The sequence below is a fragment of the Eulemur rufifrons genome, chromosome 28 (assembly GCF_041146395.1).
Source record: "Eulemur rufifrons isolate Redbay chromosome 28, OSU_ERuf_1, whole genome shotgun sequence".
Classification (NCBI taxonomy): domain Eukaryota; kingdom Metazoa; phylum Chordata; class Mammalia; order Primates; family Lemuridae; genus Eulemur; species Eulemur rufifrons.
In genome coordinates this window covers 62,456,738-62,528,826 of record NC_091010.1, presented here as the reverse complement: position 1 = coordinate 62,528,826, position 72,089 = coordinate 62,456,738, and positions in this window count along the sequence as shown.

Sequence of the window (72,089 nt, the reverse complement as noted above, 5' to 3'; positions counted from 1 at the left end):
CTTGAACAGTTTCATCGTCCAAAAGAAACCCTGTACTCAGTAGCAGTCACTCTCCATTTCCCCCTTCCACCAGCTCTTTGCAACCACTAATCTGCTTTCTGTCTCTCTGGACTTGCCTAATCTGGACATTCCATGTAGATAGAATCATACAGCATGTGGCCTTTTGTGTCTGGCTTCTCTGATTTAGCATAATGTCTTCAAGGTTCATCCATGTTGTAGCATGTATCATGACTGCATTCTTTGTTAGGACTGAATATTCCATTGTATGTTTATACCACATTTGTTTATCCATTGTCTCTTGATGTATACTTTGTTGTTTCCACCTCTTTTGGCTATTGATAATACTGCTGTGTATTCCTATACAAGTTTTTGTGTGAACACATGGTTTCATTTCTCCTGGGTACATACCTTAGAATAGCATTGCTGACTCATATGGTAACTTTGTGTTGAAACTTTTGAGGAACTGCTGTGTTTTCCAAAGTGACTGCACCATTTTACATGCCAACCAGCAGTGTATGAAGATTCCAATGTCTCCACATCCTCATCAACACTTGTTACTCTGTCTTTTTCATTATAGCCATTCTAGGGAGTGTGAAATGATATCACATTGTGGTTTTGATTTGCATTTCCCTAATGACAATAACATTGGGTATCTTTTCAAGTGTTTATTGGCTATTTGCATGTCTTCTTTGGGAAAATATCTCTTCAAATTCTCTGCCCATTTTAAATTGGGTTATTTTTGTCTCTTTATTGTTGAGTTGTAAGAGTTCATTATATATTCTGGATACTAGACCATTATGGAATATATGATTTGCAAAATTTCCTCCTGTCCTGTGATGTATTTTCACCTACTTGATAATATCTTTTGATACTCAAATGTTTTTAATTTTGACAACATCCAATTCATTTATTTTTCTTTGGTTGCTCATGCTTTAAGCATCATATCTTAAAGGATATATGCCTTAAGTGCTTAATCCATTGTCATGAAGATTTATACCCAAGTTTTCTTCTAAGAGTTTTATAGTTTTAGCTCTTACATTTGCATATTTATTTTGAATAAATTTTTACATATGGTGTAGGGATCCAAATTCATTCTTTTGCATGTGTACTTCCAGTTGTTCCAGCACCATTTGTTGAAAAGACCATGTTTTCCCCATTGAATTGTCTTGGCACTCTTGTCAAAAAAAAAAAAAAAATCAAATGACCATAAATGTGAGGCTGTCAATTTTATTCCATTGATGTATATGTCTGTCATATCCCTGTATAACACTGTCTTGATTATTGTAGCTTTTTACTAAGTTATCAAGTCAGGAGGGGCAAGCCTTCCAAATTTGTTCCTCTTTAAAGAGTGTTTTGACTATTTTGGGTCTCTTTAGGTTTCATATGAATTTTAAGATGAGCTTGTCAATTTCTGCAAACAAGCCAGCTTGGATTTTGATAAAGACTGCATTGAATCCATAGATCAAACTGGGGGTATTGCCATTTTAACAACGTTAAGTCTTTCAATCCATGAACATGGATGTCTTTCAATTCATTTAAGTCTTCTTTAATTTCTTTTAACAATGTTTTTGAGTTTCAATGTGCAAGTCTTTTTATTATAACTCTTTTAGTCTTCATTAAGTGTGATGTTAGCTGTGGGTTTTTGTAGATGCCCACCAGATCGAGGAAGTTCCCTTCTAATGTGAGTTTAGTGTTTTTTTTTTTATCAAGAAAGGGTGTTGGATTATGACAAATGCCTTTTCTGTATCTATTGAGATGGTCACATGTTTTTTTCCTTTATTTAATATAGAAGTTTATATAAAACTTGATTAATTTTCATATGTTTAACCAACAACAGGGGCTATTTTTCCTCCCTAAAGACATCTGACAATGTCTGGAGATAGTTTGGGTTGTCATAAATTGGGGGGGAAAAGGGGAGCTGCTACTGGCATCTAATGGGTGGAGGCCATGGCTGCAGCTAAACATCTTACAGGGCACAGGACAGCCCCCCATAATAAATAATTATCCAGCCCCAAATGTCAATAGTGCTGAGGTTGAGAACCCCTATATTACATAAACTACCACTTGGATTCTAAGTCAAAATAGAACAATCATACTATTTTGCCCTCTCTTGATGCAGTCTGGCATTTTCCAAGGAAGCAAAGTACCACCTTCATACTAGCCACCAGATGCTGAGTCTGAAATGAATGGTTTCTCAAGGGTCCCACTGGGTAGGGGGACCAGATATTTCATGCTACAAACCAAGCACTGTGAAAGAAGGCATTATTTGCAACTACTCCACGATGACAGGGATAAACCTGGAAGAACATCCTCCCCGCCCAACTTGAATTCACTGGTGAAAACATGGTAATAGCAAAGGTCTGTGCAGCAGAAAAGCTCAAATGCTGCAAAATATGTCTTGGTAATGTCTTCAAACCCTCCGAACTTAAAGGTGTGTTTTCCTCCAAGAGCTCAAGAACAGATTAGATTCCCAAAGGCTCTTCCAAGGTCCCTGTGCCCTCCACATGGATAACACTTAGCACCATCTGCTGGTAGCAGGCAGAGCTAAAAAGCTTTTGCTTTGCAGCCAGTATTGCTATTTTAGAAAATTCATCATTTGAACTTTGGCAAGTCAAAGATCTTCTATAGTTCATTTTGTCTTGGCAAACATGAGGGAAGTCATGTGTCATGATCATTTTTCAGAAGTGTAAGCTGAGACACAGACAGGCTGGGTTGGTGTCTCTGGCTAGCAAAGCAAGTGACTGGGTCTGGAATCTGGGTTTCCAGGGATACCAGCCCAGTTATTCCTTATGTCAAAAGAAAGGAACAAGTGGTGTCACATGCTAAATACACCTCAATGGGTATAACTAGATTTTCAAGGAAACCAGCAAAACATTTTTACTACAACCATATCTATCACCATAATTAGTGGTTGGGTGTGCTGTCTGTACTCCTACCCCCTTTTTCTTCCACTCAAGAGAGCATATCCAAATGTAAATGAGTAGAAGTAATTTCATTGTAAGGATAACCTTGCATACACTACACTGTATTAGAAAGAGATTTATTCACAGACTCTAACTAGTAATAGTAATTGCCTGTGATCCACCTCACAATCTATCACGACTCACCAGTGTCTTGGGCACCATGCTTGTGGGTGGCGTTCCCCTCCACAGAGCTCAGTCTCTGGGGAAATAAACACAAACAGTAAGCAATAAAATAAAATACTGCCTCCAGTGTAGGTCTTATAATTGTTTTTGTTGATTTTTCTTTTGAACTCGAAATCAAATCCTGTGGTTAAAGCTCATGGGTTTTAGGAAGATAACAGTAGATGCTTTGAGCAGTAGCGAGGTCTAAAGTGTGCAAACCAATCATGGAAAGATGGACTAGTGGACAAAATGTACACATGAAGGATACAGGGACTACAACTAGGGGTGAAGCCTTTTGAAAAGCAGTGAGCTCCTCCTCCCCCCAATCTAGAGGCTACTGATAAAGTGAAAAATTAGGCTGTGAGCTTGATGTGGGGCTTTATCACCCATCCCTCTAATTCTGCACTTAAAACTGGGAAATAGGTGCGCCGTATTTCTCCTTCCGTTGGTGGCAGCTGTAGGCAGAGTGGCTCCCTGACAACCAGAAGAGGAAGATGGATGATCCTGGCTCCTCGGAGAGTTCGTAATGGAGTTTTCCCCTCTACTGAGTTCCATTTTCCCTTGCCACCGATCTTGAGTTCTCCCTGGCACTGGCTGAAATATGCTGCCTTCTGTTTGCAGGAAAGTTTGACAGAGCAGTGAGCTGTGGGTTATAATCTGATCTGATAGGCACCCTGGGCTGTGAATCAAGGCCAAAAATGGCTGGGGCAGGACTGCAAGCCACGGAGAGTGTGCTGGGGGGCCCAGAGGATTCCGCAGAGCTGGTCTGTAAATCGGCTATCTTCTTCTTATCTCCCATTCCTTAGGGCTACTCTGTGTCCTTTTCATCCTTCCTCTCACCCCACCATGCAGAGCACTGCTGTGGCACTGCAGGAATCCCCTAAATAAAGTGTCTCTCTCCTTAGCAGCAATTGCTATGGAGAGAGTACCCTGGGAGAAGGAATGAGCCTAGGAACATCAGCCTGTTGGACCTCAGCTTGCAGAGCTGAAAGTACATCTTGTTTGACTCAGTGAATGTATAGTGGGTTTGAATATTATCCTACATCTCTGCACACAAGAAATGTCACAGTGTTTTTATTTTTCTAAATCAATTTTAATCTGCTCTGAGCTCCCACCAACTGGACTCGTGAGAAATTTAGTCTTGGTCACGGGATAGGAGTCCTCCTTCTCCTTCTCTGGGGTTGTGCGCAGGCCTAGATAATATGGCAGAGTCCAGGACATGCATTGAAGGCCTAAAGCTCATATTCCTTATTTAAGAAGTACCTCCCTGTGCCCGGAAGGCAGGTGGCTCCAGGGCTTCCTTGGAGGCTTTGTGGGAGGTCTTTGCCGGGGGCTGGGGGGCTCACTCCTGATTCACTTTGAAGTCCCTCAGAGTTCCCCCCAGAGCCCCAATCCCAGTGTGCTTCATGGGAAGAGGACATGGGTTCCTACTGTCCATGTGATCCTCAAAAACCCCAAAGTTCTCTTGAAGCCTGGAGAAGCTCTAAGTAACCTCACTTCCTCTCTGTGACTTCAGCATCACCTGACTCCTCAAATTCCATCCCATCCCCTCTCCTTTCTGTGACCCCAGATTTTTATTAAAGATCAAGGTGTCAGCAAAGCCAGTTCCTTCAGAGGGCTGTGAGGGAGAATCTGTTCCAGGCCCCTCCCCTGGTGCTTTGCCAGCAATCTTGGTGCTCCCCGGCTCCGGCTCCATCACCCTGATCTCTGCCTTCGTCTCAGCGTGACCTCCTCCCTGTGTGCTGTCTGTGTCCAAATCTCCCCTTTATATAAGGTCACCAGTCGTATTGGATTAGGGGCCCACAATACTCCTGCATGACCTCATCTTAAATTACATCTGCAATGACCCTCTTTCCAAATACAGTCACATTTCGAGGTACTGGGGGTCAGGGCTTCCACATATGAATTTTGGGGGGCACAATTGAACCCATAATGGTGACCAATTTTCCCTGTCCTGGTTGTAAAGGTGAAAGTCCCATGTCCCTAGAAACTTCCTCAGTCCCAAGCAGGTCATCCTAGTTGGGGATGATGCCAAAATAGTAACAAAAAATGTCAAATTCTTGGTTGTTTCTCAGGAACCTCAAAGGAAAGGCTGACTGGTGACAGATAAATTTGGGTGTTCCTGTGTTCCTTGGGTGAATGTCCCTTCTTTAACTCGTGACACATAGCAGATGTTCACTAAGCATTGATGGAAATGGAGAGGAGAGGCTGGAGGGGACAGAGTCCAGGGTTGGGCTACGGAACAAATGTGGGAGGAGGAAGAAGAGGACAGAGGTGGAATATGGAAAGGCTACTCTAGGGAAGGAAGACCAGAGGGAAGGGTAAGGTGTGGTGTCTGCCCTGAGATGTCAGGGTGCAGGGGGAGGGTCTGTGGGGCCTTACACCTGAGGCCCCCTTCTCCATGGGTGGGAAACCCTCACCTGTCGAGAGTCAGCTGCCATGCCTAGGAAGCCCAGCATCCCAAGGTTCTATCTCCCTGCCATGTTCTCTAGTTGCTACCACTTCAGAAGAGTGAAAAGTTGTTTCAACTCTTTAATCCTCCCATAAATTTGAAGATGATGAATATAGTGTGTTTAGAAAGTTATTTTTAAATGATGCTTAACACACTCATGTTTCGTGGTTTGGGTACAAGTCTCCAGGCAGGACTGATTGTATCAAGACAGAGGATTGAACTTCAAGCGGGAAAGCCATTTAGAAGAGCAGAGTCTCCTGATAAGAGAAGGTCCCCCTGCCCCACTGTGGTCAGCTGTTGCTGCTGTTTAGCAGTTCGGTTACAGGAAGCTGACACAGGCCCCTCCCAAACAATCCCTGTGTTGTTTGACATGATTTTGAAATAATCCCCGCAAAGCAAGTTTTCTGATTACTGATTCAGCTAATAGAGTAATCAAGATAAACTCTCTTTCACAAAAGCCACTACCATTTGTGAGCAGAGAAATGATTCCAGAAAAAGGTATGATTTTGACAAATTACAGCAGCTGCTCTTATTAAATAAACATTCCCCTTTCATAAGCTCAGAGATGTATCACAGCTCAGATGAGACACAATTGATTAAGGAAGCATATTTTCTTGTTTACATTCTGTTAACAATACTATTTTTCAAGCGACAATTAGGTATAAAGCAAGATTTATAGGCACTCCAAAGACTCTACCTAGAACAGGTTTTCCCTCCATTACCCAGAAATTGGTGCCCCTGTCCATACTACCAGCAGCCCAGTCCTAAAAGACAGTCTTCCTAGTTTAATTAATATCTCATTATAATTGGTCTATGGCAATCAAGATACCTATTTTACAGATGGAAAAAAATGAGGTACCTAGTGCCTTGTAGAAGTGTGATTAGGGAACCAGACAGAAGCAGAGTCATCTCTGAACTCGGCCTCAGTGTTCCGGGGACTCCAGCACGTCTGCCCATTGGTGTTTAAAGAGGTGTCTAATGTGACATTTTCTGTGGGCTCCAGACATTCACTCTTGCAGCCAAAGGCTTCCGTCTTCAGGAGTGTTGAACCTGTACCATCTGTTCCTTCTTGAAGAGTGATTATTAGTGAATATTCGGCTGTGCGTTAGTTTTCAAATCACTGCAGCATGCTTTCCTACTAATTAGCATCCACCACCTGCTGCTGGAAGCCAACCCAAAGGATCTGGCTGGCGTTCCCATCACCCAAACAGTGTACGTTGTATCCCACAGGTCATTTTTCATCCCTTACTTCCTCCCACCCTTCCCCCTTTTGAGTCTCCAATGCCCATTATACTATTGAGTGGTAGGACCTTGATCAAGCATTTGTGAGCTCATCCTGTGATGCCCTGTGGCACGTGCTAAATTGTGTGACAAATAATGAGATAATTGGAAAGCCACTCTTGGCAGGCTCTGTTCTCTCTGAATGGGCAGAAAAAGCAGAAACCCAATTTGGGGGCCCCTTCCTCATGATCACTATGTGCAAAAAGTTCTGCATAGTGAAGAATGTCATGTCATATATTCCAGATAACAAAAGGCACAGAACCAGTCTTATAAGGGAACAAAAGGCGCTGGAGCATGTACAAAGAATGCTCATTTTGGGTGTTCAGGCTGTGTGCAATTCTGCTTGAAAGGATTGTGGGCACATTAATTTTCAGTTCAGAAATTTTATCCTCATTTCTCACCCATCTTTAATGTGTGGTGGCTAATGATTTTAAATTCCTTGAACTTGTCAATGAAATAAGAATCTACCATTAAACATGTCCATGTTCTACTACCTGAAGAATTCTTTAGCAAAGTAAATCCTGATGCTCTAATTGATTGTATAAATTTTTGCTTTAATACGTAGAAACATTTAACTCAGCAAGGAAACAAAATGGATGGGTAATTTGATATCTTTTTCTTTTTTAATGTAAAAATATTATTTGAATGAAATGAGATTATAAGAGTTTGCTGCTAACTCTGAACAACTAGGAAATTTTGCAGTAAGCTATGAACAAATTTGAGCTTGTTTTTTATAAATGTCTATAAAATCTATAGTCACATCCCCTCTTTCAACCCTGATATTGGTAGTTTCTGCTTTCTGTTTTCTCAATCAGCGTGGATAGGTATCGTGCCAACCTGCTGAAGCAAATCGACATTTCTCAGAATCTCCTTCCCAGTTTGGTTGTGAGTCAGGGTGGATCTCAGGAGAAATTTACACAAGACTTGGAAGGCAGAATAAAGTGGCAGCTAGCGTAGGGCCGGGAGATCCTGCACATGGTTGGCTTTCTGCTGGCTCACCTTCCGTGTGGGGGCAGCAGCCAGACCTGCATCTCCTCTTCTCTTCCGCATCTCCTCCTTCAGCTCCTCCCAATCCTCGTCCTGGTGCACAGGCAGCGTCACAGCAAGTGCACCAGCAGGTCACTTGAGACACTGAAGTTGAGGAGCTAGTTAAAGACCCACGCAGGTTCCAGTCTGTGCCCCGGCATTCCAGCTGGTCTTCTAGGTTCCGGTTTGTCCTTGGTGTCTCCTGATTCACATCCACTTTTTGTTCCTGATGACAGACATTCAGGCTTTGGACATTCAGGCAATTGCTTCACACAGGCTGTTTAGCCAGTCTCCCCAGTTGCATAAAGGCAAATTCCTATAATAAATTCCATGTTCTATATCACACAGAGTGGCTCAGATTTTCTGATCAACCCGCAACTGATAAAATTAGTCCTGCCGGAGGGTTATCAACGTTACCATTTTATTCAAAGAACTATTGTCCTTATTAATTTACTTTATTATTTATCTATTTTCTATTTCTTTGAAATCTGCTCTTATCTTTGTATCTTTCCTCCCTTCCATGTATTTTGGGCTTAATTCACCCATATTTTCCTAGATTCATAATGTAGAAACTTATATTCAAAAAGAAGAAAGATTTCAAATCAATGATCTGAGATTTAAAGCTATAAATTTTTCTTAAATCAGTGTTTTAGCAGAATCTCTGAATTTCTGATGTGTTTTCAAATCATTTTTCAGTACAAAATATTTTCTTATTGCTTATGATTTCTCCCTTAACCTGAGCATTATTTAGCAGTGTGTTGTTTAATTTCTAAGCCTTTGGAGACTTTCTAGATATTTTATTGTTATTGATTTCTAGTTTAATTTTTTTGTGATTCAAAATATGCTTTTAAAAATTTCAATATTTTGAAATTTATTGAGACATTTTATGGCCTAGCATATGGTCTTTGTTGGTGAATGTTTCATGTGTTCTTGAAAAGTAAATGTATATTCTACTACTGTTTAGTAAATGCCAATTAGGTCAAGTTTGTTGATAGTCAAATCTTCTATATCATTACTCATCTTTTTTTCTTACTTTTTCTGCCAATTATTGAACAAGACAAGATCTCCAACTATGTTTATTTGTTTAATACTGTCATTTTTTACCTGTGGATTTTGAATTTCTATACACATTTTGTATTGATTTTTAAGGTCATGTACATTTTATATTCATTCATTCATTTAGTTAGTTTTCTGAGACATGGTCTCACTCCGTCACCCAGGCTGGAGTTCAGTGGCGTCATCATAGCTCACCGTAACCTTAAATTCCTGGGCTCAAGGGATCCTCCTGCCTCAGCCTCTCCAGTAGCTGGGACTACAGGCATGAGCCACTGTGCCTGGCCCATTTTGTATTGTGTATTCTGATGAATCAACTCTTTTACCATTATAAAATGTGCCTTATCTCTATTAATAGTCCTCGTCTTGAAATTTATTTTAACTGGTATTAATTTAGCCACATCATACCATCTTCCTTATCCTGGTACTTTGCAGTGTATGTCTTTTTCCATCCTTTCTCTTTTGGCCTATCTGGGTCTTTGTATTTAAAGTGCATCTTTTTTTAACATCTTTTTCTCTTTTTTGCCATAGTATAAGAAAAGCCATCAAAATTACTAGATGCCTTGTGATGAAAGAATAGTTTCTAAATGGTATCATGTCTGGGTAACTATAAACCATATATTAGCTTTCATGACTTTAGGCAAGTGATTGATTAAAACTAAAATTACCCTGTAATTTGTCAGTTGCTCAGCTCACACAGATCCTGTGATAGCTGTTTCTTAAATGAGAGAAATATGAGACTGTCAGAGAGAGTTTGGGCTGCTGGTGTTATATCCTGCAATAAAAATATCATTGGAATGAAATGAGATTATAAGAGTTTGCTGCTAACTCTGAACAAACACCATCATCTTGCAGCATCTAAGAGGATCTGCCAATGGCAGTTTGATGACTCTAACTGAAGCACTTATCATGGGAACTGAGGTGAAAAGAAAGAGAAAGAACAAAGCAATTTTTCCACTCTAAACAACAGGTGCCTTGAAATTAAACATCTTTAGCAATTAAATGACCTTATGTACCCGCTCTCTTTTCCTATCCATCACCAACTTGTATATTCCAATCTTTCAAATTGCTAGACTAAATTAAAAATGGTATTCGACACAGGGTCAGAAAAGTATGAAAATAATAGACATTATTATGATGATTATTACAATCTGTACTTAGTATTATCTTTACTTCTCCTTCTTTGCACCTAAGGTTTACACTTGTCTTGCACAGTGAATATTCAGGTCAATTTCAAGTCTAGAAATGTTTTTGAAAGACTTGTTTTTTTCCTTTTATAATCTGTGGATAGTTTTTACTAAAGTCCCATAAATAGTAGTTAAAAGCAGCGAGCAAATGTGCACTGCGAGACGAAGAGCACTTCTGTGATACCCTGCTGAAAAGGCAAATCCTGCTTCCGATCGTGAGGGAGTTCCAGACAAACCATACTGAAGAACATTCTACAAAAGGATTAGACTATCTTCCGCAAAAACGTCAAAGACAAGCAGCACATAAAGCTGAGGAATTCTGGCTACTATGTAGGGAAGAGTTATTATTGGCTGAGTTACAATTGAAGTTCTTCTGCAACAGACAAATGAAAGAATCTGGAGACGCCAGGAGAACAGGTCCCTCTTGTCCACCAGGGCTGGCCGCCCCTTGCCCCCATCTCAGCAGAGTCACTTGTCCTCAGTCTTGTAAAAATGAGCACTTACTTTCCTCTCCACATTGCAGAGGGAAACCTGGCATAAACTTCTAATCATTCTCTCAGTACCCAGTAGTATACATAAGTTACATTTCATAGCATTAACCTACTTTATAATGACTTCTTGGAAGCTGGGAATATACCCATAAGACTAATTCCATTCTAATAGATTTTTTAATACAACACCACTAAATAAAAGATGATCCTTCATAAGCAGCTTAAACAATCCAGAAAAAAAAAAAAAGAAAGAAAAAGAATAAAATGTCCTGCCAGTGAATGAGGGTGAGGATGGGAGAGAAATAAAGATTGGAAGTGCTTGCTGCCCTTAATCCCTGGTAATAAACAGCAGTTATTTTGCATTTTGACAGATCACTGACAAAACCATGTCATAAAACATACCCCAAAGCAAAACAGCCTGAAATCCTTGTGCATGATACAAAAACATTCAAAACAACACACCGATCCCAGGCCAACTGAAGTTTATCCACCACGGTACAGCAGGAGTGTACCTAGGTGAGAGGGAACTGATGTTCATTCATCCGCCTGCAATGTAATACTTCAAAGCTTGCTTATCCTCAAGAGTTTCTGGCTAAACTCTGTCTTTCAAGATATTCTCAGCCGCAGAAATTCCCCCTTCACAAGCGATGAAGCCTGCGCTCTGGATCGCAAAACACCATTAACCCCAAGCAAGAGTTTTGAACTCCTGCCCTGACATGCTTATAACCTTATAGTCAGGGCATAAACAGCACTGCTAAAGTGCGGCCAGACAGGCACCGCGGGTCTCAGTAACTCCGACACACAGAGAGAAGTCTCTGCAGAAGCCAACCAGAGGGTGCTGGGGCGGAACGATGGCCTTTGGGGCCAGAAGTCCAGCGACAGGCCAGTGTCAGCCCCGCTGAACAGTGTAACAGAAAGAGAGAGAACTCGAATTTCTTTCCAGTCCTCTCTTACTATTGCTACATAATAACTGTGCATATTTATGGGGTATATGTGACATTTTGATACATACATGCAATATGTAATGATCAAATCAGGGTAATTGGGGTATCCATCACCTCAAATATTTACCATTTCTTTGTGTTGAGAACATTCCAAATCTGCTCTTCTAGCTATTTTGAAATATACAATGAACGACTGATAACCACAGCCACTTTACTTAGTTGAACACTAGAACTTCTTCCTTCTATCTAACTGTATTTTTGTTCCCATTTCAGCATCTCATCCTTTAAGAGTTTCTGATTCAATCAGTCTGGGGTGGGGGGCGGTAAGCACTCTTAGTTTTAAAGAGTGCTTCTAAGTGATCCTGAATAGCTCTTTTCCATGGATTCCAGAGCATAAGTTTCTCAATGTAAAACCCCAGTTGGCTTGTGAGAGAAAACTAGTTTGTCTCTCTGACATGCAAGGTGGGTCTCTCCGTATAGAGCAAGTGTGACAGCAGCTTTGCCCATGAGGACGATCCACCAATTGAGCCCCCGGTCTGGGTTTAGAAGTCAGCTATTTACAAACTACTCAAACTCCTCCTCCTCACTGGGTAGGAGCCCCAGGTTCACCCAATCCTTGTCCAGGTAACCCCAGGTGAGCTCCTGTGGTCATACTCAGACAAAGCAGCTTGCTGCCCCACACTGACCTGTATGTAGCAACCTCTTTAAAATGAATGAACGCCACAGAAGGCAGCTCCTGGGCTACCTGCCACATCATAGCAACATCCATGCCTCGAATAACAGTTGGTGAAATACGACAAATGCACATGAGAATGTAGGATCAGACAGTTTATACCAAGTGCCAAATGAAGAGTTTCATCAATAAGCAACATAAGAGTGAAGAAACACAGCCAAGCCTTTGGGATAGGGTGGGCCCGGAAGGCTTCCTGGAGGAGGCAGATGAACCAGGGAGGATGGGCAGGATATGAAGAGTACAGAGAAGAGGGTAGGCCCTTCGCAGAAGAGAATGGACTCCACTATCATCACAGTCACTTGTTTGGAGGAGAAAAATAAGGATTATCACTTCATTTTCAGATGCTTGCATTTGAAGGCCACTGACCTTATCAGTGAATATAAAGCGTAAGCTCTTGAGATGAGCTTCCTGGTTATGTAACTATGGGAAAAATAGAATCCTTTTCTGTAAAACTGGATTAACAATAAGATCTGCCTAACATGTAACGATGATGATCATATAACGCACGTAGTGTGCAGTACAGAGCCTGGCACATCATAAGCTTCCAATAAATGCTGGTGATGATTATTGCTATCATCATTAATTGAAGGCTTGATCGATTATTATAATCACATGGGTCAGACATTAGCTCTCAAAATATTAAGGAAAGTTCTTGGTGAAAGAAGATGCATCTCCCTCACTGGGATGGAGGCAAAGCTGACATTAACCTTTAAGGCTCGCCATGTTTCGGGAATCATCAGCTTAACCCTAGATCTATCTGTGCCCAGTGGATAAATAAGCTGACGTCTTAGTTTGCTAGAACATCCATAAGGTGCCACAGACTGGGTGACTTAAACAACAAAAATTCATTTCCTTGTCATTCTGGAGGCCAAAAGTTCAAGATCAAGGTGTCATCAAGGTACCTCCTTGGCTGGCAGGTGGCTGCCTTCCTGCTGTGTCCTCGAATAGTTGCTGCTCTGTGAATGCACATCCCTGATGTCTCCTTTTGTGTCCAAATTTCCTGTTCTCATAAGGACGCCGGTCAGATTGGATCAGAGCCTATCCTAACAGCTTCATTTTAATTTAACCACCTTTTTAAAGACTTCTATCTACAAATATAGTTACCATCCAAAACACTGGGGGCTAGGACTTCAACGTAGGAATTTTGGGGGGAACACAGCTCAGCCCATAACAGCTGAGTTCTGCTTTCTACTCTTCTTCTGTTAATATAGAGGAGAGGGAGGTTTTGTGTAGGGAGAAAACCTGGAGTCCTTCAAGTGTGTGTGACACATGGTTTGTGTGCTAGCTCAGCCTGGCGAAGCTGTCTGCAGCAGTCATAGCACGTGCAAACCAACAACTTTCAGCATAAACAAAACAAATCACTTCCAAAGTGTTTCTGAGAAGTGAAAATGAGTTTTTAAATATGAATCATTTGTGGAACATAATCACTAATACATTCAGCCAATATTTCTCACTAATGGATGGGCTACAAAATGAATTTATAGCCAATATCACATAATGAAATATGTGCACTCTTTATAATTACTAATGATTTAGAGTAGATCATTGCCTTGCTTAGTAAATGGAGTTTTCATATCTTTTAAATTAAATTAAATAAAATGAAGTTATATTGATGGTATTCAGCCAAAAGGAAAGGCAAAAATAAGGTAGATTTTTCTTTATAAGGGTTTGAGTGCACATGTGTATTTTTAACATGCTTTCTCAACTTTTATATTGCTGATGACATAGAAAGTTAAATTATTGGCTTGTGGTGCTCAAATGCAGAAGGGATAGACATTCCTAGTCAAATTATTAAGTTACCAAGGTTTGGTCTAGTAAGCTCCTTTAAAGTTTTTTTGTTTTGTTTCATTTTTAAGTAAGTACTTAGATCTTCAGAGTGTTTAATTTGTATGGGTCTTTTCTTAGGCAGCATATAAAAGAAAATTAAATTCATTTTAAAATTCCTTCCACACTAATTGCCTGGGGTATCCGCTTGACCTTCACCAACACACACACACACACACACACACACACACTTCCTCTTAACAGTAGTTCAAGTCTAGAAAGTTAAGTTTGATTCCAGGGTTATTTTGCAAATTCTCTCATGCTCTTTTCCTAGCTTGTAAAGTCAGCCCCAACACAGACTAAAATAGTGCCTATTAGGCCTTTGGGTATCTTGTTTTGTTTTACTTATGAAAAGTATTCACAACTGATTTTTTTATTCTTGAATCTAATTTCCCTTTCCAGGAAGGTCTCTGACTTGGGTTTTAAGTGTCCCATTAACCAGAATCTAATTCTGTAATTTATGGCCAGCTATGAGGATTGGTACCAGGAAAAGATGTTTTGTGATATAGACCTAATTTACATGGCTTGACAGACTTACAAGATATAGAATTAGATCTTAAAGCATAATTCTCCCCAGTGATGGGATGACCAAAAAGAATTGCTGTGTTCAGAAGAATTGTAATATTCCCTTTCTTCTCACTTATATCATGTAAATCATTTTATGCTGTAACACTACTGAACACACACACACTCACACACATACCCATACACTAACTAAAATGTTTTTGGGATATTTAATTAGGAATGTCCCTGTTTTATTGGGCAAAAGTAATTCCAGCCTGCTTCATCTTAGAGAAAGAGGGAGGGCAGAGCTTGGCCCTGGGCCATCCACTGACAGGTGGATGCTCTGCTCTTACACCTCTGCTAGCAACCTTTGAGTAAGGCTTCCATGAACTTGCTGACTTTTAACAGGTCTGTAATTGCCCTCTCAAATCACCTGAAAAATACAGTCTATTAATCAGCACCTTCATAAAGGTAACTTGTCAAGGGAAAGACTACAGGATGCGTAGGACAGAGGTGGGACTTTCCAAGCGCAGTTCAGAAGCCGCAGTATAGCACCGTGGTCTCGAATTCAGGCCCTGGACTCGGATGAATCCACATTTGAGCCCTGGCTCTGTAAGTTACCAGCTTGAAGGAATTAAGTAACTTATCCAAAGCCACATAGATACTACGTACCTGCTGCATACGGTCGTGAGGACTAAATGACACCAAGCAGTAGCCTGGTGCCTGGCACATTCCAGATTGTTGGCTGCCACCATGCCTTTTACTGTGATGCTTACGTGGGCACAGCTCTGTGGAAACTTAGCCATGGTTTGATATAAGCAACGTCAATAGAAAATTTAGTGAAATCAACTGGTTTGTGATCAACTTGATCCTCTTTTTCCAAATTTCTACTTCATTCTGTGCTACATTGATATACTTTAGCACAAAGAATTGAAGAAACTGTAATTGATTAAGGACCTGCAAGCCATTCCAAGTTTTTCAACAAAACCTGTGAAAGCTTTTTGAATGGGTGACAGTCTATTGCATGGAAGTGAAATTTTCATATAGATATTTAAGTCTCTCTCAACATTTTATGGGGATCCAAGGGCAAATCTATTTTCATATTTCAAAATAATAGGGTTGTTCTAAGAAAGGCCCTCCAATAGCATCTATTTGAATCCCTTGCTTTGAAGATGAAGAAACTGAAGCAGTAAAAGATGAAATAATTGACATAAGGGCACATACAAGGCTACTGGTTAAATTGTCTTGAGTATTGTTATAACATGATTGTTATTTTTAAGGTATTTTAACAATATTATGGAACATTTTGAAACATAAGAAGAAGAAATTCACTTCTAATTCCTCCAGTCTTAACTAAGTATTTTACAATATTTTTCTTGCAATCATCTTGTTCTCTATTTCTATGGTCATATTTTCTAAGACCTCTAATTCCTATGATATATTATTATTTAGAATCCAAGATCATTAAATAAAATGAGCTCCTAAGCAGTTCTAGACAGGGAATGACATTGACTGGAATAGTATTGGACTTCCAAGGTTCTCAATCCGCTTGGCATAGACATTCTTTTAAAAATGCTTTCCCAACATCAGTGAAACATAGTTGGGTATTTGCACTTCACCAGAACTTACTTTAAAACCAAAATGCCATTAGATCACTTTTTTTATGTATGTTTCCAAACTAGGCCTCACTAAACTGACTGGGTTTGGGCAACATGTAGACTCAACCCAGGTCGCTGAGCCACGAGGCTATCCTCATTGTCATTGGAATCTGCCTTGTTCTTTCTGTACCACATCCACATCCATTGTGTTATTCGGTCCCCTCACTGACACTCTAGACAGGTACTGTAGTGACTCTTTTCCAGATGAAGGACCTGAGACTCAGGGAGCAAGAGTTCAACACTGTAAATGTCTGGAAGTCACACCTGCTGACTCCAAGGTGTGGGCTTTACAATCAGACTGGCCTAAATTGGACCTGAAGTGTACATTATTGGAATCCTTTAAATGGAGACTAGGCTAAGGAGTAGTAGAAAAAGTTTCCTCAATTAAATAGGAGGTTAGATTAGATTATCTCTAATGTGACTTCATCCCCTGAAAGCCTATAGTTCTATGTTCCTACCCCTTCAAATGAGTCCTGGTATTGGATGGTAGATGGGCACAGAGTTGCCAACAAGCAAAATATTCTGCTCAAAAAGCTAGGACCCAGTGGCCCAGTTTTAGAGGAGTATTGCATCTGAAGAATTGTAACCTATGTAAAAGAATTAATTTAAGTCTCTCTCAATATTTCACGGGGATCCAAGGGCAAAATCTACAACTCTTTATAACTTGTTTTCTCCTCTTCTCTGCCACCCTCAAATACTTGGAGCTTTCTCACTCTTCCATGCTACAAGCACCCTTTCCCTCATCCATACAGTCCTGTCCCTGCCACCTTAGTGTTTTCTTCCCCTATCACAACCCACTTGACCAATCACATCTTTCCCCTTCCATGAAGCTAACTGGGGAGTGTGTTCTGTCTGATCTCTTTTCTCATAAGACATCCCATAACTTTTGCCCTTTCTGCTCTCAGAGAGGATGAAGGACAAAGCAAAGTTGGCAATTCTGAAATTGTTATATGTAGGCAGAGGATAAAGTCTGAAAATTTCTGCGCATTAGAAATATCATGTCCTCTCACACAGAGGAAGTTACTTCCCTAATGTTCTTTGTCATGCATGAACTGGCTGGCATCCCTGAGTGCCCATGGTGCCCGAGAGCTACCAATCTGACATCATCCACACAGAGGGCGCCTTCCGAATGGGCCGTCTCTGCAGCGATATTACAAATGGAAGGCAATGAGGGAGACAGACCTACCTGGAGAAATGGAAGTTGTTTTGCACCCTTAGGCTGGCATATGCTGCCCAACTGAGGGCCAGCACTGTGAGACTTTCATGTGAGGAAGACTACCGTCTGCCACGAGGCTGCGTCTGTATCCACAGGGTGGAGGACAGAATCTCACCTCTCAGCTCGTGTAGCTGCATGAACGGGCTCTGAAATTTTTCATTAACTGATGCATTAAGATAATGGAAAAATAATGACACGCACAAGACAATTGCTTTCATTATAATGTAGGAATTTAAATCAGAACATCTTTTTTTACCCACTCCCCCCTGTGTAGTTCAGAAAAGACTCTTTGGGGTTTTAAGCTCTCTCTCTCAGAGGGAAGGATGCTTAAATAAATTCTATAACTTTACTTCATTGTCTCCCAATGCTTAGAACCATATATGTATGGAGAGACAGGTTTGTTTTCCTTTCCTCCACATTTTCCCTACCTCTATCACCCCAGGGAGAGCACCTAGGAGTCTTCAGCAAGATTAATAAAGAGATGGAAAAAATTTTTTGGTGGGGTGGCATAAAAGCACATTAAAGCTGGCAAATTTGGCTAGAAAAGGTTTTATTTGTCCTCTAAAAGCTCAAATCTAAAAAGTCTGAAAGAGTCAAGTCTTCCTTCAGCTAAGTGTCTGCCGGAACTGAGCCAGATGATGCTCAGAACCAGAGGACCCAACATATACTTCTGGGATGCAGCCAGGAGCCCCAGGGTGAACAGAGAGCCCAGATGATCCGGTGGTGAGGCAGGGAAGGAGACTAGAAAGAAAGGAAATGCTCAGGTGTGTACCCAGGTTGGAGTCTCTACGGAAGGATCAGAAAACTAAAACATGTTTGTACTATCCTTCAGACTCTAAGTGGGTAATCAGCCAAATATAAGGCTTCTTTTCAGGTAATACACCACAGCTACTATTTTAAATGGTATTATAACTACATATAACTAATTTACAAGTGCTCAGTTGCATAAACTCTTACGACATAAAAATTCCAAGCTAGAAGTGTAATAGTTTCCTTTAAAAGGGTCAGGGAAGATTGGACTATTATCTCAAAAGCCATATTTTTGTTGGTGGTCCATTTTTTTTGTTGTTGATTGATTCATGATTCTTTGATAACAGCCCTGACTCTTCATTAGCAAGAAGAGTCAGGGGTTGAGTTGTGTTTCCTCCCAAAGATATATTTATTGCCTAACCCCAGGTACCTATGAATGTGACTTTGAAAATAAGGTCTTTGTGGATGTAATCAAGCTAAGATGAGGTTACACTAGATCAGTGTGGGCTTTAAATCCAATACAATTTGTCTTTATCAGGAGAGGGAAACTTGGAGACAGATGCACTTGGGAAGGAAGCAGTCTAATCAAGACTCTTGGATAATATCAAAAGACCTAGGAAGTTGGAGAGTGATCCACCTTCAACAGGTTACCATCTGTGCAGGAGGCAGAGAGAAAGAGAGGATTGACATTGATTTAGAATGAGATTGTAAGAAGAACATATCTACTAAAATTCAATTGCACACTCACTAGTACTATGTACTAAGCCTTTCTCCTTCAACCCTTGCATTGATAGAAATGTTTCCCCATTTTATTAAATATTTTGCAACAGTAGAGAGATAATCCAGGCACAGAATTTACTGTCATAGCTACCATGTAATTTCCACCTGGTTTCTGACAATAAAATGGATTTTGCTTTCTGCAACAAAGTGTCTCTATCATCACTATTATGTATCATTATTAACAAACAGCAAATGCTAAGTTTTTTATAGTTTACAAATCATATCTAAACAAACAATTTTATTTCATGCTTTCAACACTGTAAGGCTGTATTATCAATACCTTCTAGTGCTATTGTTTTCAATTCCATTCTACAGGCTTAGGGTTGTAAAGCTAATAAGTGATTTAGTCCAGGGTTTGTGACTGTAAATCTATCATTCTCCTCCTAGTGCCTCTTGAAATATTACCCCAACATCTAATGGCTAATTCTCTACCTCTATAAACTGTAGGTGTTATTTCAGTTCCTCCAAAAGTATATGCCAAGATGGGATTAGCTGTGCAAGAGATTTATTGAGGGACATGCCTATGAAGGGGAGGCAGCTGGAAGAGCTCTTAGATGGTGATGCAGGTCTGACCCCTGTGAGTGAGAGGTGGCGAGAAAGGTTGGGCCGCAGTCATCAGACTGCACTGCAGTTCCAAGCAAGTTTCAGCAAGACTAACAGAGGGCTCTCAAGCCAAAGCCTTATGTAAGGATTCTCACATCTTGGAAGAATGGCTGTCACCAGATAATGCAGCTGTAAGGAGGACTCACGGCTTCCCCACCTACAAGTAAATCTGAAGAACTTTACACTGAAGGTCAAAAATCTTACCTCTACCTCACCCCCTCGAGAGCCAGGCAAAGCTAAATTTTGTGGTTGGACTCTACCCTGCTGTGCTTGGAATAGACTCAGCAGCTTTGCTGATTTTCACTCCTTGATGAATGTTTAAAAAGCAGATCCCAACTGAGCTGCTTCTTTTTTCCTTTCTGATAATAGCCCTGAACAGTGGGTAGGAAGAGGCTGCGGATGTCTGAGTGTAGAACTAATTGAAAGTATCCACTGGAACTAATGACACTAATGGGGATGGAATATGAATCTCAGAATTCTGACAAGTTTGGTCAAAGCTTTGAGGCCAGCACCTTACACCTGCCGCATCTGCTTTGTGCCGCCCACTTGCCTCTCAACTCCTTGCACTCTTTGATTTCTGTTCCTCTGCTGATGTTAGTCTCTGGGAGGTCACAGACGACATCCTGCACACCACATTTTACAGCCTTTCCTCGGCCCTCTTGTGCTCCATCTCTGTGTGAGGTGCCACTGCAGACCTCCACCTCCCTCCCTGCCGCTGGCGTCTCCACGGGTGTGTTTTCTGTTTGCTTTCTGCCTCTTGATAGCTCCTTTCTGTCTTCACTCACTTCTAATCTTCTTCTCCCCAAACAGAGAGATTCTCAAGGCTCTTCCCTCAGCCTCAAGTGCTTAATAAGTGGTGCGTATTATGATTATTCTTCTAATTGATTTTAATTTTTATAGACATAGGTACATGTGCGATTGGTTGCACTTATATATTGCATAGTGGTGAAGACCTGGCTTTTTGTGTAACCATCACTCGGTTAGTGTACATAGTACCTATTAGATAATTTCTCATCCTACACTCCTTTTCCACTCTCCTGACCTTCTGAGTCTTCAATGTCTATAACTCTACTTTCTATGACCATGTATACTTGTTACGCAGCTCCCACTGATAAACAAGAACATATGGCATTTGACTTTCTGTTTGTCAGTTATTTCACCTAAAATAACGGCCTCCAATTCCATCTAAGTTGCTGCAAAAGACATGACTTCATTATTTTTTATGGCTGAGTAATATTCAGTGGTGTCTGTACCCAATCTGCAGTTGATGGAAACTTAGTTTGATTCCATATCTTTGCTGTTATAAATAGTGAATAAACATATGAGTCCAAGTGTCTTTTTAATATATTGATTTATTCTCTTTCGGTAGATACCCAGTAGTGGGATTGCTGGATCGAATGTTAGTTCTATTTTTAGTTCTTTGAGAAATCTCCATACTGTTTTCCATAGAGGTTGTACTCATTTACATTCCCACCAACAGTGTATCAGTGTTCCTTTTTCCACATCCTCACCAGCATCTATTATTTTTTAACTTTTTAATAATGGCCATTCTGACTGGTGTAAAATGGTATTTCATTGTGCTTTTAATTTGTGGTTTAAATTAAATCATGATTAGTGATGTTGAGCATTTTCTGCATATGTTAGTGGCCATTTGTATGTCTTTTTTTGAAAAATGTCCGTTCATGTCTTTTGCCCACTTTTTAGTGGTGTTATTTGTTTTTTTCTTGTTGTTTAAGTTCCTTGTAGATTCTGGTTAATAGTCCCTTGTCAGATGCATAATTTGTGAATATTTTCTCCCATTCTGTAGGTTGCCTATTTACTCTGTTGATTATTTTCTTTGCTTTGCAGAAGCTTGTTAGTTTAAGTAAGTCCCATTTGCCTTTTTTGTTTTTGTTACATTTGCTTTTAAGGTCTTAGTCATCAGTTGTTTGCCTAGGCCAATGTCTAGAAGAGATTTTCCTACATTTTCTTCTAGGATTTTTATAGTTTCAGGTCTTACATTTAAGTCTTTAATCCATCTTGAGTTAATTTTTGTATACTGTGAGAGATATGGGTCCAGGTTCATTCTTCTGCACACAGCCAAGTGCATGTTTTTGTCTACTTTCTTGAAGATCAGTTAGTTATAGGTATGTGGTTTTATTTCTGGGTTCTTTATTCTGTTCAATTGACCTATATGTCTATTTTATACCAGTACCATGCTGTTTCGGTTACTATAGTCTTGCAGCATAATTTGAAGTCAGGTAATGTGATACCTCCAGCTTTGTTCTTTTCGCTTAGGATTGTTTGTGCTGTTCTCATTCTTTTTTGGTTCCATATGAGTTTTAGGACTGTTTTTTCTAATTCTGTAAAAAATGACATTAGTATTTTGATAGGAAATGAATTTGTAGGTTTGTTTTGGAAAATATGGTCATTTTAATAATATTGATTCTTCTAATCCATGAGCATGGGATGTTTTTCCATTTGTTTGTGTCATCTATGATTTCTTTCATCAGTGTTTTGTAGTTTTCCTTGTAGAGATCTTTCACTTCCTTGGTTAAATATACTCCTAGGCATTTTATTTTTTCAGTTATTGAAACTGGGATTAAGGGTTTTTGTTTGTTTTATCTTCCTGCAAAGCACAGGCAGGGAATTGAGTTCTTGATTTGTTTCTCACCTTGGTCGTTATTGGTGTATAGAAATGCTACCAATTTCTGTGCATTGATTTAGTATCCTAAGGCTTTACTGAATTAATTTATCAAATCTAGGAGACTTTTGGAGGAGTGGAAGGGAGTAGAGTGCAGTGGAGAGAGCTCTGGACACGAAGTCCACAACTCTGAATTTCTCCCTTGTTCTGCCTCTCTCTGCCCATGTGAGCTGGGTTATGCCTCGGTTCCATCCCCCCTGTCCTGCAGCACCAAGAGTCTATGACTCTGTGTCTGGTTCACTGTGCTACTTGCAGGGGACAAGGTAGAAATGAGAGTGACAATCCTTGCGCTCATGCTATGCTGGAGTCTTTTGAATTGATTTGACTTGGTTATTCAAACGAGTCTCAGCTGGCTTGGGAAGAAGACATGCATCCTCCCGAAATGTGTTGGCTCTTCTCTAGAAGTTATAAATATGCAAATGACAAAGGTGCTGGTTTATTAGAAGCAAAGAAAGAGGTTCTCTTCCCTGGGAAGCCCCTAATGGTGGGAATTCCCAACATCTATACTAACTGGGCATTCTATTAATGTAAAGGAGCCCATGAATACTGAGAACTTGGTCACGGGGTTTACATAAAGGTGAAGATATTTAGCTCTGGCACACCAGGGATGACCTGGGGTAGAGTGAGGGGCTTTGCCCACACTGAGCTCTAGGAGGGAAGGATGGGGCCTGAACCATGGCTTTGCTTAGCTCCCCACCTTGTAATTTATCAAACACCCAATGATGAAATATTATATAGCCATTAAAAATAGTGAAGAGATGTACATCTACTCATATAGAAAAATATCTTTACAATATTCTATTAAATAAAAAGCTGGTCATAAAACATTACATATAATAAAATCCCATTTTAATTATACACTGTCTATATAAGTTATATAAAATAGCTAATATTTTCTGAGAATTTACCAAATACCAGGCACTGATTTAAGACTTTACACATATTGTTTCCTTTGATCATCCCCAAACACTGTAAGGAAGTTACTATTTTAAACACAAGTTATACAAATGAGAAAATTGAATTAAACAAACTTTAAGTGAATTTCCCAGATCAGAGACTCAGTAAGTGATGGAGCCAGGCTATAAATCCAATTACTCAGAGTCTGGTACCTAGGCTCGGCCATCAGACTACACTATGCAAAACCTCTGAAAAGTTTAAAGCAAAATGTTGAAGGTGGTTATTTCTTGAAATGGGTCATTTTCTTCCTTTAGTTTATCTTTAATATAAACATTATGAAAATAATGTGCATATATAATGAATTTACCTAATAAATATCTAAAAACAACAAACTAATGGTAATTAAGAGAAAAAAACAATCAGAAAGGTAATTAGAAGGAACAGAATCTGAAAAAAAGACTTTTGAAAATCTTTATTTCTGTCTATTGAGATCTTGGAGGCATTTCGCAGGCCACTTTGCAATACTATTCATCTGCCTATAATCTTTTTAAATACTCCAAGGTTTAATTGTTTAGCTGCTTAATGAAACTGATTCCCTTTGAGATTCTCTAACAAGCTTAATAATGACTTTCAAAAAGAGCGGAGCAACCAGTTAAATGGAATTACATAGGCATGACTATTTGCTGCTATAAGTCAATTGTGATATTCTCAGACTTTGTAATTGGTTGTGATCTTTCTGACTCTGGGGAAAATGAACATCTCCTATTTCTCAGTTTGTCAGCATAAAAGAAAATCTCTGTAAAGCCTTGCTTTCTGATATGTATTTTGCTGTGAGATGTTGAAAAACATACACTTTCAAATGCTGAATGGACACTTTTATTAAAGGTCATGCTGACCACTGGAAAATTAGCTGGTGTCTATAACTCCATTTGTCTTAGCAGTTCAATTCGTCTTACAGTTTCAGGGCACTGGAGTGGGGTGGAGGGAAGTAAAATCAATATGATGCCCAAGGTGCAGTCTCCGAATTTGAAGCAGCACGGCTTCCTTTGGATCGGGAGATGATGACTAGTGGATTGTACCAGTGCTGTGACTTTACAGAGCACTAGCATTCAGGGGGTTTCTGTGAAATTCTCCAGATCTCCAGGGCCATTAACCAACAGATATTCCAGGGGAATTCAGGCTTAGGGCTTAGATCTATCCGTGGGCAGCATACAGTCAAAGACAGAAAGTTCTCATTCATCAGTCCATAGCTTTAGCTCATTTATCTTTAGAGTTTATAGCCAGAGATAAAGAACTCTTGTGTATCCTTCAATATGACATTGGGACCATTGGGACATGAAAATATGAGATTCTCAGTGTTAATTCTCTCCACCACAGTGATTGCCTTATTAATGCTGGTAGAGATCTGTGTTCCCCAAGGGAGAAGACAACTCAATAATAATACAGTTGCCTGTTGGTGTCTGCAGAGGATTGGTTCTACAACCCCCACAGATACCAAAATCCACAGATGCTCAAGTCCCTGGTATAGTGTAGTATTTGCATATAACCTAACGCATCCTCCCGTATACTTTAAATCATCACTACTCACAATACCTAGTACAATGTAAATTCTATGTAGTTATTGCACTGTATTTTATATGTATTATTTTTTATTTTTGTATCATTGTTTTCAAACATTTTCTATCTTTGATTGGTTGAATCCACAGACGTGGAGCCCACAGATGAGGAGGGTGGGCCGTAGTTACCATCACAGCTCCACTGTAGCAATCATCAGAGTCTGCCTCCTATCGGCCAGGTATACGTGTAGACACAGCTTTGGTAACACTAATAGAGCAACCGTAATGGATTCCTGCTCAGTGACCCATGCCCACGAGCTGTTGACATACTCTGTGTCATTAAATCCATCCCCTTCACCCAGGGAGGAAGGTCCCCTTTTTATCCCCATTTGCTCTGAGGTGAGGCCACTTGCCCAAGGTTACAAAAGCTGCTGCAGAGGGGCAGAGGGGAGGCTCGTAGCCCCATGTGCCCAACGCTGAAGCCCCTGTGGGTTCAGTCTCTGTGCTGTGTTGTCTCCACGCAAAACAATTTTCAATGTGGAGGACACCCAGACCGGTGTCCTGCAGCAGCAGGGCTGGTGAGGGGGTGGGGGAAGGAGGCCCCATCACAGTGGCAAACCCAGGAAGCGTATGTCTAGTGAATGGTCCTTCCCCTCCCCCAGCAGCCCAGTGCCATGACGGGGGTGTGGGGTGGGGGAGCCACAGGCAGACTGGCACCCTCAACATCTCAACATCGAGAGAGAAGTCCTGCTGTAACCCGTAGGAGGAACTGCAAACGAAACGACGACTATCCTTTCCAGTTCTACCACCGGCACCCTTTCCTTCTTGCAGAAGACTGCATTTATTTTCAGGGATACCCTTGAGACTTCACATAGACAGTGACCTTTGCCCAGTCAACCCACAGCGACCTCCTGGCCTCCTCAGAGTGAATTCTGACAGCGGCGGACTGACCTGAGGTCTGGTGAGAAAAGAATGAGCATCACTGGGCTGATGGGATGACATGAAGGAGGCAAAAAGGGCAAAAGACACACCGGGGCTGGGGTGGGGACGGGCTGCAGAGAGAAGGGAGCATTCGGGAGCATCAGGATGAACCCTGGAACCTGTGATGTCCCTTCTCGGCCAGATCCTCCCTCCTCAAATGGGAGCTTCCCGGTCACGCAGCCCGTCCCCAGCTCCACCAGCGCTGGGCCTTGCCCTTTAAGACCCAGGCTGTACAGAGGCAGGATCCAGGACAAGCGTCTCTGAGGCTGAGTGCGCCCCTTTCCGCATGTCCCTTGTCCACCCGGTGCTCCTGCGCCCACCACCGGATCAGACTGTCCAGGACCAGGGACTCAGTTCATCTTCATGGCTCCCAGATGTCAGTTTAATACACGAGGCAGCCCTTAGAATCGTCCTTCTGACTTCGGCTTGGTGTGTAAAACAGTGTCTGCTCACATCTTAGGAGGGATATGTACGTGCTTAACATGTTTAGAAAAGACCTGCCTTGTGCCTGGGAAGCTACGCAGTTGTTGACAAGAGCGCACCTCCGTAAACAATGCAGATCACATCCACATCAAAGCTGCCTGCGCATTTTTATTTTCCCTGGCACCGTGCTCCCTCCTGCCTGCCTGAGTGGCAAGTGCCATTCAGCAAGGGCAGCAGAGGCCTCCCCCTCTCGTACTCATTTTTGCCAAATACGGCAGAAGTCTTTAGTATCTTTTTCATATTTATGTTGGCTGCAGCGCATTAATGTGAATAGATTCTCCAAAGGAAGATCTCTTTTTCCACATGCATTTGCTCCAAATGATTACAAGTATTATGAATTTCTTTACAGTAATCATTATGTTTTTCCATATTTTTTTTTGGTTAGTCCACACTACAAACTTTTGTTTGGTTTATGGTTTGGGCGCGCGCGCACACACACACACACACACAGTTTCTCAGTTTCTCACCTTCAAGCAGGAATAATGATTACCTTACAGATAGTGGGTAGGATCAGATAAACTGTAAATAAAGCCCTCTAGCATAATGTCTGGCACCTGTTAATTTAAATTTTTCTGCAAGTAAACTGTACTTTATAATTGACAAAAATAAAAACCAATTTCAAACTTAAAATTTTGTTCTTGTTCCACAACTGACAATTTAACTAATTTTCTAGATCCTAGTGTCTGTGTGTGTTTATGTGAACACACACGTATGTGACACATACAACTTAAATATATTGTGTGTATTATATACCTTACTTAAAAGCATTAAAAGCATACTTTCTCATAGCTGCTATTTAAGAGGTATCAAATGTACTGAGAGATCATTTTTAAGTATTTCAACTTATGAGAGTTATTTGCATAAATTGATCATTTAACTAATTAATTAGTCTATCATGGACAGGAAGCAGCAGCATTAGGAAAGGGTGGTTATCATTTGCCTGGGGCTCTCTCACAGTTTGCTGAGATATATCAGATACATACAGTTTTGCTGCAAGTATCAGAAGACCACTTCACGTTAGCTTAAGCTCAGGTAAACTCTGCTGGAAGGATCCCGAGGCATGCGCCCCTGAAGTGAAAGAAAAAGCCACATAACCCCATGTTCAGGAAGGGGAGGAATGAAGTAGGAGCCTCTATGGCCCGAGTTTGTGCCTGTTCCATCCACAGTCTGGACACCCCCCGCTGACTCAGCAATCCCTTCCCATCTGCCTTGTCTCTCGATCTCATTCTGGAGGGAGGGGAGTCGAGTAGTCCCGCTTGGGTCGAGTGTCTACACCTGTTCCAATCACCTGTGGCTGACAGAGCAGGGCCACATTACAGAAACACGGGTGCTAGGGCCCATACCCCTGCGTGTGCACGTGTGCGTGTGCTGTGTATACGTGCTCACCTACGTGTGCAGGGGGTGCAATGGAAGAGGGGTGATTCTCAGGGATCTGTGGCTGGACTGACATCCCCCAAGGTCTTCTCTACACATACTTCTGTTCCGTAGGGATAGAAATTTCCATCCTTCATACATTTTTATAACGTGTTTCTAGATCACTTCCTCTGGATTTTAGTCTTCTAACCGAAAGCTCATAGGTGAAACGTAAGCGCTCTGTGAGCTTCAACAGTGCACAGTGATGCTTCATCCAGACTTGGGAGTTTGTCTCAACAGACGATCCAGCTGGCCAGGGTGGGTGACAGGTTCCACTAACACCCACTAATGGGGCTGCCAAGAATGAATCGTGCTCCAAATATGTCCTTTTAGCAGAATAATGCTGCCCTCTGACACCAACTTAATAGGTTTTTACCTCTTTGGGAAGTAAATTTTCTTCCTCCATGCAGTTGAATTAATATTTGTGAAATGAACACCCATGCTTGCCTGCACGCCGGTGCCAGGCCCTCTTTGCCGCAGTCCACTCTCAATTCGCCAATCATCTGCACACAGTGAGCCGCAGAAGGTGGGACTCAGCCCTGACTGGGGGCAGGGGCCTAGGCAGTAACCCCTGGTCTGCCTTTACTGCTAGTGGAGACTCGGTGAAATAGTACCAACTGTCAGACGTTTATTTCGTGATCTGTCAACTGGGTTCGGAATCCCCATTTTACCCAAGGAGTTGGGAGAAAGCAGATGGGATAACGCACGTGAATGTACTTAAGATGCCGTAAAGTTCTATGTAAATGTTAAGTGTATTTTCTGTTTTAAAATCTGCCAACCCCATTCTCTTGGGTGTGTTAAATCACATGCATTCATGTTTCCAATCAACTAGAGACCCTGCTTTCTGTGGACCACATGGCAGAGGAATAAAATGTGTAATTATTTTGTTTGAACTACTTCTTTCATTTCAGAAACTGTGAAATCTTCAGAGAAAATAAACATTCTGTGATATTCACTTATACCCCTATGAGAGTAATTAGGAGAATCTCATAGGCAACATTATGTATAAAATATCCTCAGGAGACTCATTTTTCTACTGGAGCATCAGATAAAGAAAACCACTCCTCCCGTCCCCACCCACACACTTCATTCCCTCAAGACCCACAATCCTTGTAGTAGTATCAGGGTGACTTATATTTTGTTACAAATATCAATATTACTTAGTTATCCAGGCCCTTAAGATTTAAGTGTTATGCATATAGGGTCACAACAAATGATTAGATATATTCAGAATAGATAATTTGTTTTCCTGCAAAAATAGCCTCAAAGCTATAAAAGATCCTTCCTACCCTCAAGATAATTCATGCCTCTTGACCCTTGGAGGAAGTGAAAATTTCTGGCCAGGGGCTTGAGGCACCTACATGAGTGGCTCACTCATCTGTCCAAGACTGGACCGTCTCACAGCACATCTGAGTGACCGCACAAATTTGCTTAACAAGCCATGTTGGCTGGCAGCTGAAATGTCAAAGACAGGATCACAAATGGCATCAACGGCTACAGAGGGCGCAAAGAAAAGGATTACAAAATCCATTTGATTAGAGAGAAGGTGGCCATTCGTGACTTTAGAGAGGTCACTCTAGCAATGGCAGAACAGCAGAACGCAGAAGTCAGAGTGCAAGGATTTAAGGCAGATTTCCATGCTGTAGAAATATTAACAGAAGCACAGGTATTCATCTGTCTGATTAGATAGGTTAGCAGTGAAAGAAAGGGGAGGAATAGGACAAAGCCTCAAAAGAGGGATGCATTTATTTTCTTAGTTATATAGTTAAAGCTTGTACATGTCTGAAGACCAAAGGGGAGGAGCTAATAAGATCCACCAGTTATAAGCTGTGCAACCTGGGACAAGTTACATGACTTCTCTAAACATTACAAGCATCTTTTATAAAATAAGGGTAATGATACTATATATTTCATTGGGACATTGTGACTTTCAAGTGAGGTAATTTATGAAATGCTTAGCTTCACATAGTGCTTGACATCCATTAAGTGACCAATAAATGAGATACTCATTAACAAAGGGAAGTAGGAGGAGAAAAAAGAAGAAAGAGGCAGCCAAGGCAGCAACAGAAGAGGGAAGAAGAGGAGAAGATAATATTGATGGAAACAGAAAGGAGCCCTGCTGGCAGGGGGAGACAGCATGGATGTGCAGCAAGAGAGAGATGCTCCCAAGTAAAGAGGAGGGTGGGAGAAGGCTCCTAGTGGACATTCCAAACTCCACAGCAAAGGATACGCAGTTTCGCTGAGACAATAGCAGGAAAGGGCGATCAGGAGAGAGAGGAAAGGGTCCAGGACTGCCACTGTGAAACACATGTTAAGACTCCCCAGAGGGGAACATGGAGATTTAGAGGGGCCACGAGAGCCCATTTGAAGTAAGAAGAGAAACGCAGGACCAGGCATCCAGGTGAGCACAGAGCAGAAGTGCAAGGCAGAGAGGACAACCGAAGAAGCCGTGAGGATGGTTTGTCTTTCTATTGTCCATCTTTCCTTCCCCTTCTCTGCCATTCCCTTCCCTCCATCTTTCCCTCCCTCTCCTCTTCCTCCTTCCTTTCTTCCTTTTCCTCCCTCCCTCCTTTCCTTCCCTCTTTATTTCTTAAGAACTAATAAAGCAGTAGGAAGAGCTGTTAATCGTTTCTTTTTCAGTGTTTTCCACCTTCTTGTCAGACTTAAAGCATTGATGTCTATTCGGTAAGCTCTGGTAAAGCACATTGAGCTCTTCTGAAGGAGTTGTACAGATGAAAATAATAGCACTAATACATGCTGCAAGTCTTACAGTATTAACATAATGATATTCAAGGCTGATGGATCCCAGAGCCAGAGAGGCTTAGGGTATCAGAAAGAAAAATGTAAATTTAACTGGAAATCTATCCCAGCCTTGAACCTGAATGCACTATTTACTCTGCTTGGAGGCTCTCCTTGTGATTAGGTTACTAAAATGCAATCACTCTCCCTCTTAAGACTAACAGAAGCAATACAATTTTTTTCAAGCAAGGCATCATAATAAAAGCTAATATATAGAACATGACTTTACATATCATCTAAATTATCTTTGAATGAATTTATCAATGTATTGAAGCAATGTTTAGTGAAAAGCTACTATATGCTGGGCATTGTGCATTTAATGGGGATATAAGTAAGCCTCATGGTTCCTATAATCATCAACACTCATCATTTTTAGAAAAAATTCAATTTTGGAGAACATAGAACAATAACATAAGCTATTCTCTCCCTTCTATTCAACTTGGGAGATTTTAGGGAAAGAAACAAAAGGCATGTAGATGGATCCCAGCACTTAACAACAAAATCATGAAAAACCCATGGGGAGGTAAGAAGGTGGCTAAATCCCCGTGTGAGAGGAAAATGACAGCCTACATCAGGAGAATCCCAGGACTATAGATGGGAGATGTGCTGGAAGGGCTGGCTGAGTGTGCCTTTTCCCTCTCCCACCCTGACCTCAGTGGGCTGCTGACCTCCTGCTGCTTCCAGGGCAAAGAACCTCCACGACCCAGTACGCATCAGAGGCAGCTGGCCAACAGCAGGGCGGAGCTAGAGCCCCTCTGGAGGGATAACAAGTGCAGAGAGGATGGCCAGTCCCTGAAGATTTCCTCTCCAACTCCCCAACCCCAAAGCAGAGAAGAGCATCCTCAGAAAAGAGCAGTTCCCAAGGCTCTCTGAGGATGAGTCTTAGGAGGATGCAGGGGTGAGGAGAGGCAGGAAAAAGCAAAGTGGAAGTGAGTGATTCCTGATTGCAATAGCAGAGGCTGTGCAGATTGAGGTAGACTCCCCTCACGTCTCCCAAACTCATAGTCTAAGCTTCTGATGCTCCCCCAGGTACACATTACTCTCTATGTCAACCGAAGTTTCCAAGGGAACATATGTGACAATGGGTGGGGGGAGGTGTGTCTGACAAGACCTCTGTGGAGCACATGCATCCTGAAATGTGATATACCAAATATACCAAGAAATCTCCACTGAAGAAATGTAAAGCAAGCCTAATAAAAGGGAAAAAGTGATATTTCAAACAATGTAAGAACAAGCGGTCATGAGTAAAAAGCGATGGGAGATCCTGGGCATGAAAAATACGAATGTACAAATGAAAAACTCAATAGGTGAGGTGAATAACGGAATGGACACTTGTAAAGAATAAATTAGTAAACTGTAATTTCAGGTTGAGGCGTTCTCCCAGAGAGTACCAGGAAGGGTTAAAGAGCAGAAAAGAATATAAACAAACTTAAGAGCCATGGAAGACAGAAGCGGCAGTATCAATCTCCATTTAAGTCATGTTTCAGAAAGAAATAAAACAACAGTAATGATGTATACAAGAAAACAATAAAGTAATGTTTTTTAAATGCCGAAAGTATACATTTTTGAACTTAGAATTTTTTAACCAGCTAAATGTTTATTTACATATGATTGTGAAATAAAGATATTTTCAGGTATACAGGGCCTAAAAATGCTTACCACTTCAAGAATCTCTTTGAAAGAAAGACTCCAGCAAAAAGAGAGATGAATTCAGGAGAGAAATGAGGTGTAGGAAGTATGGCTGAGTAAATGATTAACAAGTTTTACTTTTGTTTCGATCTGTAATAACTTCCTATACTTTCCTCTTACAAAAACCAAAGAGTACAGCCATGACAATCCAAAGTACACACTCTCGATGAGACCAGCATTGTAGGGGTGAGGTGATATGAGATGATGAAGATTGTGATTGTTCTTCTATGGGGAAAACAATAATAATAAAATAAATTTTAAAAATAAATTAATTAAAAAGCAATACTATAATTAGCATAAGTATGAATCTCATAAGGGGAAACCATTAAATGAATAAAAATAAAAAGTTAACTTTCAGTCAAGAAGTACATTTGATTTTTTGAGTGAAAGGCAAGAAAGAGGGAAGAGGAACTGCTTAAGAACCGTTGGATTTAAGAAATGAGATCAAAAAATATGTTGCCTACAAGAGAAATACATGACATAAAAGGATATGGAAAAATTGAAAATAAAGCTATATTGTACAAATATTAATAACAACAAATTCTTGTGTAACAATTTTCACATTAGACAAAATTGAATTTAAAGGGAAAAACGTATGAGTTAAAGAGGAAAGTTATATATTGCCAAAGGAGTTACGAGATAGCCTGATAACAAACAAAAATGCACCTTAAAATATGCAACTGAATAAAGCCACAGGGAGTAATGGATAAATCAGCAACCATAGCTGGAGATTATAAGACAACCTTATCAATAACTGATAGATCATGCAGAAAATATAAGGAAAGAGATTAAAAAATTTGAATAACGTGATAAAAAATCTGGACTGTATATAAAACTCTACATTCTTTGTCAACACTCTTGGAACAGTAACAGATAGCTTCATGTAATGAGCCACAAAAAAGCCTTAATAAGTTCCAAAGAATCAAAAACCAATATATGTTTCTAATCATAATGCAACCAAATTAGAAATGAATAACTAGTATAAGCAGTAACTAGTAAAGCCAGGCAAGCAGACCTGCTATTGCAGTTACTCTTGAATATAGAATTGGGGCTCTTGATGACTGGAATAAAACAAGAAAAATTAAAAGGAGTTTTTCTTAACAAATATAACAACCTAAACTGGATAATTTACGAACAACAGAAATTTATTTCTCAAAGTTCTAAAGGCCAGGAAATCCAAAATCAAGGCACCAGTAGGTTCAGTGTCTGTGAGGGTCTAGTCTTTGCTTGCAAGATGGCACCTCAAACACCATGTCCTCACCTGGCAGAAGACAGAAGGGTAGAAGGGGGCTGAATGCTGTGAGAAGCCTCTTTTGTAAGGGTCTTAATCTCCATCACAAGGGAGGAGCTCTCATGACCTAGTCACCTCTTAAGGCCTCACTTCTTAATATTATTGCATAAGAGACTATGTTTCAACCTGAATTTTGGAGGGGAACAAACATTCAAACCATGGCAGAGGCATAGGGATCAGAGAGTATGTAGGAGTTAAGGGGATAATAAATACTAACCCATCTTTATGCCACATCAAGTCAGAAAAAATTAAGAAAAAGGCATGTGAGTAAGGTAGATGAAATAAAAACATTACCTGATAACTGATAAAACTGATATTGAAGGGAAAACCTTTAAAGAAAAAAGAAAACCTTTAAAAGTCATTATTTACACGACTTGCTCATCCACATAGCACCAATCCTATCCAAACTAACAGAATAAACTCTGAAAACTAATAAGAGAGTTTAGTAAAGCTTCTAAATTTAAAAAAAAAAATCAACATACATAAATCAATAATATTTATCTAAATCAACAGTCACCAATCAGAAAATATAATAAAACATAAGATATCACTTATAATAGCTCCAACACTAAAGTATCTACTAATTAATAAAGAATACTTAAGGTCCTTCATGAGAAAAATACCAGACCTCTACTAAGGTGTATTAAAAGAGAGCTGAATAAGTGGGAATATTAATATATACCATGATCACGAATGGCATAATCTATTATAAAAATAACAGTCCTATCCAAGTTAATCTGTATATTTAGTACGATTCCAAGCAAAATCCTAGCAGTCACTGGCTAAACTTGATAAACCATTGCCAAAATTTAAGTTGAAGAAAAAACGTCACAAATGGACAAGGATGTTTTGAAATAGAAAAACAAAGGAGTGGGAGGAACGACCTTACCAACTATCAGACACTGCAATCTATGCTGGAGTAACAAAGACTAAACACTACTCCCATGGTAATAAACAGCAGAATAGTGCGCAGAGAAACAGACCAATCCATGTAGACTTATGCGATGGAAATGACCCCACACACGTGTGGGGAAAGGATGAATTACTTAGTAGATGATGTTGGAAATCTGGTTCACCATGTAGAGAAAAACAAAGTTATATCCCTCCCTTTATTTTCCTGTATAAAAAAATAAATTTCAAATGGAGTAAAGACATTAGTATAAACGGCAAGTGTTGAAAGCTGATAGAAGAAAAGGCAAGAGAGTATTTTTGTAACCTTGTTCTTAAACAAGATCATGAAACAAAGACCCCAGTGAAAACAATGATGGACTGTACATCAAAATCAAGACTTCTGCTCATTAAGGGACATCATAGCAAAGCTAAGAGGTGGTGTTAGACAATATGTTTCCAATGCCTAAAATTCTTAAGTGGTTATGATCTGTAGTATTCTAGATATTCCTGCAACTCAGAAAATAAAAGGCCATATGATAGAACCTGATGTGGTAATCAGAAGTCATGAACTAGATCTACCTACTGCAAGACCAAATCTCAACAACACGGTGCTGAAAGAAAAAAGAAATAATATTTGTAGCACCGTGTACTTATGTAAATTGTAATGTATGAGAACCTATACTATATGCCTTTTGATGATATGCATCTATCCAAATAAACAAAGAGAAAGTGGATTGAAGAACATAAGTTAAATCCAACAGAGTGAGCACCTATGCAGGAAAGGGAGTGGAAGTGTGTGTGTTAAAGGGGTCAAATAAAATGAAGGCTTTGCATCACCTGGTGATGATCATATGTGCTGTGAGCTAAGAAGCATGTTGAATTCTTTTATGTGGATCTATGGTTGAAAAGAAAGGGAGAAAGAGGAAGAGAGGAAGAGAGAAAGGGTGAACCGGAAAGGACAAGAAACGGATGTTCCAGGTGGTTTCCATGGCCCATCTCCCAGTGCCGTATGGCTATGCCCCTCTTTGGTCCTATCAGTGCATAGGGAGAGGAGGTTCAGCAGGACAATGTGTATAATATTTTGACAGGGGAGAGGGGATATAAGAATAAGGTGGGGGGGGGTGTTGCCTTACTCATCTTTGAAATAAAAAAATATATATATCCTCAGACGTCCCTTTGGATGAAATGAGCCCACTCTGGGACCTAATTTCCGAAATCCATGTTCAATTTAAAGTCTCATTTCCAATGGCTCCCAAAGAAAATCTGACCATTCTATTTTTAGTTATTTATTTATTTTTTGAGACAGAGTCTTACTCTGTCGCCCCCAGCTAGAGTGCAGTGGCATGATCATAGCTCACCGCAACTTCAAATTCCTGGGCTCAGGCGATCCTCCTGCCTCAGCCTCCCAAATAGCTGGGACTACAGGCATCTGCCACCACATCTGGCTAATTTTTCTATTTTTAGTAGAGCCACAGGGTCTTGCTCTTTCTCAGGCTGGTCTAAAACTCCTGAGCTCAAGCCATCCTCCCTTCTCAGCCTCCCAGGGTGCTAGGATTACAGGTCACCATGCTTGGCCTTAATCTGATCATTCTATATTCAAATCACACTTTTAGGGCCACTGAATGCAACATATAAAGACATTATTGGGATGTAGTTTCCACTATTTTTTTTTCTTTCCTGGACATTAGACTTTGGATTATTGTCAAAAGACAAAAAATCACAACTTCAGTTTAAAGATCTTAACTGCCTTTTATTCATGATTTGAGAATCCAGCAGCCATCAGAACAAGAACAGGTTTAAACAGCTCCAGCCAGTGATGTGATTAGGCAGTATTTATGGACAGAAAATAGAAGTGAGATATAGACAGCTTAATTGGCTACAGCTTGATGTCTCGCCTTATTTGAATCAGCTGGCTGCCTACGATTGACAGACAGAAGCTCAGCTGCTGTAACCAACTAAAGCTCAGCTGTTTACAAGAGTGTACTCCTAAGTTAATTAGTTTCATTTAGCACGAGTGACTCCATATTGGTTCGGTCTATTGGGCACACTAGGAGCCTAGTCCAAATCAATGGCCTCCTATAAATTGTATTTAACATTTTAAATAATATGGAATATCGTTTCCTCTACTTTTTCTTTCTCTCCTGGACATTATATTTTGGACTATAAACCACCCCAGGGACATTTCCACGTCTTCGGTGTTTGAGCCTGACTCACTGACTAAGTCAATGATTCATTAGCTGGAATGGTGTAAGTTCCACTCTCTGCCAACCACTTCCTTCCATCTCTCCAGTTGCCTGCCCTTTTCTCTAAACGGCTTTTATATGAAGCTTTTCATCTGAATTCAATCCATTGGTCCGCCTCTAATCAGCCAAAAGCATCTCATTATCAGCCCATGCTTGGCCAATTATCTGATTACCTGCAGTATCAATCAACAAGACATTGCCTCTGATTTAATTTGCAAGCTCACAGCACTAGGATGTCATGTGGTCCTTTTCTGTCAGACATTTATTAAGAGGAGAGGATTTATTGTCCTCTCAGTGGATATTTCCTCCATCAGTACCAGCTCCTCACTACAGTTGGTCAAACCTCCGTTGTGATACCTCCTCTAGTCTGGACTTCCACTTCCACACGTATTTTGTACTCCAGGGGGGTCAGTGGTATCACCAGCCTCCAAACAACTTGAGGAATCACACAGGAAAGTTCTTGCTGTAACAGACTGCGGAAAGAGGATGGGAGGCTTTGACTCTCCTTTGTGCTTTTGGTTGACAGAATTTAATAACTGCTCTCAGGAAGGATCACAATCAGACCCTGAATTAATGTTTCTTTACAAAAATGACTTGGCCAAATTTCTTGGAATCTATAACTTTTTTTTTCCAGTGGGGGCAGTAATTGGATGGGATTGTGTCTTAAAGGAAAAGACTTTTATCAAAATGTGTTTCTCCATCTATTCCTTCAACTTTTGCTGAGCACCTGTTATAGTCAAGCCTTATGCCAGGTGTCGGGGATACAGCGGTGAAGGAGAGATATTAGCAGATGAGGACGGCTCAGTGTGGGTGCCTGAGATGACAGTGATGGACTCCCTGAAACTCTTCCAACGTGTAAGAGCTCTCGTTCTCGTTCTCGTTCTCACGATGCTCTGTAAAAAGTATCGAAACAAAGCTATGCCTTAACTTGGAAAAATTCCCTGAACAGACATAATGCTGAATTTCTCAGGGTGTGTGTTCTGCTTATCTTACCCTATTATGACTCAAGAACACCAATAGGTGTTTAATTCAGACTCTGAATAGAACATATTATTTGAACCCTCTGCTTCTCAACAGAGGTACAAGGAGCAAATCAGCCAAGTCCAAACAAGAAACTATGACATTATTTTAGGCATTCAATTTTTCTATTCATTTTCTTGTTAAATATACTTCTGTGTGTACTTTAGAGAGAAGAGTATCTATAGGATAGCTATTAAATTGCCCTTCTGCCTTTCCAGATTCAATGAGTAATGCTTTGACTAACAATAATGTGCGATGCTCTTCCATCCTCTGAGGGGAAAAAAGTAAAATTCTAAAAGCAAGAGACAAAATGCCACTTTTCAGGCACGAGGCGAGCTCTGCGGATTCGCTAAAGCCCTCTGTTTGCAGCCAGTGTGGGTCATCTGGGGTCCTGCAGTTAGAATTGGAAGCTGCCTTGAAATGCTCTAAATCCACTATTGGTGAGACTAGGTACATCCACTTTGGAAAGAGTTTGGCATTTTTTTTTTTAATTTGAGGATATGACGACCTTACCTAATGATCCAGAAACTCTATCACAGACAAATACCCTAGAGAAGCAACTACACAAATAGACCCGGTATACAGGCATGATTCTCACAGCAAAATGCAAACCTCCTGAATGTCTCTCAAGCCACAGATGGTAGAATGGATTAAGTTGTCATAGTTACATAATGGAATACTATAGCAATCAGAAGAGTAAACTGCAACTATCCACATATACATGAATGAATTCCGCAAATAGGATGTTGAGTAAAAGACACACATCAAAAAAAAAAAAAAAAAAAAAAAAAGACTCCATATACGGTAGGACTCCTTTTACATTGAATTCTAAAACAAGCACACTAAGCCATATTGTTTATAGCTGCATAGGAAGGTATTACAACTATGAAGAAGACCAAGGAAATGATTATTGTGAAAAGCAACCTATTAGACGTGACTGGGAAGGACACACAGGTTCTAGGGGCAGTGCAGGAAATATTCTGTTTAGGGGCATGACAAGCAAATACTGTCCTGAATGGTAGTGGCAAAGACATTTCATTTGTGACTATTAAACTCTACATATGTTTTTGTGCACTTTTCTGTATGTCTGTTACATTTCAAATAAAGAAAAAATAATCTCCCTTTCTTGGAAATATCATCCAGTGCTTTTGACTCAAGCCTGTCAAGGACCCTCCTAGAGAGGCTTCTCTCTAGCCCAGATGTTTGGGTGTCTTCACACTGTCATTCAGGATCTGCTACTATATTTATCTGCACCCCAGAGGGTAGCAACAATTAGCAAGCAATGGCCTCCCTGCCGCCAGCAGAGCGCAGTGCTCCCTGGTGTCAGTCCCTGTCAACTGTACCTACATGATCAGCATCTCTATGAGGGACGGCTCTGTGAGCACAGACTGCAGCCCTGACGGATTCCAGGGGGGCTGCTGACAAGGGCCAGAGCAGGGCTCAGAGCTGCACTTCTGGGTCCACATGAGTTGGAAACGGTGGCAATAGTCACATTAAACCATGGACTATGATTTCAAAACTCTGGGGCATAGTGACACTGGGTGGAGAGTGTTGGGGTTTGAAAAAGAAGAGAGACTAGGAGAGGAAGCTGGCTGAAGCCGGAGAAGACACACTCTCTCCGATTAGCCTTTGCCCCTCTATATGACCCTTGCATGGCCAAATACTCCACGGTGAAGAAACATGTTGGAACACGTTGGTGTGGTTAATTGAATCATTCATTCATTCATTCGACAAGCATGATTGACTAACTTCTGGTGCTCAGAGAAGACCTAGCCCTACAGGTGAAGAAATTTAAAAACACAGATCATCCCCTTGGGGAGTTCAAAGACAAAGACAGGCATGCAAATAATTGTGTGTACATCTTCTGATGTGTATAATGGGAGACACAGCACAGGTGCCCAGAGGAGAAGAGCAGAGGTGTATCGAACACAAGGAAGAGGAGAGTGGAAGGAGCATAGCTAACTTGGTCATCCACAGACACTTTGCACTCACTCTGGCCAACCCTAAAATCATCTTTTTCCTCCCCCTGTATTCCCAATCCAGGGTAACTACTCCACATCTTTCCTCATGGGAACCAAGGAGTGAGAAAAACCCAAGCAGAAACTGGGAGTCATATTTAAGTCCAATCTCTCATTTGCTACCTCCTTCACTCATTGCCAGTGTTGGGCTATTCACGGACTGCCCTTCAATAGCACCCTTACAGACCAGGAGAATAAGGAAATAGAAATAGAACAAAGAATAGCAGATGACAACAAAATGTTACCTTTCCTCACAGGAGAGGCTCGGTGGAAGACAGGGCTTTAGGTCTGTGGACCAAGTGGACTTGCAAATACTGAGCCTCACAATGTGTTAGGATCACCCACTTCGTCACAGCAGCAGGGCAGGGCATCCCACGAGGACTGCCTGTCCAGGTAAGATTTAGGGCATGGAGAACAGCGCTTGTGCTCCCCTGAACAGAATCACTCCCAGGGGAAAAGGGCTGAGCTAAACTGAACCAAGCATCCCCAATTGTTCTTCCAAATTCACCAATTAAATGTCACTCTGCCTACGTTAAGGAGAGAATGCAGAAGGTACAAGAATTCAGAAGTGTGCTTAGGGAAAAATTCTTCCTCGTGGAAACTCAGAATGTAGAAAATCCTCGTCCTTCTGTTTTACAAATATCTCATGACTTTCTCTGCTGTTCCTCAAACCCATTGTTGTACCTGTTGCCTCTGCCCAGCCTTTCTCTTGTTAATTACCTGATTTACTCCTTCCTATCCAGGTTGATTCCTGAATCCACATTTCAGGCTGAATAATCATTATAAAAACCAACACAGTCCTATCTTTTCCACCTTAAAACACTCCCTGGCCTACCGCTGATTTCATGATCAAGGTCAGAGCAATTTGCTTGAGAACCAAGATCTTTCATCATTTATATTTTGCCAACCTGTTTGGATTCATTCTTCAGATACTTTGCCTACATTTTCCCTTCATTCCAGCTAGTCCAAATTATTGGTTCCTTAAACCAAGACCTTTCATGTCTTCCTCTATCCTCCATCCTTCTACCTCGAATGTCTCCTTTTCCATTCTCTGCCTGGACAGCTCTTGGGCTTTAAAACAGTATCACTCCCACTGACTGTCACCCAGCACCCCCGTCTGAATTAAGCACTCCTTTTCTATGCTCCCACAACAGCTTGTGTGGGCCTCTATCATAGGCTGTCTTCTATTTCCTACTTGGTATTCTCTCCCAGAAGACCGAAGTCCTTGAAGGCAATGACACTTATTTCTTGTCTAACCAGTGCTGAGCCCTAAGTCTGACACAGAACAGACGTGCAGAAAATGTGTGTCGAATAGATGATCAGATCATCCCTATGTAGGTCAACAAGCAAAATAACTATTTATTCAACGCCTCCTAAGGGCCAGGCATTGTTCTAGGCACTTGGGACACAAACTAAACATATAATGCATAATATTAGTGAGAAGAGAATTTATTGTATTAAAACATTGGAATTTATAGGTTAAGAATTAAGTATATATAATGCATTTGGTAAGAGAATTTATAGATCCCATTCTAGAGGAAGAGACAGATGACACACATAAAGGAACTACAGAGAGATTTTGAAGGTAATAAGTAGAACGTGATAAAGGGTCAGGATGTGGGGAGTGGGAGCAGATCATAACTTTAATTAGGAGGGTTGTGAGCTGTCACTGAGAAGGTGATAAAATGGGGCAAAACCTTGGCTATCTGAAGGAAGAGTGTTCTAGGTAGTGGAGCCATCACGGAAGGAGGAGGCCAGGGCTGGGCCAGTGTGTGCAGACAAATGGTTGCAAGAGATGACATTGCAGAGGTGAGATGGAGTGACAATCACAGGAGGACCTGTATCCCAAGCTTCTGACTCCAAGTCCAGAATTATTTTTACCATGTAGTACAGAAGAAATCAGAAGGAACACTATGCATCAAGAAATAGTTACTAAATATAAAAAGTTCAAGGCCTATCTAGCGCCATCTACTCATTCCCATAAGAAAGTCATGATGTCATTCTGAATCTAATTATTTCCACAACCCCTCAGGTTAAAGTGATCTATGCACTGCAGATAAAGCAGGAGTCACTTCCTGGTAACTTTCACGAACATGACCCGGTGTCACCATGCATTTTCCCCTGTAGTGAAAAATCAATTTAAATCTTAAGGGAAAAGTAGGAAATATTTTGAGGTTTCCCCATCCATCATTAGAACAGCACGATTGGAACCCTCAGTTTCCTACCCTGTGCAATACTGCTCTGAACCAGTTCCTTCCTCCATTGTGCAAGGCAGAGGGAAGTATGGCTTAGTGGGAAACAGAAATTTTGATGTCACTGACCTTCCTTTGAATTTCATTTTTCCTTGGGGAAAGAGTTTGGAGGCACAAAACTTGCTTTATGACAATGGTAACAAATTGGCAGGAAGACTCTAGCTCAGGATGACAGCTGGAACAGAATGATGTGCATGTATTTGCTAGGGAGAAATGCCTTTGTGCACAGGCGCTGATGGGAGGGAGGAACACGCAGATTCACTCAGGAGCTGCTGCCTGGTGGGAGGGGCTGCCCCCCAGCTGGTTCACTCGCTACCTGTGCAGCTCAACCCTGTCACCATGCAGGAAGTCTTCACCCATTTGCATACCAGTCACACGGAGCTGCTGCTCTCAGAATTGACTTGGAAATTCATGACAGTTCTAAATGCCAATCATAGCACACAAACTCCACGTTACTCTGTTGGAAAGGAAAGTTTATAGGACAAGACAAAGGGAGGATGTGGATAATTTTTTAAGTTTATTCTCAACTACAGATAATACACAACCTTCATCCTATGTAAAAGTATAACCTCTTCTTTGGGGGGGCATGGGCTTTGAAAGTAGGTTCAAATCATGGCTCTATCTTTATTAGCTTGTGACCTTGGGCATGTTTATAACTTCACTGTGGTTGTTTCATTATCTTTACCTTGTAGGACTGTTGTGAAAATTAAACGGTATAAGGTATGCAATGTGCCTAGCCAAGCGTTTGGTGCAGAGAAGATGATCAATGGCTATTGTTCTTATCGACCATTTAAAATAAGTTATATTAAGATGAATGACTTGAATAATTTCTTGGTCCATACGGGTAACTATAAAATTGGTAATTTTTTCCCTTAAGCTTTATTTTCCTGCCTATCAAAATCCAGACTGTAGCATCACAAAGAAGTAGTAATTATGAGGTACAGTGAGTGTCTTGTGTAGAAATCCCAATATAAACATATGCCCCTACTTTCCTACAAAAGGGAAAACTTCTCATTTATAATCCAATAAGAGAATTTAGCATTTGGCAGCAAGAGGTTATATTCCACTTCTGTGTGTGACAGTTTGCCTTTGCAAACGTGCTCTGAATTCCAAAGTGAGAAGAAAAGAGCAAGAAATTACAACAGCTTTCAATTTTAAATAATACTTGTAAACTAATGGGAATTTTTTAAGAATGTATAAAGAATTCCTAGAAATTAATAAGAAAAGAACAACCTGATTTAAAAATGGGCAAAAGAGTTTAACAGGTATCTCACAAAAGAGGATATCAGATGGCTAATGAGCATATAAAAAGCATTCAATATCGTTACTCAACAGGGAAAACCAGTTAAAATCTAAACAAGGCAGGACTACATACCACAAGAATGATTAAAATTAAGAAGACAATACCAGGTGCTGACAAGGAAGCAGAGCGACTGGAACATTTGCACACCTTGCTAGTGGGAGTGTTATTTGGTCTAACCACTTTGGAAAATTGTTTGATGTTTTACACTATGCTAAACATAGCCTACCTGATAACTCAGCCATCCTACTCCTAGGTATATGCCTAAGAGAACTGAGTGCATATGTTGACAAACACATGCACAAAAATATTCATAATAGCCCCAAATTGGAAACAATTAAAACGTCCATCAATAGGAGAATGGATCAATAAATGGTGGTATATTCCTACTCTCGCAAAAAATCAGAGTAGTGGTTATGTCTATGAGGTGGTGATGACTGAGAGCACACCAGGCAGCCTTTCAGCCTCGATGGGTATGTTCTATGTTGTGATCTGCGTCATATGCACATGTGTTCATGCATACGGTAAAAGTCATTGAGTTGTACATTTGAGAATTGTGTAACTTACTTTCCGTGAGTTATATCTCAATTAAAAGAAAAAGAGGTGGCGGAGGAATGGGGTGAGGAAAGACATGGAACGAGCTTCCCAGAATTGACAGTGCTCAGGCAGAGTATGGGTAAATATCAGGAATAGTATACAGCAGACTTCTTTGCATTAGGACATTAGGATTAAGGTCCACACTGGGCTCCTCACCTTGGTAAAATATTAATATATAGAGGCCATTTAGATTAAAATTGTTCTTCCATATTGGGAGGTTTGTAACACAGAACTCTAGACAGGAGGAAATTGAGTAAGACGTTTCTGTAATAGTCCAGAGCTGGATTTCTTAACCTCAGAATTATTGCTATTTTGGACCAGTAAATTCTTTGTTGTGCAGGGCTGTCTGTGCATGATAGCATGTTTGGCAGCATTCCTGGCCTCGACCCACTAGATGCCAGTATCACCCCTCTGGCCATGACAATCAAAAATGTCTACAGACATTGCCAAATATCCCCCCAGTGGGGGTGGGGCACAGAATTGCCCTTGGTAGAGAACCACTGATCTGGAACATCAGGGGCTGTGAATTAAGGGGGCAGGTATCAGAATCACTGGAATCACCAAGGGGGCCTTTAACAACTGAAGATGCTTCCCTCTCTGCGCCAGACACGAAGGTCAGTCAACAATCCTTAATCCCCTTCTCACTGCTACAGTCATTGCTTACTGCACACGACCCAGTTCTAGCCTAGTAGACGTTCATGGAAATCTGTTGGCAGGTGCTTTTCTTTTTTTTCTGCCGGAATATAAACATGAGCTCCAGCAGCCACCCTGCAACAGTGAAATCAAAGCCAAGAGAATTCTAGACACTTCGATGCTGACACTGCGGAGTGATTAGAACGAGTGCCAGCCATTGCCTAACTGCAAACTGTTCACTCTGTGGACAAATAAGTAAATCAGCCCATATCTGTTTACATCACTCCAGCCAGATGTGCTGTCATTTGTAGCCAAACACATTAGTGATTGAGTCACTTTCCTCCAAGTGTCTCCTGTGCCTTCATCCCTTTGCCATGAGGATCAGTGAAGTGAGCCACAGTGACCGATGGGAATTCGTCCTGTGCCTCAGGAGAGAAGAAAAGTTTGGTTTAGTCTGGAGATTCCTACCCCTTTTGGCAACTAGACTCTCCTTGGAAATTAAAAATAATACCAATGCTTGGGCCCCAGCCCAGTACCATGTGGGTGAGAGTCCATATCCATCATATCCAACATCTTTCAGCCATATCCTGTCTGCAGACGTACAGAGGCACAAGTGGGGTAAGGATATAGTCCCTATGACAAGCTGAGGCCCGTTTCCCACGTCCTCTGCCCCACAGGGCTCTGCATGGCGCTCCAGCCGGTCTGCGCTCTCCTCACCGGCCACCTCCCCTGGGCTTGGCCCCTTGCTGCACTGGTGGCATTCTCCTCAGCATCAGGTTTCTGGGGACCTTTCCATCCTCCTGTGTGTCTGCTCCCAGGGAGCAGGGCTTTGTCCTCACTCACCTTCATCTCCTGCAGTGCAGAACACAGCACCTCCCTGAGAGTGAGGGCTCACTGAGCAGGCCCTAATTTCAGACCTGTCTTCACACCCACTGCTCTTACTCCAATCGAAGGTGCTCAAAAGGAAGCCCTGTGGCAACAGCAATGAATGGTGCCATGAACTCTGCTTACAGGGATCGTATGTCTGCATCCCAGTTGAGATGATCCGACTTCTCATAAAGGGGTCAGGAAAGCATGGTGGTTATTGTTATGGGCAGGGCAGGTGACCATCCTAACGAGTAGAAGCATAGTAGTTAAGAAAGCAGCCTGAGATTGACTCTCTGGGTTCAAGTCCTTTTGTCCTAGAACAAGTTACTCAATTTTTCTAAACTTCATGTACCAAATGGGAGTCGTGGATTACACGAAAGGATGCATCTCAGGGCCAGGTACATAGTAAGTACCTGGGGTGATAGCACTCCCCCAAGGAGAGTTTGTTTGGGGGGCAGGTAAAAATCTTAGCGATTACAATGGCTTGTGGCCCCCCAGAGGCAGCACTGGGTCAGCCTTTTGATTAACATGTAGCTTCATTCGCGTCTTTGACTCAGAGCCCGGCATCCAGCTCCCAGTCCTCCTGCAGCCACAGCTACGTGTCCTGCTGGGTCAGGCTCTAGGTTTTATATTTCTCTTTGTTTCTCGTTTTGTGAACCAATGACCCTTGAACCTGTAAGAAAAGCACTTACTTTGAGAGCCTGATGAATTGTAGCTTTTCTAGGATTTATTCCTAGTCTTTTCCCCATATCCTTCACTTTATCTTACATTAAATTCTTTGGTTCGTACCTTTTCAATGGGGCTTTTTTTTCTCCCCTTGAAACTTCTCTTGCTTGTACTTGAAATTGGCCTTGAAAACAAAACAAAACAAAGATTTATTCTGCTCTTTGGAGAGAGGTCCCCAGAGTTCTGTGAAAGTTAAGAGAGTCTTCCACTCTTCCTTCACCAGGATGCTACAGGAAGGAGCAAGAGGAGATCAAGTGCATTTAGAAGCACAAGCTTTCTCCAAAGCATGGCCCCTGGAAAAATCACCTTGAGTCAGAAAAGTGGAAATCAAATGATACCCAGAAATCATGAAGGGTAGATATCTTAGTGGACAAAAACCCTCCCTTCTTTGGTGGGAATGTATAGATTTGGTAGACTTACAAGCCTGGTCTATCCAACAGAGTGCTCAGGGGTGTGGTTTGTAATTTTCATGCTGGTGTGTAGCTTCATTGCCTTGCCTCTCCTATTTTTTTCTGTTTACTTAATAAATCACATTTATCTAAACACATTATCATCTCCCAGGCTCTGACTCATCTCCTTGTTTGGAAGATGCTAGCTATCTCCCCATCTGGCATTTTTAAATTCAGCATTAATTACAGTAATTCCTTCTCCCCATCCATACAGGCACACACAGAAAGAAATGAAAAGTTATTTGTGTGTGTGTTAATCAACCACAAAATTAGCCAAGATTGGATTTTATTTTTTGGTTTTATAGATTGCCTCAGTGCAAAAGTATCTGGTGACTGAGAAAAGGGAATAAGTGGCACTAAATGTAGCATGCCTACATATTCAAAGTGAGGGAGTTCCCCTAGTCATCGTGTGAGTCACAAACCTAGAAAAGGGGGGAAAGTGGTAGATCCATCATCCATTAGCTCTGTCTTGGCCCCAGAGATTCACGTGGCAGAGCAAGTGTTAAATTCTGGAACGATGCAGTAAGTTCTTTGTTCTTTATAGGCCATGTATGGGGTGTGCTGAGGGATATTTATTATTCCTGAAGAAAATAATAACTATTATCACCTTAACACTGGCAATGTGCTAGGCTCTCAGCTAAGCACTTTGCGTGACTTATCCACTGGATTATATCCACATTGTACATGGGATCAATTCTGTTGTGATTCCATTTTATGGGACTCACAACACGAAACTGAAGCCAAGGGAGGTTAGGGACTGCTTCGCAGGTAGCAGGGGCGGGACAGGGTCTTGAGCACAGAGCTATGGGGCCTCAAAGAGTTAATGCTGATTATTCAAGGACTGGGCTGATGGAGATGACGGAGATGGATGCGATCTTTTCCTGTCTGGCCTTGTGCAAACCTTACCTTTTCCTCCGCATTGGCAGAGGGAGAGTGGCACGAGGTTGCTAACAGACGCCCACACCACCAAGTCAGGCCGGGCTTCTGTACCACTCAGGATGCCTCGGCCTCTCGGGTTCCCTCCGACGCCCTCCCACGCCCTGTGACTGCACCTGCACGCCACGTCCCTCCTCCGGCCAAGGATTCTTTTCTCATTAAGAAAACAGAGGCAATCAGGCAGGATCTCCGCCTACTGGCTGCTCCCGACCTGCCAACAGTGCGGGTGGCTGCCACGTGCAAGGCGCCAGGATCCAGGGGTGACAAAACTGGCTCGCGCTCTACGCTCCGCATCCCAGCTCCGTCTGTAGATTCTGCCTCGGGAAGTCCTCACTGCGTGCCCACCCTGTGCCCTCGTCGCAGTGTCTGTGTCTGGACCAACACACACCCTCCACCCAGGGGTCCTGCCTCAGGACCGACTCCGGCTCCAACCCGTGACTTCACTGCTGACACCCACTGCTGTCCTTTTGCCCAGTTCTACTCTGTCCTCTATCTGGTAAACTCTAACCTCTCCCTTGATTCCCAGTTTAAATTGCCGTTAGCAGACAGAGAGTATTAGCACAAATCTGATTTACAGGAGGGAGGAGGTGGAAACTTGTTTCACACAGATGGAGGGATTTCAAAACTTCAAGCATACACCACCCGAAATGGTGAACTGATTCTCTGGGAGAGGAAACATTTAGGATACTAATATTTACGGTGAAATAATCCCAGTACCCAGAATATTGCAAGTGCCTCTGAGCCTAAGGTGACTTCGATGGTCTGAAAATGTCTTCTCTGCCCACTAGATGGCGCGTCTAAATTTACCAAACAGCCCACCCCCTCGATTCAAAATGGTTATAGTGTTTCTCCACACACCACTTGCTACAATGCAAACAGTAATTGTGGGTATAAATATTCAGAGGAAAATTTATGTATGCAGTCGAATGTCAAGGGTCTCCAGGTACCTAGAGGATAAATATTAAGCTCTGATCCTAAAGCGTTAACATAACAGGTCCCCCCACCCCACCTAACACACCCCAGCACCTTTGGTCCTGGGAATTACATTTTTCTAGTCCACATAAACAAGTAGTTCTCAGCCCACAAATGCCCAAAGTTCAACCTACTTTTCTAACCAGGTCTAAGCAAGCAAATTGGAACCAGAAACGGCCCTGCTCCACCCCACTGTGGCGTGAATGACTGTGATGCTGGCATCCTTGGGTGTCATCTCCGATCCTACTCTTTCTCTCCCTCGATCCTAGTTAATACCTCGAGGCATTTGCTTTTAGGGAGGTCAATAAACACTCAAACTGGTGCATGCACAATTACTTTTTACTGCACGTTAAAGGGTATTTATGGAACAATACTCATGATGCTCCCACACCAAAATTTTTTAAAGTGATAATCAGACTATTTCTTTGCAGGTAGACATAGGTATATTTGACTCATTCCCATGAATTCTGGTCTGATCAGATCTTACTCCCTTTATCTTGTTTCAGTGCTTGGAGGAGTTCCATCCGAACTCACTCTTATCTTCAGCCTCAGCACTGAGCTCATTACATAAATGTGTTTCTTCACCATCATCTGAGAAGAAAAAAGCAACCCATTCCCTCTTTAAAGGCAAACACAGTCCATTGTAGAAACTTCACATGTTAGATGTGCCAGGTTTGCAAACATCTGCTCTAAGACACTGCCAACAGAGGAGCCCCATGCCTATAGCAGATTATTAAAGGACATTCTCAGACAAGTCGTCAATTTCCTTCAGCCATTTCAGGCCTGGATTTCACAAGGTGGTCAGTCCATCAACCAAGTTTTGCCATCTGCCCTTGAAGGGTCACAAAGAATACCCATATATTAAGTTATTTTTTAATAACTTTTTGTTCCCCTGTAAGACTCAACTTAGATGTTACTTCTTCCAGGAAGTCTTCTGTGAATTCCTTCCCCAGGTCAATTATCTAGTGCAACACCTAACACATGGATTATAATGATCTGTTTATGAGGTTGGTCAACTTACCAAGGGCAAAGGTTATGTATTATTCATTCTGTTACTCAGCTTAATGCCTGGCACATGCGAGGAATGAAAATGAATGGATGAATTAATCAATCAATAGGTGAATAACAAATGGTACATTTGCCGAGAGAGAGGGACAGGGTCCCCATCTTTATGAGCTGGGACATTTCTCAACCTTGTTTTCAAGGCTGATTTGTGTACTTGTCGGTTAAAGAAGCTATCAGATTCCATGCATAAGACAGGAAATAAATAAGTGATTTAGTCCTTTTAATCAACTGTGTGAAGAAAATAGAAATCATTATGTAAAAATCTCAAAAATTAATAAATGATACAGTTTATGGCATTTTGATTTACAAAATGCTCTCAGATACAGTATTGCTTCACTTCTCCGAACAACCCTCTTGAATGGGTTAGATCAGGGATCATTTTATAGAGGAAGGAATCAAAACTCCGAGAGGTCAACTCACTTGAGTTGGTGAAAGTGGATTCGGGACCAGATCTTCTGATTCCAGATCTACTGACCAGTCTGCAGTACCACCAAGCTTGTTCCCTCCTCCTCCATGTCACTAACCTGGCTGTTTGACTAGTTTGGCCAGTGGACTGGCTGGTTCAACCAGTTACTGTGATAGTCCTAAACAAACAAACCTGTTCCTGTCCTGGATCAGCTATTTACTAGCTGTCTGACCTTGAATGAGTCATAGAAATGTTGTCTTTCAGTTTTCTGAAGTTGAGATAGAAGAGCAAAGCCAAGGTAAATGTATTTATTAACTCTCAGGTGATGAGAGCTCAGCATCCTCCTCCTCCTCATTACAATAACAGCAGTAACTACCCTTTGTTCTATTCTGACTCTATACCTTCACTGTTCTTAGCACTTGACATTCACCCCCTAACAACCTAAAGTAGGTACTACCATTATTCCCATTTTACAGATGCCAACACTGAGGGATACTAAGGTTGAATAACTCAAACATGATTAAACTTCTAGTCAGTGGAGGGGGAAGGATTCAAATTCAGGTAGCTTTGCTTCGGATTTTGTGCATTATTACATGGAAAGCACTTAGCCTAAAGCTTGCCACAGCAATGCTCAATAAACACAGTTATTATTGTTGTTATTGCTAAATGCAAATCTTACCAGTTTATTGCAGGAGGGCCTATACCATTTTCATACTCAATGCAAAGAGGGCATCAAGTTCATCTATCTGGAAAGATGAAAGCATGGGGACCTCCTGGGGGCTGAGCCCTCATCCAAGTATGCCCACGCCAGCAGCCCAAGTGCACAATTAGTGCAATAATTCCTGCCACCGCTTGCAAAGCCATGAATGCAATTAGTTCATATCAAGCTGTTATTAAGAAGTTATTTCTGTAGCAAAAATACTGTCTTCCTTTAATTTCTATACCAATGCAAGGGAGCCAGCACAAGTATAGTTTACTTAAAGATGTTCTTGTAGGAATTTAACTTGTCCTTTTGAAGAAGCTACAGAGGAATGGCACAGAGATGGGAAGAGGCCTGAGTCACGGATAAAGAAAGGGCCGCTTTTACTTCCCGTGAACTCAACACCAAACCCTCCTGTCACCTTGACCAAGGACAAAGCACACAAGTCTTCAGTGGCACTTGCAGGTAATATCCCAGGCATCCGTCTACATGATTCAGAGTTACCACAGAGTAAATTCCAGCACACGACGAGTCAGGTTATTTTGAAATAATGGAACAGGGACTGCAAATGGCAACGCACCATGCTTGCCAGGGCTTTAGAGTACCCTGGAGTCGGGCTTGTTAAAAAATGCTTAAAAAAATATGCCAGCACAATATTTTGAGAAGCAACTTACTATAGAAGAAAGAACATTGTACTTGGGGGGACAGAAAAGCTGGGTCTGAGCCCAGCTCTGTACTTACGGGTCGTGTCCCCTGGACAAGTCGTTAACTTGCTTGAGCCTCAGTGTCTTCTGGGCAATGGAAATAGCCTTAACATTTCTTAGAGTTACTATTCATTTTGGAAAAATGAAACAAAGAACATGATAGCACTTAGCAAACTATAAATTTTGAATTGCAAGACATTTTAAATTCATTCTTAATAAAAAAAAAGAGAACCACCTAATATGAACTGTCAAAACACCTGGAGGGATGGGTACGCTGATGACATACGAATCCTGCTGTCTTTTATGCAGGTACGATCTCGATCTAATTCCTGTTATACTTATCGTACCAGATATTTGAAATTGCCTTCAAGTTATGCCATGCAAATTATAGTCAGTGACGAATGTGTTGAGCAGAAAATGATGCGATTTAATGTTTACTGTGTAACAGATCTAAAACTGGCGGCAAATACCTTAAGGGACTGGTTTAGGCAATTATTAGGTAATAATGAAAAATTATTCAATTTCATTGTAGTTCTGGAAGAAAAGACCAACTTCTGATGGAGGAAAAGGGAGTTGCATCATGGCTTTTGATGAAGGCCTGATCACTACTGACTGACTTGGATGCAAATTGCTGGCGGCTTAAAGGTCAAACTTTATTATGCATCGACTTTTATAATAATTTGTTTTATGGGATGATATACAGAATCAGGATCTCTTTAGATTCTCCTTTGAATACTTAAGGAGTCAGAATTTACCGAGAGCAGGTGGGCATGGGATATTATTGATTTCTTCTCATGCACCAGATGAGAAGATCGGTTGTACCCTCGCTGAAATACACATGGATTCTGAAAATAAACATGCATACGGGAAAACATGATCCACTGTGGATGAAAGATTTATCAGCTTGCCTCTTGTGATTCATATGGCAGCAGAATTAATGGCTGTTTAGATGCTATAAATTCAGAGAAACCCTTTGTAGATGGGAACTCATGTTTGCCCATGCTGTGTGTTAAGAGGCCCATCAAACAGCTGAACCATTGAGAAGCATCCTTCCTGAACTCTAATTTGTACACAGTGGTCCTATTTACTTGGACAGCCTCTTTATTTTCTAAGGAACAGAGCACCCAGTGCAAATACTCTAATAAACAAACAAACAAAAATAACACTCATGCCTAGCAGGATAAACCAAATCCCACGACGCCATTTCTGGGAGGAAGTTTAAGAGGAAAGGGATTTGTATCCTGTGTCAGGGAACTGAAAGGAGAGCCTTGCCAAACTGGTCTCCCTTTTGAAATAAATTAAATGAATGGAATTAAAAAAAATTTTAGACAAATAGTAACAATTTGGGGAACGATTGTGGGAACTATTTCGGAATAGACCAGCTGAGAACATTCCTTAGATTTGCCCCCCTGCAATAGGGCAAGAGGATGGCAATAGTTAATTTCTGAGGTTCTTCCAAGCTCTGTCATCCTATGATCTTACAATTTCCTAATATCTAAGTCTTTCTGTCAGATGTACAGCCTCTTAAACCCATGGGATTTAGGACAAGGGTCACAAACTCAAATGCCTTAATGGGGTAGGTGAGTAACAGAAATGAATACTTGGTCACAGGGCAAGGCATTCTGTGGGGAATGAGGGAACACATGACCCCTCTAAAGAGGGTATTGCAGGTTGAATTGTATCCCCCCCATTCCTATGTTGAAGTCCTAATTCCCTGCACCCAACAATGTGGCCTTATTTGGAAATAGGGTTGTTGCAGATGTAATTAGTTAAGATGAAGTTATACTGAAGCAGAGCAGACCCCTAAATCAATATGACTTGTATCCTTATAAAAGGGGGAAATTTAGACACAGACATGCACATAGGGATAGTAACACGTGAACACGAAAGCAGAGATCAGTGTGTTGCATCCACAAGCCAAGGAACTCCAACAATTGCCAGAAACCCACAAAAACCTAGGAAAGAGGCACAGAACATAGAACATAGATAGGCGCAGGCATAGAATAGATTCTCCCTCACAGCCAGCAGCAGGAGCCAACGCTGCCAACATCTTGATCTTGGACTTCTAGCCTCCAGAACTGAGTCAATAAATTTCTGTTATTTAAGCCACCTAGTTCATGGTACTTTGTTATGGCAGAAAACTAATACGGATGATAACATCTATTAAGCTCCAACCCAGTATCACCACGTGAGAAACGTTGATGTACTTCCGCCAATTTCTAAGAAAAGTTAGAAATATGGATTTTGTTCCATATAAAATACCCCAACTTTAAATTGCTGTCAACAAATACAGAAGACTTAACACACTGTAAAGGCATCTACATATTTCGTATGTATCTGACCCACAAGTTACCAGCTGGAAACCTATGCTTTAAGGATTCATGAATATATCCCTAATTATTTTCACATCCTTATCCATCTCTGCTTTGGATTAAAGCCCAGGAAGTCTCCTGATACAGTGTTCGTGGGTGACTTGGCATGCTAACATGGATCCAACATCATTTTGTTCTTTAGCTCAAATTAGTTGATTCATTTATTCATTTTCAAACTTCTGAACATGGTAATCCCATTTTCAAAATTAATCTCAGGAAACTCCAAAACAAAAATGAAGTTTTGTTGGCATCTATTTATTTTATGTGTTGAAATGAGTAACATTGTTTATTATAAAGGTGATCAATGAAAACAAAAAGAACCTTTGATTACTAAAAAATACCTGAAATTAGGATTTGTGCCAGGCTTATAGGAATTTCATCATCCAATTATTTTCTATGCTATATTTTAGTTTGCAGTTTTAAAAAATCTTTGGTTCATATAGATCAAGTAGTTGCAAAATATAATAAAAGTTCCAATAAAACTTTATTTATAAACAATATTTTAATTTAATTACATGTGCCATGCAAAAACGGGGGATAGACTGAATTTGTCCCATGGTCTGTAGGTTGCAGGCTGCTGTTCTAGGGTAGCCATTAAAAGAATTGTTTAATAGTACATAATTTGCAAGCTAATAAGAGGGAAGATAGAACAATAAAAATTCCTAACCTAAAAGGAGTTAAGAAAGGAAAGAGAAGAAAAACGTAAAACAGATGGGACAAAATAGCACTGAATAAGATAGACCTAAACCCAAATATATTAGTAAGTACATTATATGTAAATGGATAAATGAACTGATCAAAAGAAAAATACTGTCAAACTAGGAAAGATGAAAAGACCAATGATGGGTGACACAAATAAAACATAAGTTTGCAGAAGAAGTGCAAAATAAAAAGTATACCATTTAACACCATAAAAAAGCTATATATTCACATCAGATAATGCATACTTCAAGGCAAAAAGCATTACAAATGATAAAGGGAGACATTTTGTAATATTCTGGTTCAATTCATCAGGAAGATACAACTATTCACCATTTGCATATACCTAATAGCATAAACTCATAAAACATAACGCAAAACTTGACAGGGCCACAGAGAAAAAGATAAATCTACAATCACAATGGAGAATTTAATATAACTCTCTTGGTAACCAATAGAACAAGCAGCACAAATTCAGTAAAGATTTAGGAGATTTCAATAACATTACTAGAAAACACGATTAATGTGCACATATAGAACACTGCATTAAAAAACTAAAGAATACATATTCTTTGCAAGCACACAAAACATTTCCCCAAATTCACAATAAGCTGTACTATTAAGCAAATATTCACCAATTTCAAATGATTGCAATCATTGAATATGTTCTCTGATGATAATTAAGCTATAAAGCTAAAAATCAACTATACAATAACCATAAAATCCTGATATGTTTGAAAATTTTCAAACATATTTCTAAAAAGCTCATGGGTCAAAGAAGAAATTACAATAAAAATTATAAAATATTTTGAACTGCATAATAATTAGGCATACATATAAAATTTGTAGGATACAGATAATGCTATGCTTAGAGGAAATTTTATAGCCTTTAACAGACATTAAAAAACAAAAAAGTTTTAAAAAGCAATAAATTAAACGTCCATTTCAAGTTATTTTTAAAAACTAAAAAATTAAAATTAAGGAAGCATTATATAAAGAAATATTTATAGATACTGTATGTATATATACATGACTTACATACACATACATATTTCCTTGCTCTGTTATCTGAGTGAAGTGATAACACTTCAGCATTAATAAGCACACCCAGCTCCCAGATCTTGGTTTCTAACACCAAGATCCATTAAAGGAACCAGGGCTCCTTGGAGAAATGCTGATTATAGAACGGAGACAGTAAATATACATGATTAGCCTGGGAGATCTTGTAATGCCACCATGTAAGGAACAGCTCAAACTAAACACCCTACAATGGTGGAGTATGTCAAAGGGACACAGGAGCCAACTGACAGAGCTCTTGGTGGCTAAAGCTAAAACAATCTGAGCAAAAAAACCAAAACAACAAACAGACAAAAACAAATAAAACAGTATCATATTATACACCAAAGTATAAAGTAAATATCCACAAGTTCATATTATGTGAATAAATGATAGAATTAATAATTGGGAAAGAATAGACATCTCTCAGGCAGAATAATTTCAAATAATTTATGCAGTTACGCCACCTTCAAGGAACATAACTTCTCATTCCTTCAGTGTAGGCTGCACACAGTGACTTCCTTCCAAAGGTCAGAGTGTGAAAAGGGGAAAGAAAGAGTGACTTTCCTGTGGAAGAGCCTGATAAACATTTCCTCGGGTGCTCAAAGTCAACATCGACAAGGATAAGTCATGTCTGTAGATGATAAGTCGTGTCCCTAGACAGGATGCAATAAAAATGGCACTTTACCTCTGTGGTCTTCATCTACACAGAACTTCCAGTGCAACCGGGAAGAAAGGGCATGGAGACTCCTGCTCTTCAAGGCCTCACATTGGCAGTGACACCTGCCATTTCTTCTTAGGGCCCATTGGGCAAAGCTAGTCACATGGTCCCAACCTAACTACCCGGAAGTGGGACGCGCCAGACAGCTCATGGAGAATCTGGGGAACAGTCCTGCCTCTGCCATCCCTAGGGTTGGGATGCAGCAGTGACTCTGTGGGTGACCATCTTGTAAAACCAGCACCTTCAAGCCAAATACAAAAACTTAAATACTTAGGGCTTCAGATCTCTCTTGAGCACAGCACTACATCTGCCTGATAGATTTCTTTAATCCACAGGGCTGCAAAATATTTGCCTTTTCTTCCCTTCATAATCTCCTAGCAGTGATGTATGTCTTGCCACCACATAATATTAGCCTGAAGGGGTACATTACTAATGATGTAATTTGGAGCTCAAATTTTTATTCAGATTCTTACATATCTAGGCTCTGGTATTTTTCAGAGAGATCCTGATCATTTTAAAATAGAATTTATTTTCTTTAAAACAAAACTCCAGTTTTAAAACTGAAGTCTGACCTTAAAATAAAGAATGTGTGCTGTCAATTAGCAGATTGCAGGCATCAACTATCATATTTCTGTAAGTTGCACTTAAAAAATGTTTGAGAGCCACAGACAGCTGAACTTTTAGCACTTTCAGCACTTTTTAAAAATGGTTGACTTTCTTTCCTTCATTTCTTCCTTCTAGGATAATTCAGCCCAAAAGCCAATGGGGTTGGGGGCCCACACCAGGAAAGTCCACCTGGAAAGAGCAGTGGATTTCCAGCCAGGGGCTGGGGACCAGGTGATGAAGGTGAGCTGCTGAGCGCGGGAGGTGGTTTTATGCAGGGAGGGAGGTGGTCCCAGGCCAAGTGTCCAGCGCTGTCCTAGCCAGCTGCAGGTCTGAGTCTCGGCTTCCCCGCCAAAGTGACAGACTGGCTTAGGTCAGTGATTTTCACGCTACAGTGACACCTCAGGCGCCACAGAGTCTATGGCAGGCAAGACAAGACAGATCCCCACCCCCTCCAACTCCATCCCTTCTGTTCTGTGATCTGACAGGTCTCAGTGTATGATTTTGTCAGAACTTTCCTGCGCTAAAAAATAAGTCAAATCAAATCAAGCTGGAAAACCTATCTTTTAAAAGCTAGTTGGCATGGTCATTTTCCCTCTGAGGGTTCTGCTCTGACATTTTACTGAAATGTGTGTGGACACTCAGTACACAATGCTGGGACCTAAATAAGAAAAACAGAAGCTCCTCAGACACAAGCAGAGGGCTGCTCTCCACATACCAGGAAAATCACAGAGAAGTCCACTACAGACCCACATCAACAGCGGGTACCGCCACACCCACAGCCATTCACCAGCGCAAGAAAGGTGCCAAAAGGCCAAATCAATTTAGCTGAAGAAAGAAAATCTTTGGCAGGAAGAAAGAAAATCGAATGCATTGTCCAGAACACCGTGGACACTCCCAGCCTGCTAAGGCTGTCACATGCACACGCAGGCACGCACACACCACCGCATACCGAGATCAGTTACACAGCAGTAGAACATATTGCTGTGTGTCTAGATGAAAGCTTCAGACCAAAACTTCCATTAGAGTTCACAGGTCTACTGGTTGGAAAAGTCCAATTGATCCAAAGTTACAGCTGTTAGAACTGAAATAAAAGACTCAAGATTTCCTTTAATGTATTATTTCTGCTGAGATCCAGGAAGTCATGGGACTTGCCCACCACAGATGTGGGAACACAGACCAGGAGTCCTGCCTTCCAGCTCTGCTCTCTGGATGTTGCCACCCCTCCCCCTAAGGAGGCTCATGAGTAGGTTCAAAGGCCCATTTCAGGAACACAGTGTGGGCAAGATCACACTGCCCTAACTAACTCCAAGTCATCAGGCAAACAATGACTCATGCACAAGTTTCCCTTTATTTCTCTTGCTCTGGAATAAGAAACAAATCCAGACCTGGGTGAGAAGAGACTGTTTGGAAGTACTGCAGCAAAGGCGATGGGGCTACTGCAGTGGGGAGAATGCTCTGACCGTGAGATCTCCCTCTAAAAGGAACCAGTGCTACCACCTTGATTTGGGACTTCTGGTCTCCAGAACTGTGAGAGAATACGTTTCTGTTGTGTCAAGCCAGTTTCTGGCCATCTGTTACAGTAGTCACAGGAAACCAATACACCTGGCGACACCTGGGTTTAGTTGTGAACCACCACCTGGGTTTTCTTTCCGCTGGGCCCTGTCAATCCTTCATTGTCCTCATCAGTCCTGAGCTGGTGCAAGCTGTGCAGGTTCCTGGAGGTGTGGTCAGACTACTGTCCCATATTAGCCTTTTCTTAGAATCTCTTCCACTTTGACACATTCACTTTCTCTCCTTTCTCCTTAGCTCTAGGGTTCCATCTCCCTCTTCTGCTTCTGTCTCTATCACTGAGCTCTCACTTGTCCTGCATTTCTATGCGGGTCTCTTAGAATCTGCCCCAGGGTACATTCTTTCTACCTTATCTACTCTGGGTTTTATTGTTGTTTCAGAAAACTTCATTCACTTCCTTTATGAAGGAAAATGTCTACCAATTCTTCAGAAAGTCCTGTCAATTAGATTGAAAAATACTGGATTTGAGCAATCCCCTGGAAAGCATTTCCTTATTCTCACCTCCCATATTTGGGTTAGGAAGAAGGAATCCTTTCTCTCCGGTACTTTCTGCTTGATGAATTACCTCTAGACCGCAGGGGGAAAACCACATATACACACTCGCACACACACAGAGTAAATCCAAAGTCTTCCTTCTGAGATGAGCAGTCATCCATTCATTTTAATTCTTTACTTCCCTCTCGTAGGGATCACATTCAGAGGGAAATGAGCTAAGACCCTTCTTAGCTCATTTGCATTCTTTAGTTGAAAGACTTTCTTGTTACTAGGACAATATGTTGTCTGGTCATATAAGAACTGCAGACAGTGCAAATTCACTTTCAAGATTAAGCAGTTGAATATAGATTTATCCTAGTGCTTCTGGGCTTAAAAATGCTCTTTGCTTTGGAGTTTATTGAAGAGTCCCCACTCAGTCATCTTGCTTCACTGAGAGCTTCCATTTGATCTTGTAGAATTGATCCTCTTATCAATAAGACTCCCTATGTCTGCTAATACTTTCTTGAAGTCTACTTTATCTGATATTAATATAACCACACCAACTTTCTTATGCTCAATGTTTGCACGATTCATATTTTCAAACTTAAAGTAATTGTGTTTCTTGACACACATTATAATTTATTTTTAATCCACTTGACAATCTCTGCTTTTTAACTGGAATGTTTAATTCAAGTGCATTTAATGTAATTTTTGATACAGGTGGGTTTAAGTCTCTTATCTTGATATTTGTTTTAATATGTATATAATTTATTTGTAGATAGAGTTTTTAAAAGTATTCACTTTTATTAAGCATCACTATAAACTTCACATTAATCATCAGGCCTTGAAGAACCATAAAATCCCAGAGTTAGAAGAGACCTTAAAGGCCATCTAGTGTTACTCCAGTGGAAATAAGAGTCTTACAGGGATGTATTAAAATCTACAATTGAAATAAATCATTTGACTTGTTATAAAAAATCATAACAATTCACTCAATCCTTTTTATTCCCTTCCCAGATGCTAGTAGGAATCTTTAAAAATATATATATATATATATGTATGCACACACACATATATATACATATATAAAACCAGCCATTATTCGCTAGCTTGCTTTCCTATCAATGCTTACTACTCAGGAGTCACATAGCTGATGGTCATTAATATCCTTAGGTTTCTTCATTGCGCCCACAGATAATACATCACCCTTGTGAATGCTAAGGCTGGTCTTTGAGACATCTTCCAGGCCCTGCATTCCAGTGGACCGACTGACTCAATCAGACAGTGGCGCATACCAAGGAATCAACTCAACTGGTCTTGCAATCTGGGAACTGATTTAGCACAAAAAGACAATTTCTGCTTCCTGATCCTATAAGTTCATCCCCAGCCAATTGGCAGATCCAATTCTCTAGCCCTTTGTCCAAACTATCTTTAAAAATCTTTTCTCCCAAATTCTTGGGGAGACTGATTTGAGAAATTCCTCCCATCTCCTCACATGGCACCTGTGATATTAAACTCTTTCTCTGCTATGACCCCTGCCATCTCAGTGTATTGGCTTCCTCCTGAGCAGCGGGCAGTGACCCTGGTTGGGCTGTAACAGGAAAGAGGTTCAAGGATGTCGAGGCCCTGACCCAGGCCCTTGGAAATCCCAGCCTAAAGCAACTCTTAACCTTTATCTTGTAGTATCAGACACTTAACAAAATCAGGGCTGCCTTCCCTCCCTGGGTTGAGTTTACTTTTTTTTCTGTTGAAATAGGCAAAGAGAAGGAAGTTCCATGGCATCCAGATACCTAGAGAACTGACAAAATATCATTCTGCTGCCCTTTTTTTCCTTAATAAACACTATATAATTCAACTTCTAGAGAGAGCTGCGTAGGCTTCAGCACTTTGCTAGTGAGGTGAATTTTTTCACATGGCCCAGCAGAACAGGACTTGTTCACCTTTTTAGAAGATGGACAGAGCATTGTGAGTGCTCCTGGACAGCATGACAAAAGTGACAACTCTGTCACCTCATTGGAGGCAGTTAAAAGGCAGGTCCTACTCTGTCTTTTTTGGCAAACAGCTGGCTCAATCTGGGGGCAAAATTTCTCAAACTTTGCAAGCATCACGCATTCCACCTTGTGCAATAACAAGAAATTCATGCCTCAGAGAAACGTGCACACAGGTCCTGGTGGGACGTACTTAAGATCTAGATGATGGCCACAATTTGCTATTTCAATTTATGTCTCATTAGCAAGGAAAACACCAATTTTATGAGTGTTAAGAGGCCTATAAAGGGATTGAGCACAGGTCTCCTGGACTGCCTGCAGTTCACTTGCATTATAACACAAATGGGAACTCCCAGGCTTGTTCATTCCTCTCTGATACTAGACTATTACTTCCTTTTTCATTGGCTTTGGCTTTTAAGCTTTGGGTGTAGTTGGAAGAGTATGTGTACTTTATAGCTCAGAGGGCAAAAGCCAAAGTTATAAGAATAAGTAAGGCCTTTCCACCTTGACAGGTGATTGCAGTTTTAGACCAACCACCTGCTCCTGTGTGGGAATTGCAGACCTTTTAGTACTTAAGGGAACATTGTACTGTGGCGCTGCTGGAATCCAGAGCCTTGCACACCTGAGCTCCTGGCAAGGGGGTCAGTCTGCACAACACTCTGCACATCGCTCATGCAACAACATCATCCTGTTCCTTTGTTCTCTTTTGGTAAATATTTGTCATTACACTATTACTGTTGCATTCAGACTGTCATTTCTTTCTCCTTTTTTAAGGTCTAGATTTCTAATTTCTTAAGGATTAAAGAGCTGACCTAATGCATTCTAAATTGCCGAGTGTTTTACCATGGAATCATAAATGGAGTTTTACTTCTCCAGGGACTTTCAAGAGCTGGGACCTTCAAGATCATGTAGATTTGAGCCCCGTAAGTGAAGAGAGAGGGTCTTCCTTGTTTATGCTCCCTTCACAGCCCCTCTGTATAAGGTCGATGCTCACAACAGGTTTTCTGGATCAAAATTTGCAATATTTTTCACTTTATTAGTGAGGATATTGGGGTTGAAGACATTGACAAACTTCATTCAGCAAGTGAGTGATAGAAAATCAAGTTCAATGTCCTCTCTGCTAAGCTGGGAAGTTTTATCTCAAGACCCAGCTGAAGTTTCACAGCCCTAAGACATTTCTACAGCTACCTCAACTCTACAGCTTCCCCCCTGAAATTAACGCTGCAGCTTCTCCTGAAAGCATATTTTCAGCCCTGAAATGCATAATTTGCTAAGCTGAATGTAACTTTTTTTCCATTTGAAATAGCCTTTTCTCCTTCCTACTAATTTAGCCAATTCTCCATTAAAAGGGCTACCATCTTTCTACTACTGTTTCGGTTTTTTGACATCTCACCACCTTTCACTTTGTGCCACACGCTAATGATCATCCCCCCAGGTTGAGTCAGCTTCTTGGCCACAACGAGCTGCTTGTTCCGATCTGTTCCTCCCGGGCTGGCATCTCTCTGAAGTAATCTCTGTGCCTCCTCACTCCTGGCAGCCTGGCTTCTCACACCTGCCAGCTGAAGGGCTGGTATCGATCTCTGTGTTTGTTCCCCCACAACACTGTTCATGCTCTTCCTCCTCAGAGCGCAGCAAGCCCGGCTGCTGTCAGGGCGAGGTTTGATCTGCCGAGCTCTGCTTCCTTGTGAGGTCAGTGACTGCTTGGGAAAAGCCTCACGACTTCACGACCTGAGACGGGGTTTCTCTAACTGCAGCACTGTTGACATTTTAGTCTGGGTGATTCTTTGTTGTGGGGGAGTCCCGTGCACTGTAGGGTGTTTAGCAGGGTCCCCGACCTCTACACATTAGGTGCCAGTAGCACCCCCACCCCCAAGCTGTGACCACAACAAATGTCTCCAGCTGAACGTCCCCTGTGGGCAAATCTGCTCCTGGTTGGAAACTGCTATAAGGGAACAGTCAGCTGTTCATTCACAATCCAAACACAGAGGACAGCGCTCTGTGATTTTCTACCTGTGTGGGAGTGACTTGGAATTAACCACCGGAGTCGTGTCAGAATGAGGCTGTGTGTTCAGGAAACACACACTCAATACATCACAAGATGGCTTTGCGGAAACACCAGCATACTTTCTTGAAAAACATAAAACCGTTTTGTTAGTTTCTTGGTACACACAGAAGCACATTGAAGAAGTCATGCTTCTGAGGCATAATAAGCCTTTGAATTTTTGTGATGTTTAAGAGTTTAATAAAAGCATATCAGCTCATTTTGATTTAGATCCTTGAGGTTCTAAAGGGACAATTATTGTTATGATTATTACTGCTTTGTTAAAATCATCCTCTGGAAACTGAATTCAGCAAGTTTTAAAAACTTCTACACTAGATTTATTTTCTTGTTAGACACATTAAGGGCAGATATATATTTTCTTTGGTCATAAACTATGCAAAATGGACATAATTTTATGAAAAACCTCTAATAGGTTATAATTATTTCTCACTCTTTCTCCTACCCCAAATGGAAACATTAATTCAATTGCCTTTTATAGGTGGAAAAAAATCCCCTTAGCAGAGTATGACCTGGAAGGGGGTTTTGCTATTTCGGAAGCTGCTTGATGAGCATTCTGCATCTTTAATGCTTTAGGGTCAACAGCGTATAAAACAGCAAGCATCCCCAGCCAGCCCATCATTCCCAGCACTCTCATTTTCTTAGGTTTCTTGACCTCACAAGCTCGTCGCTGAATGCCCAGTGGTGTTTTAATGTGTCCTCCTCCCCCACCGCTCTGTCCTGCCTTAATCAGACTGTGATAGGCTTGATTTGCAGCTTCTCACCCACGGGGGACGTTTATCACGTCCACCTGCATTCTGAAATTGTCTTGTCTTTTGCTCTGCGGGCTGAGCTGCTACCTAAAGCCAACAGCATTGAAATGATGGCCCAGCTCTTCCCAGGCAGCTGTGCCGCCAAGTTCCCTCTGATTGTAGGAAGTGTGATTAGGGGGAAATGGCTTGTTCTGTAATATGAGATGCTGTAGCCACAAGCAGAATCATAATGCAGTTCTACTAGGCTCAAAACTATGCTTGAAAAAAAAAAAAAAAAGACATTTTAATTCCCCATGTAATTTGGATGGGCATAGGTTTAGCACCTGTAATTTGGAACTCGGCAAGTCAAGTTGGGCTGGCTGGTGTAGATCCAAGGACACTCAAGGGAAGATGCCAAACATGTGGTGGGACGTGGGGAGGATGTGAGAATGCAGACTTTGCCCAGGATGGGCACCTGTAGGCACCTGAATGCTTTACCTATATAACCGGAGGCAGGGTAACTACAGTGCAAATGTGCTCTGTTAACTCTCAACTTACTCTCGCAAATTCTAGCTGCTCTGAGGAGTCGTGTTAACAACTGGTGGGGCAGAAGGTCACATCTGGACCATCTTGTAGAACTGCAGACACCATGGTCACCCAGTGGGGGTGGGTATAGTGGAGTCCATAACGTAACTGTCAGAACCTACTTTGGGAATCTGCAGAAATTCTCAACCTTAGGCATCCCAGAAATAATTTTTAAGTTTCCTGGCTGACTGAGCACCCTATTATGAATCCACTTCTTTCTTTTGAACAACCTGAATTTGCTGACACCAGCTGCCCTACTACGGAGTTAAGTTCATTTCCTTTATTGCATTCTCAACAAAGTGGCCACGAGGAGACTCAGAGTCACGGTGTCCAGGCAGTTCCCTGAGATGGTCCTGAAGCTGTAGTGACTCCCAGACTCGGAGCTGCTGCTGTTACACAGTGGGCAACCATATCACAGCTGCACAGACAGATCGCTACTTGAAATTGACTTGTCAGGGAGGGCACAGGGTTTAGGAGGAAAAAAAAATCAATGCTGAGAGATCACAAAGATGCTAAGCTATAAACACAAGCCGTAAGTGAGCCGGCCCTCCCGCACTTTAGTCCATGATGAAGGGAGGAGGGCCCCGGCACTTCCGGAAGAAATACTTCTCATCAGACTGCCCAGAGATCATGTGGCCTGCAGTGAGGGCCAGGGTGCAGTGGGGGAGCACAGCTTTCACTCGAAACAGAATGTTACGGCTTGGGAACAACGCTCTAGGCGATGCATGTCAACCACAATCTTCTCTCTCATTTACAAATCCCGGTTCTGTGTGCAGAGAGCATTCTGGAACACTCCATCATTTGTAGCGTAATCTGGGGAGCTGAGAGTTATGGAGCCACAAGTAAATGAATAGACATCTGAAGAAGGGGACTGCATGGGCTTTGTCCCTCTGTGGGTGCATCTCAGACAGCCAAGGCGTTGGAAGGTGGACGGATTAGACTCATTAGTGGCTCCTGCTCCGAGGTGCAGAAGAATGATCTGCCTGTTATTTCCATTGCTCATTTCTGGAGGCTACTTTGGTTTTAGCTGAAAAAGGGTGTTTTCAGGGTAGGAGCTGGTGCTTCAGCGCACGGCTTCTTGAGCTCACCAGGGGAGACCGGGGAGCAGCTGCGCTGCCAGCTTCCTGCTCTCTGAGCCCCAGGGTCCTCCTTCTCGATGCCCAGGAGGCAAAAGGGTGGCTGATTTAACACACATGGAGCTGAATGCTGGCTGCCACACATTTATTTTTTCAATCCAGCTGACTCAGCCTGTGAGTCTTGACCACTGAGGGAGACAGAGCCCACCTCCCACCCACGACTCCCCTGGCCCTTGTGCTGGGAAGACCTCACTGCAGGGTCTGGTGGGGGCAGGGGCAGGAAGCTCACATGAAAGGGCATTTTTAGACCTGGACACTGGCCCACAAGACACAGATCCACTGGGGACAGCCCCTCTGCAGGCCATGCCCAGCCTCTTGCATCCTCTCCTAAAAAGACTGTGCGGGGTGCACAGAAAAAGAGAGACCGGGTATTGTAAGACTATTTTCTCTTTCATCCCTAATATATCTGTCTAGCTTTTCTCATTTATTCTGTTTGCTCATACAACTAAAGCAAGCTCACCATGGAAAAGCTAAAAAAAAATACAGATACATCAAAAGGGAAGAAAAATCTGCCCTCCTACTACATATAGAAAACATGGCTGGTTTTCCTTCCTGTCTTTACGCATGTTTTTATAGATGTCACAAATGCTCTCACAGTCCACAAACTCATTTGACCTGCACTTTACAGTTTATAAACCTTGAACACCTTGCTGTGCCATTAGTTTTAATGAGTGTCTGGTATTGCATGTAACCATGCACACAGCTGGATGATATTTAGAGAGATTAATGTGCGTTTTTTTTTTTTTTTTTTTCCCCTGTATTCCCTTCTTTCCTCCCTCCCCTAACCCTTTTAAATGGCAAGGAAACTTGTGTTTCCTTGTCCTGGTAAGGGTCTATGGCCAGAGAGAAAGCAGCAGCCAACAAAACATTCTCCATCCTAGATTTTGTTTCTAAAAATCCAAGCCCATTGAAGGGGTTAGGTGGGGTGGCCCCGAGGGAACCCCCAGGTGGAAGGATAGTCTCCAAGAGAACCATGAGGGGTTGACAGTAAGAGGCCTCTGGGGCCTGCAGAAGCTGAGGGGAACATCCGAAGGTGTCCAGAAAGACAGGATCCAGGGACAGGGCTCCCAGCTTCAGCAAAGAGGCCCTGATCCCGGAGTGGCCCCGGATCCAGAGAGAGCCCCACAGCTGACGGGGCTGCTGTGAAACGAGGATTGTGTCAACAATAACCACCCCTCCCTGCTTATTTCCCCACCATGGCATTGCAGATAGGCCCAGGGCCTTGTCTTGACAGGCAGAGGGGTGGAGCCTCCAAGATAACTGAGATCTCCTTTCCCACCAGCCCAGCAGTTTGGGGGGCTTGAATCCAAAATCAGATTGCATTAGAGTCAGTAAAGGAAACGGGAGTTCTGTGGAACTGGCCTGTGTTGAAGGGTCAAGGTGGTGACATGTATGGAGCCCATCCCAGAGCGTTCAACACAAAGAGTGGCTCTAATTTCCCCACCATTCGGTCTTGTTGGCCTTAACTTTTATTTTGTCAGATAATCAATTTCATTATAAATTTTCACTTATCATTTTACCTTTCTAATTTTTTTTTTTTTTTTTTTGCCTAATTTTACATGTTTGCTCTCAGCATTTCCTATCCACATCCAGCCTTTACACACGGCACGCGGAAAGCACGGGTGTCAGGCGGCTGCAGCAAGGTTGGCTTGGGCCCTGAGCAAGAAAGCAGGGTCTCGTCCTCCCTCCAGCCTCCCAGAATAGGCCCTCATCGCCTCAGGGAGGGACAGAGAGGGGAGGCTGCCTGGGTCTAGGCAAAGCACAGATCAGAGTTCTCCGCCCAGTTAACAGCAGGTGCAGCCCTCCGCGTGGCCACCTGAGCTGCCCGAGCAGTGGCGTTTCTCACACCCCCGCTGTCTGGTCCATCTGTGCAAAATACATGACCCGAGAAACCCTCGGTCTTTTCCCTGTCTGTTCCCTGTACTTGGGCCCAGCTAGGCGAGAGGGTCTTCGGATGTCTCAGTCAGGGACAAGCCCTCCCCTGGGGGGTGGTTTCACGAGCCAACTGCTATTGTAACTGCAGCGGGTCTTCTCGAGGCAGAAGTGAGACTGCAGTGAGCGGAGCAGCTGGAGCAGCAGCGGCTCCTGGACAGTACCTGCAGCAGATGTGGTTCAAGAGAGGATTTATCTGGAACGAGAAAGCTGTGTATTTCTAGGCCGAGAGGAAGCAGCCTAGAGAGGAAGGCGGAAGCTACAAGCCAAAGGGGAAGTCTGAGGCAGCGCGGCTCTGGGGCACTGGGAGGAAGTGGAGTCAAGAGACCAAGAGTTGCATTGCTCAGATTCATTCCTGTCTTCTTTATTCTGGAGGCTGCTGTCCTGTGTCACTGCTCTTTGCTAACACGTGTTAAAAACACCATAATGAAGAGGACAAAATAAAATTTAAAAGTCAGACTACAAACCCACCCTCCCACTCTGGAACTTAGTAAGGACATGATAGTGGCCTCCGGCAGCTGGGCTGGGCAGATGGGCAGAGAGAAGTCCCCTGGGGTGCGCAGAGCCAGAGGCTGGGCTGGAAAGCAGAGGCTGCAAGTTCTCAGTCATGCAAAAAACAACGAGGGATCTCTGAGCGGTCAGAAACCTGGCAGCTCAGCAGGAACATCAAGGAGATCCCTGGAATCTCACCAATCTTCAGATCTCCATCCTGGCAGCAGAGAAAGTCCTGGTCTTGCACATGAAGCCGGTGCAAAAGGAACCCAACTAAAGTGGCCACCAGCCCACTGACCTCCGCTGACCTCCAACGAGGGCCATGACCGGGAAAGAGGTAAGCCCTTTTCTGCGAATGAATATTATCTACTTCATTATCTGCTGTGCTTCTACACAAAATGTTTGGCGTACAATAACAAATTATTAAACACACACACACCCTGAGGCATGCATGCACACGGCACACACACACAAGAAAATATGGCACAAGGTCAAGTGGGGAAACAGTGCAAACACAGAGGTGACTCGGATGTTGGATTATCAGAAAGAGACCGAAAATAACTGTGACACAGTTCACACAGCTATTTATCTTTTCCACTAGGTATAACAGAGAGGTGAAAACTATTTTAAAAGTGGAAATACTAGAAATGAAAAAGAATCAGAAATGATTTCACTCAATAGGTTTGAAAGTAGTCACCACAGCAGAGGACCAGTGACACTGAGGACAGGACAACAGGAATGATTCGAAATGAACCCAAAGAGAAAAGTGAATGAAAAGGAAAATAGAAACAAAAACACCAGAAAGGGAGCATCCAGTATCTGTGAGATAATATTAAATGGTCTAACAGATATGTCGTCATTATAGTATCAGAAGAAGAGAGAGAGAATGGGCCAGAAAAAAAAATTTATTTTTTTGAAAGAGATGACAACTCTCTTTTCCAAAATTGATGGAAGGAATGAACCAATGAATTAGAAAGGCTCAAAACTCAAGAAGGAGAAATGAAGACACAGTAAGTCACACCTAGGCACATTATGGTCAAACTGCTGAAACACAAGATAGAAAGAAAATTAAAAGCAGCTAGAAAAGAAGAAGAAACGTTACTACAGGGGAACAATACCACCAATGAAGGCTGTATCGTTTCTGCTTTTTCATCAGAAACAGTGGAGGCTGGAACACAGAATAACATCTTTAAAGTTCTGGTTTTTAAAAGCAAAGGAAAACAAAACAACAAAACAAAATCGTCAACATATACAGATAAGAATGAGAATTTTAATCAGCAACATTATCTAGCAAAAGTGAAGATGAAATACAGACATTTTCAAACAAATAAAGGCTGAGATATCTCTAACTAGACTGAAACTACAAGAAATGCAAAAAAAAAAAAAAAAAGAAAGAAAGAAAAAAGAAAGAAATTTCAGCCTGATGAGAAATGATCCCACATGGAAGATCACATCAGCAGATAGAGAAAGAGCCCAGAGAGGATAAATATCTGGCATTTATTATTTAAAAAACAGTTTTATCTTAAGTAAGATACACCCACATACACACACATACATATTTATTTAAAAAGACTATCAACTGTTAAAGCAAAATGATGACAATGTATTGTGGAGGTGATAGCATATGTGGAAATAAAATATGACAGAAGAGCACATAACACAGGAATGAATAAATGACGCTGTTACAAGGTTCTCCCATTGTGAATTAATGTGTTATTATTTGAAGACAGGCTGAATAAGTTAGAGATGCACATTGAAAAAAAATCATACAAAGAGGTATAGCCAATAATTCAATAAACAGGATAAAGTAAAATAACAAAAATATGTTCTTAATCCAAAAGGAAGAAAACAGAATAAGAATAGATCGGTCCACTACAATGGCTTGGAAAAATTTTTTTGGAAGACTGTCAACACCAAGCCAGCAACTGGAGCACACACTTCTGCTGGGAATATAAAATAGTATAAGCACTTTGGAGAGCTATTTGGATGTTTCCTAATAAGATTAAATATACATCTACCTTATGACTCAGGAACCATAGTTTTGGATATTTACTCAAAAAATAAATAAATAAAAACATTTGAATAAACTGAGACTTGTGCAAATATGTTCATAATAGCCAAAATCTGGAAACAACCCAAAAGTCCACCAATAGGAGAACCAATACATTGTCTCACATCCCCTGCAACTGAACAGAGTCAGCAACGAAACAGGACTGAGCTGCTGACACACACAACTACAACACGGGTGAATTTCAAACGTGTTGCAGGAAAGAAGTCAGACAACAAAAGAGTACATGTTGTATGATTCCATTTATATGAAATTCTACAACAGTCAAAACTAGTGATGATCCAATTCAGAAGTTGGTTACTTTGGGGGGGGGGGTAAATTAACTGGAAAGAGGCATGAGGGAACTTTCTAGGATGATAGAAATGTTCTATATCTTATTTAGATTGTGGTTCCAAAGACTTATACGATTGTCAGAACTCATTGAACTGAATACTTATGGTTGGTACATTTTATTGTATGTATCTCAATCCAAAATAAAAAATAAAAATAAGCCTACCTCTTCCAGGAACTGTAATAATACTATTAATCAGCAGTTCTATTGACAAAGATGTTTGCAGAATTTTAGAGTAGTCAGAATTATAAGGCTTGAAAGCAAGAGTGATGAAATGTTTTTATTTCTCAAAAATGATTCTGAAAATACATATAGAAACTAGAAAAATCACTGTTAATACTGCTCCTGTTGGCACAAATTGGATGGGATCTCTCAGCGCACGCATCAGGCTGAATCAGTGTGCGGTTTGCATTTTTGTGATCAATACTACTGATTATAATCATAGCTGACATTATTTATCATTTCTACAAGCCAGGCATTTTATGAGTATTATCTCATTTCATCCTCACTGGGGGCCTCTGAAGTGAGGGCATTTTTGTTCCCGTTTTCCCAACGAGGAGCCGAAAGCTAAGCATGGCGGAGTTATTTGCCTGACGAAATGAGCAGAGCTAAGATTCAAATTCAGCTCCACCGGTGTCTGGAGCTGAGTTCTTCATCACTATGTAACACTGAAATAAAAAAGTATCCGAAACTTTATTTTAAATGTAACTGAGTTAGAGAGGGATATATGATATTTAAAGAAACCAAGTGAAGAGTATTTTGGGTAAAATGAAACACTTTGTAATGTGATGAATCAGATTGTCTGCTGTGTAAGTTAATATTTTCATGCCTGTTTTCTCATGATGGAACATGCCTACAAGGCCAAGGCTGAGAGGGAGAAATAGCATCTGTCCTCACCCAGGAACCCTTCCTTAATTAGGCTGAGAAGTAAATACTCAAGAGAGTATTCAGCAAAGCCTCAGGTTATAAAAACAATGTACAAAAATCCATAGCATTTTATTTTAAATTTCAAAATATTAAGGGGGTAAAATGCTTTAGGTTACATGGATCACTTTTGTAATGCTTGATTCCCAGCTGAAGGTGTGCTATGGGGGTTTCTCAAAAATACAAAAAACACAATTACTGTATGATCCAGAAATCCCACTGCTGGGTATATATACCCAAAGGAATTGAAATCATTATGCCAAAAAGATGTCTACATTCCCATGTTCATTGTGGTATCATTCTCAATAGCCAAGATACGATATGGAAACAACTTAAGTGTCCATCGATGGATGAATGAATTTTTAAAATGTAGTATATATAACACAATGGAATACTATTCAGCTATTTAAAAAAACACCTAGGAAATTCTGTCATTTGTGACAACATGGATGAACCTAGGGGGCATTATGTTAAATGACAAAAACAAGGCAGAGAGAGACAAATTCTTCATGATCTCACTTAAATGTGGAATCTAAAAAAGTTGATCTCATAGAAGTAGAAAGTAGAAGGGTAGTTACCAGAGGCTGGGGAGAAGAGGTAGGAAAGTAGGGAGACGTTTTTCAACAAGTACAAAGTTACAGTTTGGAGGAATAAGTTCTAGTGTTCTATTGCACTACAGTTAATAGTAATGTACATTTCAAAATAGCTATAAAAGAGGATTTTTGAATGTTCTTATCACAAAGAAATGATGAATGTTTGGGGTGATAAATATGCAATTACCCTGATGGATCATTACAACATGTATACAAGTATTGAAACATTACACTGTACCCCATAAATACGTATAATCATTATTTGTCAGTTAAAAATAAAACTTACAAAAACAAAATAGAGAAAAAAATCGACAGTTTATATTGGTATTCTGCAGCCAACTCTTTCTAAAAGAGGAAAAAAATCCACACTATATCTTAGGCTTACCTATAAGAGGATCGCTCCAGGTTATCATTTCATTGTTATATCTTTTTGGCTTTAGTTATCATTTTAAACTAGTTTTTCCACTGGGGAAAGGACTTTATTAACTAAAAGTCCTAATGAACTAAACTAAAAGTTTTAATTAAATTAAAATAAAACTAAAATTATTTTTATCT